Source organism: Haliotis rufescens, unplaced genomic scaffold, assembly GCF_023055435.1.
Source record: "Haliotis rufescens isolate VD_foot unplaced genomic scaffold, xgHalRufe1.0.p SCAF_21, whole genome shotgun sequence".
Classification (NCBI taxonomy): domain Eukaryota; kingdom Metazoa; phylum Mollusca; class Gastropoda; order Lepetellida; family Haliotidae; genus Haliotis; species Haliotis rufescens.
In genome coordinates, this window is record NW_025963902.1 from 8676576 (window position 1) to 8744212 (window position 67637).

General features: G+C 41.3%; 1 protein-coding gene across 1 annotated transcript; it reads left to right on the top strand.

Annotated features, from left to right (window-relative positions):
• The first annotated feature begins 3007 nt into the window (after positions 1–3007).
• Positions 3008–49263, top strand: LOC125382919 (neurofibromin-like). The gene is made up of 32 exons (XM_048401217.1): positions 3008–3212; positions 4259–4405; positions 8605–8661; positions 14268–14360; positions 17353–17520; positions 17981–18113; positions 19290–19436; positions 20478–20642; positions 21067–21168; positions 21734–21871; positions 22572–22634; positions 22891–23008; positions 23549–23732; positions 25088–25175; positions 25497–25583; positions 26142–26261; positions 26751–26868; positions 28425–28565; positions 29854–30110; positions 30934–30995; positions 31745–31859; positions 32628–32747; positions 35463–35543; positions 36687–36827; positions 37435–37561; positions 38043–38174; positions 38831–39129; positions 42430–42654; positions 44085–44185; positions 44964–45103; positions 45607–45653; positions 47610–49263. Exons 1-32 carry the CDS (start codon positions 3079–3081, stop codon positions 47937–47939), a joined length of 4380 nt encoding a protein of 1459 aa, XP_048257174.1. The 5' UTR covers positions 3008–3078; the 3' UTR covers positions 47940–49263.
• Positions 49264–67637: the final 18374 nt, after the last annotated feature.

Here is a 67637-nt window from a genome sequence, read left to right on the forward strand (position 1 = left end):
CAGTGTCTGTAGGAGAGACGAGTGCTGTTGTTCCTGATTAAGTATGACACCAAGTGTTTCAGCACTACTTGTCCATATACCATGTCAATATACCATGTCCATTTACCATGTCCATTTACCATGTCCATTTACAATGTCCTAGACTTGATTATGTACTGCCGTGGTGAGGCTGGAATATTGCCGAAACTTTCATTCACTCACACACATGCTTACAAGACCGGCAGAGTGGAAGGTCGATGGTTCAATCCCCAGGTGGTCGTTTCATTCCAAAAGATGGTAAAGGATGGTACTTGTTGTGAGGGTTAGGGTTAGGGAAACCTCAACGATGGTTTATGTGGCTGTGTTATGTTGGTTACATACCGAGGTCCAGTTCATCAAGAACTTGTCTGTGGTTGCTTTCAGTCTTGTTATGAGTCTATGTGGTATGGGTGGCACAGTTGGTTGCTTTTTCAATTCAACTGTGCAGAGTTGTGTCCCTTAGGCATGCCTGCCAGGGAGAGAAAAGTTGGTGGTTCGAAATAATCTTGTCTCTCTTTAAGACCCCAGATCATATAAAATCACCCCCATTCTGTTCCACCCCTCATCCCTTCTCAGCTCAATTGGAGAGTACTCATCCCCTTCTCAGCTCTATCAGCCTGTAAGACATCATTCTCTCTATGACATCATTCCCACTATGATGTCATGCCCTCTATGACATTGTTGCCTCTATGACATCATTCTCCCTATGACAACATTCCTATTATGACATCATTTCCATTATGACATCAAACTCTATGACATCGTTCCCTCTATGACATTGTTCCGTCTATGATATCATTTTCTCTATGACAACATTCTCCCTATGACATCATACTTAATATGACATCATTCTCTCAATCACATCATCCCCTCTCTGCCATGTTGGTGATGAGAGGGAGGGATGGATGGAAATGGTGAGCCATTTCAAAACAAACTCTGGCTGTGAATGGGTCCAGGCCTCCAGGGTATATAACAGAATAAAAAGGAGATAACATACACTGGGTAATTGGGGGAGTTGAATATAGGCTTGTTTTGTAAATCCATTTTATTTAGAAACTGAACATGTGTTGGTACAACATGCATGGTGTATGAATGTGATGTGGTATCAAAGGATTGTTAGCTTTAGCTGTTTCACAACAATTTGCAGTTAATGGACGAAAATATATAACGACTGATTAGGATTTGATGACATAAATACCACAGTAGTGTATTAATATTGTATACGAAGAAATGTATTGTTTAAATGTTGCACAACAGGTGTACATATAAGTAATTTGATATTGTTACTTTTTATATATACTACTCAAAAGAAGTTAAAGAACACCTGATTTTTTCATTTGACTTTAGTTGATCTGTCATGGCAACAGATGAACTATAGTTATATGACCAAATCGGGTGTTCCTTAACTTCTTTTGAGTAGTATATGTGTGTTGTAGATATGACGTTTAGCTAGGAAATGTAGGTGTCTTGTTTGTTTGAAGGAAAGTTGCATGTTTGAGACAATAGAGTGAAAGCCCAAGTTAGCGCTTAGATCTGCATGCATGCAACAGAGATTAGTTGATACCAGTGATAGCTGCCATATGTGATATGTGTTGTATTGCATGTCATTGGAAGCATGGCAAGTCATGCATGTCAGTATGTATTTATATTCGTGAAAAGACAACTGTTCAGACAAAGTCATAACAGCTTTAGTCAGTTTTGGGGGTCATTTGATTTAGGTTTTGCCTGTAGCTGTTTTTGAGGTTTGTTGAAAAGGTTTTGCATTCGTAGCCATACTGTGATGTATGCTTTTGTTGTGAAGTGTATAGTAATTGTGCAACTAAAATGTGTTTGGTGTTCTTTGTGGATGGTCGAGATTGTATTTGTTTTTCAAAGGGGTTATTTTGAAATATCTTCTTTCCAAGTGAAATTGGTACTGTTGATTTCCTCGCAGACAAAGGTAAATTGGTAACATTGAGGCTGATTGTGGTGACTGGCCAACTAATGCCACTGTTCTAATCTTCTAGTAAGGCTGCACTTACCCTTGAAGCCACACAGCTGCTTGTGCAAAATCAAAACCATTCATCATCCATGAGCACTAACACTCATTTTGTGTGGAGTCTGTAAATATGGCAGCCTTTCTGATAATGCTGAGATTATGATATTAGATTACTGTAAAACAATATATGCTCGTCAGTAACCATGGTAACGAATAATTCCAGAATCTTCCAACTGATTATTAACTCATTGTTCTTTGCCAGTTTGGTGATTTGGGGTTCTGGTTAGAATAGGCTTCTTCAAATAACCCCAAATCCTGTTTCAAATATATGTTTTGAATAAGTTGGTTCAGGAGTAACAGTGATTCATCATAATTCGCTGCATTTTGAAGTTTTTATGGCACATTTTCAACAAGTTTTAGTTGTAGATTTTTATAATATTTTTTTTATGCTGATAGTGACAGTAAATGAGTTTTTATCTGGGTTAGAATAGGTCTTCAGCCACCCATGCTTGCTGTAAAATGCGATTATGTTGTTGTAAGAGGCAACTAATTGGATCAGGTGGTCAGGCTTGCTGACTTCGTTAATGCATTTCATTGTATCCCAATTACTTGGATAGATGCTCATGATGTCAATCACTGGATTGTCTGGTACAGATTTGATTATTTACAGACTGCCGTCATATAGCTGGAATATTGCTGAGTGCGGAGATAAACATTTACAAAACAAAAAAAAATCAAAAACATTGTCATCCTGAGAACATTTTTTAGTGATTTCAAGTTATTCAACCAGTGATTTTCTTGAGAAAGATTTGTATTGTACATGTTCACTATTTTATCAACTTTTGCTGGAATGTCCTCTGTGACATTTTGAATTTTATAAATATAATCTGAGGACATTTTTTATGACAGTCCAATATCACAAAAATTGAACTTAATTGAAACCCTGCAATACAATCCCAAGTGATTCAGACATGAATATAGCCGAGACTTTGTTTAGACTCCTCATTTAACTGGAAGGTGTGTTGAACGTGTTGTTTGTAGTTTCACCGTACGAGTCTGGCATCGTGGAGGAGGAGCCGACGATGCGCATCAAGCGCGGACTGACGCTGATGTGCAAGATCATGCAGAACATTGCCAACCACCTGCTCTTTACCAAGGAGCAGCATATGACGGCCTTCAATGAATTCCTCAAGTCCAACTTTGAGGCTGGCAGAAAGTAAGCAGGATGGTTTTCTAAATAGTTAATAACGACATGTTCCCCTTTTTTAAATACTTAATTGGTTTATGTACACTAGACCTGTGAAGATTCCGGGGTAGAATAGGTCTTCAGCAACCCATGCTTGCCGTAAAAGGCGACTTTGCTTGTCGTAAAAGGCGACTAACGGGATCGGGTGCTCAGGTTCGCTGACTTGGTTGATGCATGTCATCGATCCCAATTTCGTGGATCGATGCTCATTATATTAATTACTGGATTGTCTGGTCCAGGCTTGATTATTTACAGACCTCCGTCATATAGCTGGAATATTGCCGAGTGCGGCGTTAAACAACAAACAAACCAGTTATGTACACTATGTTCCTTATCACGTGTGAACATGGTTGTCAGTTATTTTTAACCAACCAATCAAGCCACTGCCTTGTTTCAGTGAGAAGGAACTAGTGACTGCTCTGACCAATGAGAGCTCAGATTACGTTGACAGTATTGTTTGGGCAGTTTTAGCAATTATTATATAATCCAAAGATATCCGTCATATTCATTGGCCAACAAGGTCTGATAATTTACGGTATTGCCTTGACTTATTAAAAATAGAATGGGAATTACCACTGGTGGATTACCTGGAATATCACTTCCGAAATACCAGGAATACAGCTTCTGAATTACACTGAATACCTCTTCTGAATTACCTGGAATACCACTTCCGAATTACCTGGAATACCATTTCCAAATTACTTGGAATACAACTTTTTGAATTATTTACGGACCGCCGTCATAAAGTTGGAATATTGCTGAATGGGGTGTTAAACAACATACAAACAACAAACAAACTGTTAACTTTGAGCAACTGGCAGGCCCTTCGGGTTATATCCTCCCCAAGGAGCTGAGAATGAAAATCAAGTTCAAACTGATCGAGTGACCAGGGTAATAATGAGGTCATGGTCTAAGAGCATTTGAGCAGGTATTTTTTGGAAAGTGCTCTATGCAGATTTGTAATATAATAATGTATAATATAATGTATGGAAATATTGTGGACATTGCTGTTTTAGATTTTTTACGGAGATTGCATCGGACTGCGAGACGCTTGATGCAGGGAACCACAGTTTGTCTTTCATCAACGATGCAAATGTCATCGCGTTACATCGGTTACTGTGGAATAACCAAGAGAAAATCGGGGATTACCTTTCCAGCAGCAGGTGTGTAGAGTTACCTCCCTTGGGAAGTGTCACTGTTTCAACATTGTGGTGATATTTAACATGATTGTATGTTGAAGTTTGTCATCACTGTGTGTGTTCTCATTGGACTGTACCAAATGGGTAGCGTATTATATATATATATATATCAGTTATTGTTATTGTTATAGTTGATTTTTGCAGTAAAAACAAATTTAACTGTTTTAGAGAAACTGGAAAACTAAACTCTCCCCCTGTTGTGCTTCTTCCCGAGGCAAGCGTGACCACTAGCATATATCAAAGCCTAGTTTCTACCTTTGCCACATCAAGGCCACTTTTCTTGGCTCGACCCCCGCGCCACCTCACTCGTAGATCACGAGTTGTAATGAAAATGCGATATTCAATCAGATTGCTGTCCTTATCTTGTATAGCTTCACAAAACATGGCGACGACCAACTCGCTCAGACAACGATAACATTCACAATTTTATCTCTGACACAAAAACATAAGCAATCAAGGGGGTGGGTTAAAAAGATGGAAAAGACATATTCCAGCATTAAATCACTTTCATACGAAGGTGTAACATTCGTAGATGTTGATTTTGTGAAACATTCTCTGATTGGACTATTGATATGTGTGATAGTCCAATCATATTTAGCACAGGAAAGAGGGCTTGATGTGGCAAGGGTGGAAACATGGCTGATGGAAAGCCTAGTTGACGCTCTTGCCTCGGGAAGATGACTGTCGAGAAGGACTACATTGTCAGATGAAGTTATTATCATTTTGAGTTTTGGTTTAGGAACAAAAATTTTAATTCACTGTAGGATTTTGTTTCTTTGCTTCAACAGAATATTTTCTGTTCCAAATTACATTGGTTTCATGAAACAAAATTGATGAAAAGAAATCGTGTAGGGTCTTTTAGTACTAATACTGGCTTAGAGTAGTCTTTATAACAATAACACTTTGTCTGAGGAATGAGATGTCAGTTCGTGTTCCATGTTCTTGTTGTGTAACTTTGGATATCAACCTTGACTATTCAGTGTATTGTGTCTCCATTTTAGCTAGCTATCTTTGTAATCACCCAGGATCAATTTGCCACTGAAGCTTCGTTCTGAGGATCCAGGTTGGAACTGATCTTCAGTAACACATGCTTGTCGTAAGAGGCGACTAACGGGACTTGATTGATGCTTGTCATTGTATCCCAATTACGTAGATCGATGCTCGTGATGATCACTGGATTGTCTGGCCCAGACTTGATTATATACAGACCGCTGTCATTTAGCTGTAATATTGCTGAGCATGGCGAATTGAACAAACAACTGGGAAGTCCTGATAGGATAAGGGAGGGTCCTGATGGGTTTTAATGCTTAACGTAAAACACCCTTCAAACACTATTGGAAACGTAAAATTCATTTATTTTTTTTATCGTAAATGCTTATCGTAAAATACCAAAAAATAACTGCTTAACGTAAATAAATACATGTAATTTACTGCTTATCGTAAAATGATTAAAATGGTCAAAAACAGTCTGTCTTCAAGACCCAGATGCTTTGCCACAGAAAGCAGGCTGCGCAACTGATGCAGGGGACCAGTCTAGAATGTTTAGCGATTTGAAATTTTACCAGGTATTAAAAATATGAATTGTCAGGATGAAACGAAAGCAGAATTAAAAGTCCCATGTCCCTCCATGGCCGATTTAGGAATTTTTCGTGGCGATTTTATTGAACAAGAAGAAAAATTACTGCTTAATGAAAAAGTACCCTAAATTTTACTGCTTACTGCTTATGGGACCCACCCATCAGGACCCTCATAAGGGCCCCTTCCAACTCTCTGAATACACAGCTTCTAAAAGATATTTATAAGTCTTGTTCTGAAGAGGCATTTGATTTGTTGTTGATTCCATGCTCATGAGCGCCAGAAATTAAGTTGGTGACGAGAGGGAGGGATGGATGGAAATGGTGAGCCATTTCAGAACAAACTCTGGCTGTGAATGGGTCCAGGCCTCCAGGGTATATAACAGAATAAAAAGGAGATAACATACACTGGGTAATTGGGGGAGTTGAATATAGGCTTGTTTTGTAAATCCATTTTATTTAGAAACTGAACATGTGTTGGTACAACATGCATGGTGTATGAATGTGATGTGGTAAATATGCAACTCCTGTTTAAATATAAATATAGATATAATTCTTTTCAATTTGGGGATGAAAAAGATTTTTTTGAAAACTTGCTTTTCAGTTGTAAGGATGTTCATTAAGTTTAAACATTTCTTGTTTTATGTGCAAACATTGATTGGAAATGTGGATGTTAAGCATTATTCAGATGAATAGAAGTATCAAGTGGATAAATTATAGATCTTCGATGTTTTGGTTTTCTAAAGATCACCAAAATGTGCCAATCTCATTAAAATCAGATCTTAGTGCTCGCTACACAAAGATCTGAAGACATTCCATTACAGGTCATGTCGGAACGAGCTTTTGCGAACTTTGACCCAACAATGAAGTGACTAACAAGAAGTTGACATTAGCCAATCAGAAAGCAGAATTCTGAAGCTTTACAGCACTAGTATCAAACTGACAATTTCTGTTCCAGACTGCGCTTCAAAAATATCGATTCAAAACTTGAAAAGTGAATGAATGAAAATTCTGGAATGTCTAATAGATGGCTGAGATGTTATGGCACGGGCTGTGAAAAGTCCCTTGTTTCAATTGTTTATCCCATTGAAGCGAAAGACGGACGATGATTTTGAAGGAATCCTTCGTACAGCCCGTAACTGTCATTTCGGAATAAGCCATGTTAACCTTCTCAAAGCAGCATGATTAAAACAATGTTCTGACTGTCACTGTACCAGTCTGGTAAACGACACTTTTATTGGTCAGATGAAATGTGGTTCTGACGTGTCCCATAATGGATGTCCTCAGATCTTCGCTTAGCGGCAGATCTTCTTTTAATGAGAATTTGATAAATCTGCTGAAAGAGCGGTAGTGTAAGTTTTACTCCTGTTACAGATCATGTGTTAGTGTATTTGTTGTTTACATATGAATATGGATATTGAGTTTTTGGGACATCACAGCTTGTTAGGGATGTTTCCTGTTGCATGGAACCCTGCTATTCTTGCATGACACTTGGCAATACTTTTCTTTTTTGAGCATAGGGGGAAAAAAATTGTTTGGGTAAATTATTTTCACTTCAGATATTTGTGATGAAAATTAATGTAACAAAAGTTATAGAGGATGTTCAGATCATTTAAGAAACTTATGTTTAAAATAAAAAAATAAAAGTTAATTTTTTTTTGAAAATGTAAACATATATTTTGACTTTAGATAATAAATATTTAATAACATACACTACTGTACACAGTATCAAAATATTCAATTTTGTTTCTGTTTGATGTGAAATTGTTCTGTATTTTCCATTAAGGCTAAACAAAGATTTTGGGTCCTCAGGATGTAATTTACAACAGATTGTTTTTTCGTTTGAAAAGAAATACTCCTAACATCATCCATTTGTCTTGAAGTAGAACAAAGACCTCTCATGATGGTGATGGATGCAGATTTTAAATGTCTTGGGAACCAAGAATAGAATTTTTAAGGAAGTCCAGCATGCAAGCACGCTGTGGTTTTATATGTGCATGATGTCTATGTCTGTTTTCTGTGTGCAGAGTTAGGGCCTTGAGTGTTTGCGTACTATTAACAAATCACAATGAAGTCAGATGCTACTTGTCAGAAAACCACTGTTGAGTTAGTTTTATGTTCTAGCATCAGTCCTGTGGACACCACTAGAATCTCCATTCGTTACGTACCTGTGTTCATGGTGTACAATGTCGTGGTAGCATGTTTACATATTTTGCTGTCGTGCAAAGTATCATAAATGTGACCTATATTTTGATAACAATCATAATAATTTTTACATTTTTATATCCAAGTTTAAAAATTGAAATCATTACTATTAATCATCCATGTTCTTCCACAACCAGTATCAGTAAGATCAATTTGATCAAATTTTCTCTACATGATCAAGTGGCAGTTGAAATTTTGAAAGTTTTCATCTCATCAACATTTTATAGTTTAACATTATGTGTGATCTACCCAATTTTGCCGGTTCATCTAGAGTTGCAGCAGCATCATTGCATCATGTACTACATCCAGGATGTTTGTTTCCGTCACTAGCCATCTGTAAGCTTTCTCCAGCGGCCATTTTGAAAGTGTAACTATCTGTTGTAGTCTGGAGGTTCACACGGAGAATTACGTATGTGAGGCTGGGGACGGCCCGGCTCGCCTGTATGTATGCTAACATCATCTTGCTCTAACCCCTGCCTTCCTCTCAGCCTAGCCCCTTTCACTGCCTTTGTGTACCTGGCCATCTGTTAAAGTGCTGACTGTTGCGTTGTACCTGCTCCTGATATTAACCTGGGCCCTGTTCCACAAAGAAGGGTTAGAAATGAATTTATTTTCATTTATTTTTTAAAGTGATCTGGTCCGGAGTTGCTATTTACCTATTGGTTAAAGTGGTAGTCCACAAGGAAATGTCACTTGTCCTTCCTATATTTTACTCACCCTGTACTTCTGTACTTACCGGCATGTTCATTTCAAACCCTTCAAGGTGTTCGTAGTGATAAACTATTGTAGCTCTTTTGATTAACACTGACTTATGGGTGTATTACAGCTACGAACACTTTGTGGATTGGGGCCCTAATATTCAAGTAGTAAGAATTCAGTGGTCAACGTCATGGTTTGGAAAATGTTACAATATCCTTTTTCAGTGTCCAAAATGTATGATTAAAGTCCAGGTGTCCTTGTCATGACACTTTAAATTACAGATTTAGTGGGTCCTGAGAAATTTGTTTGTGAGCAGTAAACCACAAGGACCCAATAGCCCCCCTTGTCTAACTCTGTGAGTGGAAATTTTGAATTTTCAGTTTGATTGCCTCTGGTATTTCTATAAGTATTAAGTTTCCAAGAATGGAAATATGATAATCTTTAAGAATCATGTTTGATCAGTCAGGTCTCTAGACTGCCTCCGTGCTCTCGTGGTAGAGCGTCCGCCTGGAGAGCGGATGGTTGGGGGTTCCATCTCCTGCCGCGTTGAAAGATGGTACTTGTTGTTTCCCTGCCTGGCACTCTGCATTAAGGGGCTAAAACAAGGACTGGTCAGCTCAGTCAGTAAACTGTGTCTGAGTGGGGTATTCATGTTAAACTGTGGCATGGTACCTCAGTGGCCTAGCACTATAAACTCGGCATTGGTCCCGTACCTAGTAACCCCCCCTCCCATATGCATGCACGTTGCTTTATAAGTGCAATAATCTTGGACGCAACGTTAAACCCCACTTCGTCTCACCTCACCTAGTATAGTTACTACCCAACTGAGAACATAAGACAACAAAATGAATGAGGGCTTGTGCAAAGAAAGTCTGTGACTTTAGCCACTAAATTTATTTTGGTCTGGTAAGCTTTGCTGATAAAGTCCATTCATTAACACTAAAATCTACTGAAAATGATGTCATGAGACAAATTCAGACCAGCAGACTCACACGTTTTTGGAACAGGTCGCAAAAATCTGGATAATTTTCATAGAATGTGTTATTGTAAACAACTTGAATTTATATTCAGCACAGTGCTCACTGCATGTATGACTAGTTTTTGGGGAAAGACTTTGGTAATTGTTGAGCCTAGGACAAAGGCCTGGAGGGGCAGAGTGCATGTTCCCTGTAGTCGTGCATCCTGACCCTGGACTCACTGGGATGTAACCAGGCATCCAAGCATACGTAGAAGTATACCATATTTTACCCCAAAATTGTTACCAACCCCTTTGTTTATCTGCCTAATGTCAACGTGATCTATTTGTGCTGACCTATGTGATAGAGCTTTAAAGAGCTTTTAGCTTTGGGTTTGGTGTTAACATCGCTTTGAACAATATTCCAGTTATATATCCCGACATGTCAGCTTTGGAGGAAAGCCCGAAGTGATGCAGGTCTTAGACGTTTACCACTTTGGTGAAACCCACGAGCACGGGTATGGTGCTGACAAACCTCGAAACTTTATTGATGTGAACCGGGATTCGAACCCACAATCAAAGGTTTCTGGCATGTCCAAGGGATGCAACTCTTCACATCAGGCTGACACACCGTGATGTAACTGGAATACTGTTTAAAGCGGCATTAAACCCAACTCACTCTCTCACTCGGATTGTGCAGGTGATAACATGACAGCAGCAGTTGTATACAATGTTATGATAGTGAGGAGTCATTCAGTTTTGGAAGGAACCATTCTGGACAATGATGGAGGCATAGGCAACACAGTCATCTAAGGTGCCGCAAATTGCTATGCAGAGTTGCATCCCTTAGTTGTGCCAGAATCTAATGATCGTATGTTCAAATTCCAGATTTCCTTTTATCGTTTTTATTTTGTCAGCACCACTCTCATGAGTTTCACAGAAGTCTTTGAATGGAGTTTAGAAGTGAAACACATAAGGAGAGAATTTATGGATGTCAACTTCTTCATTATGAGGAACACAATGTTTTGGAGTATATACTTACCCCTTCATCAGGTGAATAAATTCTATGAAGCAGAGTTTTATATGTACCTGTAAGATCAAAAGTCTCTAGCTAATCACCTATCAATTAGCTGTTGGCTTCCCTTGTTAAGTTTCCACCTTTGTAATGTTATTACTTTTGTTGTTCTTACAGGTACATATATATGTTCTCTGCATTTATTTACCTGATGAAGGAGTAAGTATATACTCAGAAATGTAGTGTGCCTCATAATAAAGAAGTTGACATAAAAAGCAGCGAATTGCGGCTCCTTAGGCGACTGGGCCACTTGGCCCCCGGGTATGTTCAGAGCCTGCTGCACCCTGGGCTTTCCTTCCACATCAAGAGACCCGTGAAGATCTTGGTTAGAATTGGTCTTCAGCAACCCACGCTTGTCATTAGAGGCGACTAACAGGATTGTGTGGTCAGGCTTGCTGACTTGGTTGATGCATGCTCATGATGTCAATAGCTGGATTGTCTTGTCCAGACACGATTATATAACGACTGCTGTCATATAACCGGAATATTGCTGAGTGCGGCGTTAAGCAACAAACAAAACGAAAACAAAAACAAAATCACATGTCAAGCTTACCTGGCTTGATATTACAAATGTAAACGTTCACAGCAGCGTTAAGTCCAACCCACTCACTGTGGACAATGCCAAACTAGAAAGGAGGTCTGGTACTGTGTTATAGTTATGGTGTGGACTATTGCTCACTTTCTTCGGAGCTAGAACTGAGCAACGGTTCAACCAGCTGGGATGGGGCCATGAGCAACAAATACTTTTCAGTCACATTTCGTCTACTTGAGGATCATTCCAGAAAGAAATGCTGACATTAGACGTTCGACTGAGACTCATGTTCCCAGGCAAGTGTGTCCACTAGCCTATATCAAATCCTAGTTTCTACAAGACTTTGATAAAAAGGCTAGTGGACGAACACTCTTGCCTCGGGAAGATAACTGAGACTTGACAGAATTTACTTTGAATTGGAAAGAAACTGGTGATTTTGAGACCCTCTGAAGTTCCTGGCGTGCTTGTTGTTCCTGTGGAGCTACTCTCTCTCTCACTTCATTACCCCTACAGCTGTTGTGTGCTTCTCACTCTCCTCTGCATGTGTGTAGGACTCAGATCTACGGCTCGTCTCTAATCCATGGCAGTTTGGCTAATACATGGCAGAAATATACAATATGCAAATATACTCATTGTCATATGACTTCAAGAAGATGTCAGTTCCTGCATGTCATTCCTTCTATGATGTAATTTCCAATATGACATCATGCCGACCATGACATCATGCCCTTTATGACATCATACGCTCTGACATCATGCCCTCTATGACATCATGCACTCTGACATCATGCCCTTTATGACATCATGCACTCTGACATCATGCCCTTTACGACATCATTCCATCTAAGACATCATTCTCTCCCTGACAACATTCCCACTATGACATAATTCTTTCTGACACCATTCACACTATGACATCATTCCTACTATGTCATCATGCTCTCTATGACATCATTCCCACTTTGGTGTCAAGTCCTCTATGTCATCATTCACTCTATGACATTGTTCTCTCTATGACATCATTCCCACTATGACATTCTCTCTGACATCATTCCCACTATGACATCATTCTCTCTGACATAACTCCTACTATGACATCAGTCCCACTATGACATCATTCTCTCTATGACATCATTCCCACTATGATGTCGTGCCCTCTATGACATCGTTGCCTCTATGACATCATTTTCTCTGTGACAACATTCCCACTGTGACATCATTCTCCCTATGACAACATTTCTATTATGACATCATTTCCTTTATGACATCAAACTCTATGACATCATTCCCTCTATGACATTACCACTATGACAACATTCCTTCTGTGACATCAAACTCTCTTTAACAAAATTCCCACTATGACAACATTCCCTCTATGACATCATTCTCTCTATGACATCATTCCCACTATGATGTTGTGCCCTCTATGACATTGTTGCCTCTATGACATCATTTTCTCTGTGACAACATTCCCACTGTGACATCATTCTGCCTATGACAACATTCCTATTATGACATCATTTCCATTATGACATCAAACTCTCTATGACATCATTCCCTCTATGACATTACCACTATGACAACATTCCTTCTGTGACATCAAACTCTCTGTAACAAAATTCCCACTATGACAACATTCCCTCTATGACATCATTCTCTCTATGACAACATTCCCTCTATGACATCATTCCCTCTATGACATCAAACTCTCTATGACAACATTCCCACTATGATGTTGTGCCCTCTATGACATCGTTCCCGCTTTGACATTGTTCCGTCTATGACATCACTTTCTCTATGACAACATTCCCACTATGACATTTTCCCTGTGACATCATACTTAATATGACAACATTCTTTCTATGACATCATTCTCTCTATGACAACATTCCCACTATGACATCATTCCCACTATGACTATGACATTCCATCTGTGACAGGCCCACTATGATGTAATTCCTTTTGTGACATCATTCTCTTAATGACATCCTTCCCTCTGTGACATCCTTCCCACTATTATATCCTTTCTTCTATGATGTCATTTCCACTATGACATCACTCCCTGCATGACATCATGCCCTCTGTACCATCATTCCCATATTAACCTTACTCCTACATGATATGATAGAGGGGATGACATCATAGTGATGCACCATTATCAAGGGATGCAGCATCGGTTTTCTGGTTCAGATTCTATCTTGTTTCTCCTATTCTACCTTACACCTGTCACCTTAACTCTCACTTAATATTTTAGAGTTAAGAAGTCGATATATATACAACGTACATCTTCATCATTCATGAGGATTGTAGCCATGCAAATAAGTTCTGCCAAATATGAAAAAAATGTTCCATAATTCTGAGAATCCCCTGTGGATCCGAGTCCCTCGTAGATCTGAGTCTTTCACACCTGATCTAGCACTCCTCAGTGTAGTTTGCATATAGCCCTAGTCTCGACAGTAGCCTGTGTCTAGTTGCCCTGATTTAGTCCAGTAACCACTTTAGTTTGCAATTCAAAGTACCATCATGCTTTTATATTTTAGTTTGACACTGTTAAGAATTTGAAGTGATAATAATTTTCCTATTCAGGGAGCATTTGGATGTCTGTAGTAGAAGACGCCTGTTCTCTCAGTCTCCGAGACAGTTAATCAGTATTGAGCAATTTGAACAAAAAAATATCATTGATGCCAATTAGAGACTTTGATGTCAAATTGGAGCCATTGTTGTAGATTGCTGTGAGTGAGACATACAAACCCAAATGCTCCCTGAGTTAGACAAGTTTATTTCAGGGATCACAAGGCTGTGGGAAGACGACCATTTGACAAAATGGCAACACTGTTGGCGTATCTGGGCCCCCCAGAGCATCGGCCCCTAGACTCTCAGTGAGTGAACTGTCTCCTTTGTAACAATGTTTCCTCCAAATAATGTCAAGTGCCAGCATATTGAGTGTATGCAGGGTGGATACCAAATTTTTAGAAGATGTGGTACACATGACCATATCACCATAATGTATGATAGGTAGGGTGTGTTTGGGTGTCGGGTGGGTGGGTTTGGGTGTCGTGTGGGTGGGTTTTGGTATCGGGTGGGTGGGTTTGGGTGTCGTGTGGGTGGGTGGGTTTAGGTGTCGTGTGGGTGGGTTTGGGTGGGTTTGGGTGTCGTGTTGGTTTGGGTGTCGTGTGGGTGGGTGGGTTTGGGTGTTGTGTGGGAAAGGACGTCGTGTGGGTTTGGGTGTTGTGTGGGTTTGGATGTCATGGTTAGTCTTTACTCTCCTTCATGTGTCTGAGAAGTGTCAGCAACACTTCAAAATCAGGTTTTACATCCATGAATCTAAGTTTAGTTGGAAACCCAATACTATTCCAAGGAGACGGTGTGAAGCTCATTTCTCGTGTACCCCCCTCCTGCGATATGGCTGGAATATAGCTGCATATGATGTCAAAGATCATTCACTCTGCTGCCACCCGTGACGATCCGGGATAGAATTGGTCTTCAGCATGGTCTTCCATGCTTGTCAGAAGAGGCAACTATTGGGATCGGTTGGTCAGGCTTGCTGACTTGGTTGATGCATGTCATCAGATTCCAATTCCACTGGATTGTCTGGTCCAGACTTGATTATTTACAGACTGTTGTCATGTAGCTGGAATATTGCTGAGTTAAACAACAAACAAACAAACAAACAAACACTCAGGTGCCATCATATCCATATTGCATCGATGAATGCTGACACACCTTTCTGCCACTGGTGTACTAGCAATGCAGAAGACCCTCATTTCCTCTTGAAGACCTGGGCCCACTTGCACAAATTAATCTTAGCGCTAAGACTATCGTAAGCCTATGTTAAAGTATGGGAGTTACGGTCATCTTAGCGCTAAGATAGCTTTGTGCAAGTGGACCCAGAACAGTAGTGTTGTTACAAGGAAATAGAACTGTTCGCTAGATGTGTTTCTGCAGGTTTGGGATCTAGCTTGCTTCTCATTGCTTATGTAGCCCACATCTTAACATTAGTTATCAAACAGTCCCCATGTCTCACAGAAAACTAAATAGAGTCATTATATCATCATCATCATCATCATCATCATCATCATCATCATCCTACATACACCTGTTGGGATTCCAGTGCCCACTTGCACAAAGTGCTCTTAGCGCTAAGACCAACGTAAGCCTATGTTAAAGCATGGGAGTTTCGATCATCTTAGCACTAAGATCGCTTTGTACAAGTGGGTCCAGGTAAGAACACAGGTCCCCAGTAACCTATGCTTGTCGTTGAAGGCGATCGGGTGGCCGGGCTCTGTGGCTTGGTTGATTGCATGTCATTGTATCTCTTTGTTGTGTGGATCGATGCTCATGATACCAATCACTGCATTGTCTGGTCCAGACTCGATTATTTACAGACAATCTATAGCAGATATATTGTGGAGTACAACCAAACAACAAACAACAATCTTTGAGCTTTTAGTAGGCTAGGAGATAAAGTGTTCATCATGGCAAAGTCTTGGGTTGGATTCTGCCACACTAGTAATGTGTGAAGCCGATTATTGCTGTTGCCATCCATGATATGGCTGGAACATGGCTGAAAGTGTTATAAAACTCAGTGTATTTCAAAGAGCTAATAAGGAAGTGAACACATACCAATTTTCTTTGTATGTTCTTGTAGACAATATATTGATGTGTGGTCGCAGGGATGAACGTTACATTAATTTATTAAGGCAGTATCATCAAAATAGAATTCAGCACATGGAAAGGTCATATAGATTTTGGTTACATTTAAATAAGTGGTTTAAAATCTGTGATATAATTGGTCTTCAGCAACCCTTGCTTGTCATAAGGGGCGACTAATGGTCAGGTTCTCTGACTTGTTGCTGTATATCATTGTGTCCAGTGTGATCAATCACTGGATTGTCCAGACTCAATTATTTACAGACCTATGTAATTTCATGGAATATTGCTGAGTGCAGTGTTATACCAGAAACTAACAAAACGAACAGTGGGAATAACGGAGGTTTTGTTTCAGTCTTAGGTTCGTAAGGGACACAGCTACACATTGAACCCCTGTGGAATCTGGATCAGAGAATGTCCTCAGCAACCTATCGTTGGTCATAAGAGGTGACATGATAGTTGGCTGGGGGAGGGGGCACTTATTGGAGCTGGTTGCTTTTAATGCACAGTCAAAAAGTTACAGCCCTTCTCATATTGTCCTATAACTTTATTATATTTATATATTAATTGGTTAGTGTTGGCAGGAGAAAAGTGTTCAAAACATTTCTTCTTTTCCAAATTTGTAAAATCTTGGGTTGAATGAATGGTAGACCAAGCTCTTAAAAAGGAAACCAGCAACAGAGACTGGAAATGTGAGGTTTCTGCTGATGATAAATGTCAGGCATTTACAATAGATGAACACTACTTTTTGTCTTTTTTTATATTTTTAAGTTTTTTTCCTCAAATTATTCTTCTTGATTTCCTCAAAATGTTAAGTAGTTTTTAAGATAAATTTTCAATAGGTTTTAATGATAGTATTTGAAATATTTTATTTAGTTTGATAGCGACTTATTTTGCTACATTTTACTTATTTCAGGTCAGAAGAATTAAGAAACCCATTGCATTTCAATTTTATTTTTTTCACATTTCAGTTTTGGGAGTCGGTGGATTCGTAATCCAAGTTTGAAAAATGTCTGGCCCTAGTAAGGTTGCCAATAACGTATCGCTGTAGGGGTGGTTGGGTAGATTTGTGGTCATAGTGTTGGTTCGGCACACCAAAGGCCTGGGTTCCACTCGCCACCTGGGTAAAATGTGTAACACCTTTGATATGGCTGGAATAATGGTAAAACTTTCTCACTTGTATAACTGCTACATGTATTTCCTTCCCTTGTCTGCCACAAGGTGGAGCAGTATGGACATGACAAGCACCAAGTTTGAGGAGATCATGTCCAAGCACAACATGCACGAGAAGGATGAGTTCAAGTCTCTGAAGAACCAACACATCTTCTATCAGGCAGGAACGAGCAAGGGAGGAAATCCTGTCTTCTACTACATCGCCAGGAGATACAAGTCAGTAACTGCTTGGGTCTCCAGTTTAAAATTGGAAACTTAGAATACTCATTTCTACTGGGTATTTACCAGCGGTGTTCATGTATTCATGTTTTGTGATCTTTTGACTTTCTATCCATCCGTAAAACATCTGGTGTTGCCAATGTTGCTTCTTCCTTCAAAGACTGGGGTGTGGCGGGTGGCGGGGGCAGTCGCCTAAGGTGACACAATTTGCTGTGTAAAGAGTTCATTTGTACCTTGGGCACACCAGAAACCTATGATGGTGGGTTAGAATGCTGGTTCGCCCTGATAGTGTTTCTAGGTCAGTACCATCGCCATGCTCGTGGGCTTCACCAAAGTGGTAAAAGTGTGAGACCTGCGTCACTTCGGGCTTTCCTCCCACATCAAGCTGACCCGCTGTGATATAACAGGAATAGTGTTCAAAGGGACTCTAAAACCAACTCCCTCACTCCTGTTTCAGAGTTGGTGAAATTAATGGTGATCTTCTGATCTACCACGTGCTGCTCACTCTCAAGCCCTTCTACCACAAGCCCTTCGAGCTGGTCATAGACTTCACCCACACATGCTCTGAGAACCGATTCAGGGTAAGTATGGTATGTTCCACTGTTTATTCTCCTGCATGATCTTCTCTGCATGATTGGTGGTGAGTGCTGCTCTGCATGATTGATGAGTGCTGCTCTGCATGATTGGTGAGTGTTTCTCTGCATGATTGGTGAGTGCTGCTCTGCATGATTGGTGAGTGCTGCTCTGCATGATTGGCGAGTGCTGCTCTGCATGATTGGTGAGTGCTGCTCTGGATGATTGGTGAGTGCTGCTCTGGATGATTGGTGAGTTCTGCTCTGCGTGATTGGTAAGTTCTGCTCAGAATGATTGGTGATTGCTGCTCTGCATGATTGGTGAGTTCTGCTCTGCATGATTGGTGAGTTCTGCTCTGCATGATTGGTGAGTGCAGCTCTGCATGATTGGCGAGTTCTGCTCTGGGTGATTGGCTAGTGCTGCTCTGGGTGATTGGCTAGTGCTGCTATGCATGATTGGCGAGTGTTGCTCTGCATGATTGGTGAGTGCTGCTCTGCATGATTGGTGAGTTCTGCTCTGCGTGATTGGCGAGTGCTTCTCTGCATGATTAGTGAGTTCTGTTCTGCATGATTAGTGAGCTCTGCTCTGCATGATTGGTGAGTGCTTCTCTGCATGATTAGTGAGCTCTGCTCTGCATGATTGGTGAGTGCTGCTCTGCATGATTAGTGCGCTCTGCTCTGCATGATTGGTGAGTGCTTCTCTGCATGATTAGTGAGCTCTGCTCTGCATGATTGGTGAGTGCTGCTCTGCTTGTATGTCTGGTGAAGGTTCCTCCAGAGTATTGTAATATCTAGTAAGCTTAATGCTATATTCTGGTCTTAGTGTGATGGTGACTGGATTTTGTATGAATGCAATGTACCCTGTATGCTAACAAACTAAATATTTATCTGCTTCTTGCTAACATTCTCACCAAGTAAAGCATCAAGTGACAGAATAACTTTAGTAATATGAAAGAACTGAGTGACAGAATAACTATAGTAATATGAAAAAGTATTCTTGAGTGTTCTTTAACTTCTTTGAGTAGTATATGATGTAATGTGCAAATGTTCTTTTCATTATTCTTTCATTTTGTCCTATCAATCAAACTGTAATTTTGATCACCTTCCATTTAAATGTTTTGACTGATGAGGCACTGTGGTACCGTGCCCAGGTTCAAGGGTTGTGTGAGTCTGTCTACTTGTTGTTTGTTTCAGACCGACTTCCTGTCAAAGTGGTTTGTGGTGATGCCAGAGAACGTGTACCAGAACATCGTCGCCGCCTACATCTACAACTGCAACTCCTGGGTACGCGAATACACCAAGTATCACGATCGCATCCTCGCACCTCTACGCGTCAACTATGTAAGTGGATTAACACTTGTAACATTTGTTTAGTTTGTTTATTCTTTAACTCCGCACTCAGCAATATTCTAGCTGTATGACAGCGGTCTGTGATTGATATCATGAGCATCAATTGAGGTACAATGACATGCATCAACCAAGTCAACGAGCTGGGCCACCCGATCCTGTTAGTCGGCTCTTACATCAGGCATGGGTTGCTGAAAACCTATTCGAACCCAGATCTTGACAGGTTTGTAACATTTTTCTTTAGGGATATTACAGTTGTAAGCTAAGTTTTGTTTTTATCAAGCTTGTTGGCTGCTTCCGGTGAATTCACTCAACTTGTTGTGATGGATCATGTTAATTGACCTCGGCAGTAATCTTGAACACAGTTGTAAACCATTTCACCTTTTTCGCCATTTCATCTCAATTTTTTGTCCAAAATGGCAGCCTAATTTGATCAAATGCTGTGGCTTGTTGATCCAGAAGGTGTGATGTGATGTCAAACACTGTTTTTTCTTGCCTAGATTTGATTACCTTTAGGATGCTGTGACATTGTTGGAATATTGCTGACTGGAGTGTTAAACAACAGTCAAACTGAATTGAGCACTTTGATTTTGTTTGATATACTTTAACACTGAGCGGTGTCAAATCCAGGTTCCTCAGTCCTATAACACTCACTCTGAAATGAATTATAAATGTCCACTTCCTTTGAACACCCTACCTCTATTACATCATTGCCATAAGTTCATATTTTGGCTGTCAATCACACTATACATCAATTTAAATTGTCAACAGACGTCCTCTTTGCTGTCAATCTATCTATATAGTTGTGAGGTAAATCCTATCCCTGACAGGAAACGCAACTGCGCATGCGCCGGGTGGGAAACCATCACTTCTTTCCTGTGCGTCCAGATGTAAACAAGCAGAGAAACATTGCTGATCACATCTGAACAATTGGTTACAATCTCACTATACATCTTCAAGTTTGACTATTACTACATCGTACAGTAGCAGCTGCACTTCAAGGGGGTATAAGAATGTAAGCGTCTTTCTTGACAGAACAACCGGAAGCTTAACTTCATCGATCATCCGGCCAAGTTGAACGAATACATCGACCCTGACCAGCAGAAGTTGCCAGGGACAACTGTCTCCCTGGAGGAGGATCTCAGAGTGTTCAACAATGCTCTCAAGCTTTCCCATAAAGACACTAAGGTTGCCATAAAGGTAAACTTTCATTAAATGACTCCGATGCCAACATAGCTTGACTTTTGTAAGATTCTTTTCAAAATGATCAAAGGCACTGAAGATATTTTATCCTACAATAAAGAATACTTTTTGAGTGATGTCATAATGGGGTGACGTCGTGATGCTGTTAAATTTTTAAATATAGAAATAAAAACAAAACATGTGGCAGACCTTATAATGATGCGAGCAGTGCCAAGACTATTATTTTTTTAGCCTTAGTCTTGTCAAGTAATTAGTTGTTATTTCCTGAGAAGAAGTATGGCAGGGGGATGTCAACCAACTCCTATGCTGCAGTGTTAGATAAGTTTTGAAATAAACTTGTAAAATAAATGGTATCTGACCGCCACTGTTGATGTAAGCTCTATGTACCCTCACACTTGTTTGTGTTGCATGTGTATTCCAGGTTGGTCCAAATGCCATCCAGGTGACGTCCTCGGAGAAGAGCAGAGTGTTGGGACACCAGGTTCTCCTTAATGATGTCTACTATGCTGCGGAGATAGAGGAGGTGAGACTGCCACTGTCCATGCTGGGAGACGGCAATGTCTTTGTGTTAACCCACAATTTAGCTTTGTGGTCGGGTTTGTAGAGCCTCTGCCTGCAGAGCAGGTCAGTTTGATATCCAGCTGTATCATTGCAAAAGATGTTAAAAGACTTGTTTTGTTACCTGCCTGGAGCTTGGCATTAAGGGGATAAAATAAGGACCTGTTTCAATATACTGTGTCTGAGTGGGGTATCCATGTTAAACTGAATTCAATCACTGGAAAGTGTGGTCCAGACTCAATTATTTACTGGCTGCTGTCATAGCTAGAATATTGATAAGTGTTGCATTAAAAAGCAAACAAACAAACAAATCATAATATGAATCACTGGTTTGTCTGGTCCAGACTTGATTATGAACATGCAGCCTTGATACACGTGGATTATTGCTGACGGCGAAATTACACACTGACATTGGAACAGTTATGACAGCATTCAGCACTACCCAGCTATTGCTTGTGGATTTAATTCAAAGGTTTGTGAAATGGCAGCGATTTATCATGTCCTAACACAGTGCTCATATTGTCTTCCAGGTGTGTCTAGTAGACGACAATCAGTTCACACTGACTATCGCCAATGAGAGTGGCCCTTTGTCTTTCATACACAATGACTGTGATAACATTGTCCAAGCCATCATACATATCAGGACTCGCTGGGAACTCTCACAGCCGGTAAGATCTAAGTTCATCCAGATAGGTTAACCAACATTTACTTGTGTTATGCTATATTGAATATCTAAATTTGGGCGCATTTTTACATTGCATACAATGCAACAGTTTAAAATTAAGCTTTAAAGCATCTTCATTCCTCTTCATTGGTCCTGTGAGGCGGTTGGGTAGCATAGTGGTTAAAGCGTTCGCTCGTCATGGTGAAGATCAGAGTTCAATTCCCGACATGGGTACAATGTGTGAAGCGCATTTCTGGTGTCCCCCACCGTGATATTGCTGGAATATTGCCAAAAGCGGTGTAAAACCATACTCACTCACTCATTGGTCCTGTTGTTGGTAAAGTACAAGTCTCTACAAAGCCAGTGTAAAAAAAATCCCCAAAACGTCATTCAGACACCCAGACTGGCAACTTTGCAAATTTACCAGATGAAATACTGCCAGTCTAGAATTTTATTACACTAATGAGCACAAGTTATAAAAGGGTAAACATAAGAATAGTACTGTTTATATATATAATTAATGTAACTTCCAAAAAAATACTAATATGGTGGATTGTCAAGTTAGTAACTTTAACTCTTGACCATCAGGCGTGCAACTTTTCAAAACGGACCCTCTGTCATCAAAATAGACTGTCATGGACTGTTGGGCAGGCGGGAGGGGCTGTTATTTGCAACTCTGTTGATTTGTGTGTTTTCCTCCTCAGGACACTGTGGCAGTTCATACAAAGATCCGCCCTAAGGATGTGCCCGGAACGCTACTGAACGTGGTGAGTAAACGTTCACGATATATATCACAGAAACGCTCTTTCACTTTGAATCCTAAAATTTGTGAGAACGTCTGGTAGTAATCACTCTGTACTGTCTGACTGCTATTCTATTTTAGGGGCGGTGGGGTAGGCTAGTGGTTAAAGCATTCACTCATCATGCTGAAGGCCTGGGTTCCATTCCCCACATGGGTAGTTCAATGTGTGAAGCCCATTCTGGTCACTCACTCACTCTTTGCTTTGCTTTGCTTGTGTCCAGGCTCTCCTGAATCTGGGCAGCTCGGACCCCAGTCTCCGGTCAGCTGCCTACAACCTGCTGTGTGCTCTCACCCAGACCTTCGACCTGAAGATAGAAGGTCAACTACTAGAGACCAATGGTAAGAGTGACCTCCCTTAGTAATCATTATTGCAAGCTCCTTACAGCAAGTCTCTAATCTATTGATCATCAGAGTTACCACCCTTATTGACCTTTGCACTCATCAAGCCTTTTTAGAGAATAACTTGATCAGCATTGGTACACTGACCTAAAACTTTTGACATATTTTTGTTATATTTTGAAAAAAAAACTTGACATGAATGGGATGTGGAATAATTTTAGGCAAAGTGAAAATTGAGTGGTTGCAAATGAGTCGTCATGCCGCTCTGAACTGGATTGTTGCTTATGATGTCAACCACTGGCTTACCTCAATCACTTGATTGTCCGATGCAGACTCAATTATTTACGGATTGCCATCATCTTGCTGGAATATTGCTGAGAGCTGAGTTAAGCAACAAAACAAACACTGTTTGATCGTGAGCTGACCCAGGTCATTGACTATTAACAGATTATTGACACGCTGCTGAGACATTGCTGAATTGTTTCTGACTGTTGTGTACGATGCATTTACTCACTCCCTCCTGTACCTTTGTGTGTGCAGGTCTGTGTATTCCTGCCAACAACACCATCTTCATCAAGTCCATCAGTGAGAAGCTGGCGGAGAAGGAGCCGCACCTGACGCTGGAGTTCTTGGAAGAGTGTATCCAAGGTTTTGGGAACTCCAACATTGAGATGAAGCACTTGTGTCTGGAGTACATCACACCCTGGCTGCCCAACTTGACCAGGTATAGTAACAACAGATGCCCTGGTGGGAATTGGGGTTAGAATAGTTCCCCAGCAACCAAACTTGACCAGGTATAGTCACAAAAGTCCTTGTGGGGATTTGGGTTAGAATAGGTCCCCAGCAACCCAACTTGACCAGGTATAGTCACAAAAGTCCTTGTGGGGATTTGGGTTAGAATAGGTCCCCAGCAACCCAACTTGACCAGGTATAGTCACAACAGATGCCCTTGTGGGGATTGGGGTTAGAATAGTTCCCCAGCAACCAAACTTGACCAGGTATAGTCACAAAAGTCCTTGTGGGGATTTGGGTTAGAATAGGTTCCCAGCAACCCAACTTGACCAGGTATAGTCACAAAAGTCCTTGTGGGGATTTGGGTTAGAATAGGTCCCCAGCTACCCAACTTGACCAGGTATAGTCACAAAAGTCCTTGTGGGGATTGGGGTTAGGATAGGTCCCCAGCAACCAAACTTGACCAGGTATAGTCACAAAAGTCCTTGCGGGGTTTTGGGTTAGAATAGGTCCCCAGCAACCCAACTTGACCAGGTATAGTCACAAAAGTCCTTGTGGGGATTGGGGTTAGAATAGGTCCCCAGCAACCCAACTTGACCAGGTATAGTCACAACAGATACCCTTGTGGGGATTTGGGTTAGAATCGGTCCCTAGGAACCTATGCTGGTCGTAAGAGGTGATGAAGTAGAGCGTAGAGACTTGGTTGATAGTGTGTCCTTGTACCCTGATTGCATAGGTCGTTGCTCACAATATTGGTCACTGGGCTGCCATCATATAGCTGGAATACTGCTGAGTGGGGAGGTAAACAAACAAGTAAAACAGAACTCTTGTCATAAAAGCAGAAAAACATTAGGATTTCACCTGTAAAGATCCGGGTGAGAATAGGTCTTCAGCAACCCATGCTTGCCATATTCTGCGACTATTCTTATCGTAAGAGGCAACTAACGGGATCGGGTGGTCAGGCTCGCTGACTTGGTTGATGCATGTCATCGTATCCCAATTACATGGATCGATGCTCATGATGTCAATCACTGGATTGTCTGGTCCAGACTCGATTATTTACAGACTGCCATCATATAGCTGAAATATTGCTGAGTGCGGCGTTAAACAACAAACATCATCATCATCATTATCATCATCATCATCATCATGTTAAACTACGGCATGGTATCTCAGTGAGTAGCACTATAATAAAATGTCTGGATTGATACAAGAAACCACATATACACGTTCACTTTGCTGTGAAAAAATAAAAGTGCAATAATCTTGACATGACATTAAATCCAATTTCCCACCTTACGTAAGCTGTGGATGTCTTTGTAATCACAGGTGTGTTGTTTGTGTCAGGTTCTGTAAGCAGTGTGATGAAAACAAGAGGCAGAAGGTGGCGCTCATACTTGACAAACTCATCACCATGACGATAGAGGAAGAAGAGGTGAGCAATGGCAGTCCTGAAGCCAGTCTCATGTTTGTCTTGTGCAAACTGGAAATCATAAATCAGTTTTCTGATTGAACAGATTTTGTGTATCAATATGAAGGATGCAAAATGATGTTTGATTATAATTTTTTTAAATAATGTTTCACAATCGTTCCAGTAAACATATTAATCAATAGATACTAAATTTCTACTCAAGCAGAGGAACAATTTTGTAGACAAAAATGACATTTGTCCCAGTGCCAAGTGCTTGCCATAATTACACTTAGTTCATGTCATATGTGTTTGAGCTGTGTTATATGTGACCTTCTTCCCCGCCAGATGTACCCATCCATCCAGGCCAAGATCTGGGGCAACATTGGTCAGATCGGGGACCTCCTCGACATGGTGCTAGACAGCTTCATCAAGGTATGGAAAACCAGCAGCACTTCACATCCTGGGATTCAAGGTTGAATATGTCCCAGTGCCCCTTGCTTGTCTTAAGGGTTGACAAAGGCTGACCTGGGTATTCAAGGTTGAATATGTCCCTTGTCATAAGGGTTGACAAAGGCTGATATGGGTATTCAAGGTTGAATATGTCCCAGTACCCCTTGCTTGTCATAAGGGTTGACAAAGGCTGATATGGGTATTCAAGGTTGAATATGTCCCAGTGCCCCTTGCTTGTCATAAGGTTTGTCTAAGGAAAATGGAGTTGTTACAAGGTGTAACCTGGCTCATTATGTGCTCAAATTATTGGTTCATAAAAAATACCGCGGCATTATTCAACATTCATTCAGTCACTCCTTACTCAAACTGATCTGTATGATATTTCACAGGTGAGGATCGATCCAATTCTGAAATGTTTCTCCTTGCACCTTGATTGTATTTATCTTGTCTAGAATGTCAATGTAAGTTTATTTTGTGACGTCAGTTGTTGAATGAGATACGGATTTGACAGACATTTTATGTTGATTGATTTGTTTTCAGAGAAGTGTCACGGGTGGTTTGGGGTCCATACAGGCGGAGATAATGGCGGACACAGCAGTGGCACTCACCTCCGCCAACGTCCAGCTGGTGTCTCGGAAGGTCATCGGTCGCCTCTGCAGGGTCAGTCTCGGTTGTTATACAGCAGGCCTGTAACCAGTGACTACATGGGACTAGATACTTTAGTGTTGTGTGATTAGAGGTTAATTTAATTCTGAATAGTTCATGTGAATATCCTACCTCGATTACATCGCTGCCTAACCCTGTATGTTGTTGTCACCACATGATAAAAATCTTCAGATTTTCAACAGAAGTCCTCTTCACTGTCAACTATTCACTGACAGTTGTGCAGACAATAGTGTCCTACTGCTAAGTGCTGTTTCAAGCGCAAGGCGGGAAATAACTACTTTCCTGTGTGTGCTATGTTAATTTGAATTTGAATTTCATTTTAAATGATTGCATAATAGCTTTTTGTGTTGGAATAATAGCTGTTAAGAGGTTATATTGTTTTGCTTGAATAACTGACTTTAGCGAAAGCTTCTTGTATCTTGTAGTTGTAAAAGAGCATCATGAGCAGGCCCACCCTTATGCCGGTATTTTTTGTCTCTGCAGCTGATAGACAAGACATGCACGTCACCCACACCTACACTGGAGCAGCATCTGATGTGGGATGACATCGCCATCCTGGCTCGCTACCTCCTCATGTTGTCTTTCAATAACTCACTTGATGGTAAGCAGGGCCTACAAAACCGTCTGAGACCTAAGTGGATAACACTCCCATACTTGACTGTTGGCTTCAGGGCCTCATTCCACAGAGTGATCTTAGACCTAAGAGGATAACACTCCCATACTTTACTATTGGCTTCAGGGCCTCATTCCACACAGTGATCTTAGACCTAAGAGGATAACACTCCCATTCTTTACTGTTGGCTTCAGGGCCTCATTCCACAGAGTGATCTTAGATCTAAGAGGATAACACTCCCATACTTTACTGTTGGCTTCAGGGCCTCATTCCACAGAGTGATCTTAGACCTAAGAGGATAACACTCCCATACTTTACTGTTGGCTTCAGGGCCTCATTCCACAGAATGATCTTTGACCTAAGAAGATAACACTCCCATACTTTACTCTCGGCTTCAGCTAGGGCCTCATTCCACAGACTGATCTTAGACCTAAGTGGATAACACTCCCATACTTTACTGTTGGCTTCAGGGCCTCATTCCACAGAGTGATCTTAGATCTAAGAGGATAACACTCCCATACTTTACTATATTGGCTTCAGGGCCTCATTCCACAGAGCGGCCTTAGACCTAAGTGGATAACACTCCCATACTTTACTGTTGGCTTCAGGGCCTCATTCCACAGAGTGATCTTAGATCTAAGAAGATAACACTCCCATACTTTACTATATTGGCTTCAGGGCCTCATTCCACAGAGTGGCCTTAGACCTAAGTGGATAACACTCCCATACTTTACTGTTGGCTTCAGGGCCTCATTCCACAGAGTGATCTTAGATCTAAGAAGATAACACTCCCATACTTTACTATATTGGCTTCAGGGCCTCATTCCACAGAGCGGCCTTAGACCTAAGTGGATAACACTCCCATACTTTACTGTTGGCTTCAGGGCCTCATTCCACAGAGTGATCTTAGATCTAAGAAGATAACACTCCCATACTTTACTATATTGGCTTCAGGGCCTCATTCCACAGAGTGGCCTTAGACCTAAGTGGATAACACTCCCATACTTTACTGTTGGCTTCAGGGCCTCATTCCACAGAGTGATCTTAGATCTAAGAAGATAACACTCCCATACTTTACTATTGGCTTCAGGGCCTCATTCCACACACTGATCTTAGACCTAAAAAGATAACATTCCCATACTTAACTGTTGGCTTCAGGGCCTCATTCCACACACTGATCTTAGACCTAAGAAGATAACACTCCCATACATTACTATTGGCTTCAGGGCCTCATTCCACACAGTGATCTTAGATCTAAGAGGATAACACTCCCATACTTTACTATTGGCTTCAGGGCCTCATTCCACAGAGTGGCCTTAGACCTAAGAAGATAACACTCCCATACTTTACTCTCGGCTTCATGGCCTCATTCCACAGAGTGATCTTGTCAGATCAGAAACCCCCTAATTTTGGTAACAGACAATATGTTTTAAAAAAAGATCCCAGCCCAAGGATCAACTGATCTGTCAATGTGTATTTTCCAGTTCCTCTTCATGTTGGTAAGATTTGTGTCCATCAATGAGCCTGCCTATCTTCTGTTTCAGTTGCTAGTCACCTCCCATTCCTCTTCCACATCGTTACTCTGCTAGTCTCCACGGGACCGCTGTCGTTGCGGGCGTCCACGCACGGACTCGTCATCAACATCATCCACTCACTCTGCACATGTTCACAACTACACTTTGGGGGTGAGTTCAGACCTGTGTCATTTGTGCAAGTTGTTGTTTAACTGCTTGTTTCCATTAGGCTATAAAAAATAATGAAAGAATTGGTTCTCAGGCAATGGCTCTTGAAAATATAATGCGGGTGGGCGTGTTTTGGTTTCTTTTTGGTCGTTCCAAATAATGTGACCAAATAAACAGTTATGTAACCAAATAAACAGTTATGTACAACCCACCTGGGGTCTTCCTATATGAACGTATTCCTTGATGAGTATTCCTTGATACAGAATTTGGCTACCGTTGGACTGGAATATTTAAGTACTTTTTTGAATTTTTTTAAATGGAAATAAAAACGAAACCTGTGGCAAACTTTATGATGATGCGGGGGTGCCTGAGAACCAAGACTATATTTTTGGCCTTACAATACTTTCTGTAGCAATGGTTTCAATACTAGCAAATGGTACATGGAATAATCTCTGGCTAATTGTATATATTATTGAGCTGCCAGTATGAGCTTTATGACTTTTCATTAACATCATACAAAATCTCCCCATAAGGGAGTTTGTGATTCAGATTTATACAGATTTTATTATACTTTTACAATAGCATATGTTTGCTTGTCTCAAACTATGGATGATATTACAGGGATTTATCTGAGATTCCAATATAAGTACCTCTGTCAGGCAAGGAAAAAAATCGGTGTTTTGTTCACAAGTGGGATTTTCTAAACATTACTATTTTCTTAAAGTTTGAGGTATTTTAACTTTATTTTGAATGAAATATCAAAAACTAAGCATTAAAGCCCTTCCTCATTGTTGGTCCTGATGCCAGGGTAATACAAGTAACCGCTGTAAAGATATACCATTTTAGATACAACTACTCATATTATAACTTTTATTCCAATTTGGAGGGGCGGTCGGGTAGCCTAGTGGTTAAAGAGTTCGCTCGTCCCGCTGAAGGTCCAGGTTCAATTTCCAACATGAGTACAATGTGTGAAGCCCATTTCTGGTGTCCCCCCGCAGTGATATTGCTAGAACATTGCTAAAAGCGGCGTAAAAACGCACTCACTCCAATTTGGGTACCTCTACTGGCATTTCTGCACATTAAGGGCCAAATGTAAGCCTCAGAGAAGTTCTAGATAAATCCCTGCATTACATTATTAGCAGAAATATGTGATTAAATCATCCTCATCACTAAGAGAGCTTCTATACTTGTGTTAGATACCCATGTCAAGGAATCACATCACTACATGATCTGACTCCGCCAAACGCCATGCTTTTCCTGTCTTTAACAAGTATCAATATTCCACACACAGAGAGCCCAAATTCAGACAATCGATCTCTCTCCCCAGAGAGCACCCTCCAGGTACTCAAGCTGAGTCTGGCGGAGTTTTCACTCCCTAAGTTTTACCAGCTGTTTGGGATCAGCAAAGTTAAGTCTGCGGCCGTCAGTGCCTTCAGGACCAGTTACCGCCCGGGGGATAGATCGTTCACCATGTCTCCGCCCGAGAATGAGAAGATGCCTCTAAGTTCTCTCGAGGCCATCGCCGACGCCTTGCTGGAGATCATGGAGGTAGGGATGTCATGGATGAAGCAGGGAGTTACAGGAGGTCCGGGGATGGTGACACTTTATATCTCCAGTGCTTCGGTAAACCTACACTCAGCCCTGGTTCCATTCCCGTGGTTCTCGCGATCTGAAATTATCTGCCCTTGATTTTCGTTAGCTAATTTGATTTGCTTCGCGACTTAGTCCAGTCAGAATGCAAGTTACAAACTAGCCTTAAGTTGGGCTGGCGACATCAACAACATGGTGTCCAGTCCCATGTTTACAATAGAGTTTGCGAGAAGTTCAACATTGAAAAACAGACTGACACACAAAAGAAATGGTTATTTTATGTCCATCTCCCTTTCCCATTTTTTCCCCTTATTGTGACGTTTGATTGGTCGGTAAAATAGTAACAACAATCAAGATTTAAGACGACGAGAACCACGGGAATGGATCCAGGGGTCATATGTAGATTTACTGAAAAGTGAGCCCTGGAGATTCAGAGGCTGGAACGGTGGGGGGTGATGTATGATGTGTCCAAGATCTGATCTATTCCAGAGCAATCATATATATATATATACACTGCTATTTCCACAGACCTGTATGATGTATTCAATATCTGACCTATTCCAATTTTGACCGTTATTCCCCACAGACTTTTGTGATGTGTCCACTGTAACACCTATTCCAGTGCCCTATTTTACACTATTTCTACAGTCCTGTATGATGTTTTCAAAATCCTGACCTATTCCAATGGCGTAATATTGACCGTTATTCCCAAAAGGCTTGTATGATGGGTCCACCATAATACCTATTCCAGTGCTCTAATATACACTGTTATTCCCCACAGGCCTGTATGAAGGATATCCCCAGCTGTGAGTGGTTACAGCAGTGGACAGACCTAGCCAAGAGGTGAGTAGAGCAGAGGCATTAGTGTTAGATGTTGCCTTGGCAGTATGCTGTGAGAAAGTATTGAGACTTGCTTCAGATTTAAGTCAGCCTTGTCATCATGTTTGTTGTCAGCCTGGCACATTATAGGTGCCCTGTAGTCCAGGGGAATCCGGTGGCCACGATGGCTGTTGGTACCTTGGCACAGAATGGGTCATCAGTACCCCAGGGGAATCCGGTGGCCACGATGGCTGTTGATACCTTGGCACAGAATGGGTCATCAGTACCCCAGGGGAATCAGATGGCCACAATGGCTGTTGGTACCTTGGCACAGAATGGGTCATCAGTACCCCAGGGGAAACCAGTGGCCACGATGGCTGTTGATACCTTGCCACAGAATGGGTCATCAGTAAGTACCCCAGGGGAATCAGATGGCCACAATGGCTGTTGGTACCCGGGCACAGAATGGGTCATCAGTACCCCAGGGGAATCCGGTGGCCACGATGGCTGTTGATACTTTGGCACAGAATGGGTCATCAGTACCCCAGGGGAATCAGATGGCCACAATGGCAGTTGATTGTGTACATATTTGTAAGGGGATCATTTGGTCAGACCAACTTTGAGAGATCTTTCCTGTACTGATTAGGTCTAATATCGTGATTATTATTGTGATGTTCATTTACTTCTTTCATCCTAATGTGACTACACATTGGCATCCATGATGTAGATTAAATTGATACCACTTCAACATATTGATGCTTTCCTTTTTTCAGATTTGCATTCCAGTATAACCCAGCCTTGCAGCCAAGGGCCATCATTGTGTTCGGGTGCATCAGTAAGTCTGTGACTGACTCTGAGGTGAAGCAGCTCCTTAAGATCATGATGAAGGTAAGTCTAGAAGCATCCTCTCACCTGTGTACAGGGGACCTGCCCTTCTGGGGATCCCTGGCTACATTTGGTCCCCAGCAACCTATGCTGGTCGAAAGAGGTGACTTAAAGAGTCCTGTGGTCAGGCTCAGTGACTTGGTTGATAACATGTCATCATACCCCAGTGGTGTGGATCATTGCTCCCAAGACCTGTGAAGATCTGGGGTAGTTTAGGTCTTCAGCATCCCGTGCTTGCCTTAACAGGAGACTAATGGGATCGGGTGGTCAGGCTCAGTGACTTGGTTGATGACATGTCATCATACCCCAGTGGTGTGGATCATTGCTCCCAAGACCTGTGAAGATCTGGGGTAGTTTAGGTCTTCAGCATCCCGTGCTTGCCTTAACAGGCGACTAAGCTTGTTATAAGAGGCGACTAATGGGATCGAGTGGTCATGCTTGCTGACTTGGTTGATGCATGTGATCGTATCCAATTTCATGCATCGATGCTCATGGTGTCAGTCACCGGATTGTCTGGTCCAGACTCGATTATATACGGATCAGGTGACTTGGGTGATGACGTGTCATCATACCCCAGTGCTCACGATGTCAATCACTGGATTGTCTGGTCTAGACTCGATTATTTACCAATAGCTGGAATATTGCTGAGAGCTGCGTTAAACAACAAACAAACAAAACATGATGACACAGATGAACAGTAGTTGTGATAAGATGAGTTATGACACAAGGCCCTGGCCCTGATAACCCCGACCTGATTGCTCCCTTCTTCAGGGCCGTCCTCCCTATTCCTTGACCTTCACCCACACCTGTACTCTGCAAAGTTTTGGCGAGAAGTCGGACTCCCTACAGGACCAAATGGGCCCCCGACGAACCCAGCCATCTTGCATTGAGGTACACTGTTATCATGGGCTGTATCGTCATGGTCTAATACATGCTTTTGTTTCTCTTTCTATTGCAGGTGTTCAAACCTTTTAATTTTCAAAATACATGGAGCTTCCCATGTCCGGTAATCCTTGCTGCAATTCTGATAGTTCTGAACCTGATCCCTTGCTCTCCTGTTGTTCTTTCTGTTCCCCTGCTTAAGAATGACTTTCATTTTAGCTTAACATTTTGATTAATTTTTGGCTGCACTGCTCTGTGGGACCAGTAGAGCATCCGGAATCTTGTACTGTCCCTCATCCCTCCTGTCCCTTGGCAAATAGTGTGATGGAAATATGGTGTCTAGAAAATGTGTTGAAAGTTCAGTGAGACCTTATTTTGTCATACAACTCAAAAGAAGATAAAGGACACCACATTTATATCCCCCGCCAAAAAGTGGAAGAGGGATATCTATAGGAATTGGTGCTGTCCATCCATCCTTTCATCCATCCATCATGATTCCTTTCCGGAGCAGAACTCCAAAACCATGAGACATATCTTAACCAAACTTTGTACATACATAGGTCTAGTGGTGAACTGGTGCTTTTTGATGGTTTGGGATTTAAAAAAATTGTTTTCTAGCTTCCATGGCAACAACTTTGACTTAATCTGTCATGGCTGGTGGGTATTGCAACACAGCCTTCCAATTGTGGGTGTTCTTTTACTTGTTTTGAGTAGTATATAATAGGAATAAAATAAATACACCCCCATCCCCCGATATATGATAATTATGATGGCGAAACACACTCGGCTAATAATCTCAATTCACATTTTGTGGGACTAATTTTAATCTATTTTTGTCAGACTAAGATCAGTAAACAAAATTAATAATAAGTAGCATATCTGGCTCATGGAAATATCGGTTTGACAGGTTAGTCAACAAGATAATCATGTTTTTGACAAGGAAAGCTATATATTCTCTTTAGTATAGTTTACGCCGGGGCATGGCTGGCCCAGTCGTCTAAGGCGCCGCGATTCGCTGTGCAGAGTTGCGTCCCTTGGGCACGCCAGAAACCTATGATTGTGGGTTCAAATCCGGGTTCGCCCAGATTTCTTTTCTAGGTTTGTCAGTACCATACCCGTGCTTTTGAGTTTCACTGAAGTGGTAAACGTCTGAGACCTGCATCACTTCGGGCTTTCCTCCCACATTAAGCTGACACGCCCTGATATAACTGGAATACTGTTAAAAGCGACGTAAAACCCAACTCACTCACTCACTAGTATAGTTTATAATGAACTAAAGTTAAGGCAGACTCATTATCAACACTTGGTCCAATATCATCGCTCCACTTGTCTGAACATATGTTATATGTTTAATATGTTATGCAGGGGTTTAAAAGTCATACAGCTGGATTATTGCCGAGTGCAGCATTAAACGACAAACAAACGAATACCAAACCAGACTTTGTCATGTATAAATGTTGTGGGATTCATTATATGTTGTGCATGTGTTGTCAAGAATGATCAGTCAATAATGTGAGCTGCAGTGCCTCAATTAAACACTTTTTTATAGTATGGTGACATCAGCGCTACAGATAAGCTGCGTATTTGCGTAAGATACCCCCCCAAAATATAACAACCCTATTCCTTTCAACTAACTTGCGTACAGAAACACAGGTATGACAGGAAAAACTTAAATGTATAAAAACAGCATGCGTAAATACCCAACGAAGCTTTTTCAGCATGCGTACAATGGAGGTTATTTCTGAAACACAAATACGAGCTAATTTACTTTCCGAGTCAAGCCTATATTGAGAACTGTTACCTATATACATCTAAAACATTATTTCATTTTTTTTAAATCTCAAAATGTTTTCTCAGTTTAGGGAAAACCCAGAAGAGTGATGAATAGACGAGTGAAAAAATATTGGTTACCCAATGAAAATGTAATAAGCCAATTAAAATAGAAACCGTCGAGTAAAAACTCAATTGCTCGAAAAGTTATCTGGAGCTCTGTTACATGTTGAAGTATTTAGGGGTGTTTTGGTTAACATAGAAAGTGTGGCAATAGTCATTATAAAACCAGTTGAGCACAGTCCCACTTTAGAGTGATTTGTGCAACAAGATGTGTAGAGCTATCACAAGTAGTTCATACCTGTTTGCTGTTGTACTGTGGCTTCAGTTAGTGTGGTTTGCTGTTGTGTGGTCTGGAGCTGTGTTTAGTTTCACAGCCTGTTGCCTGTATAGTAGCATTGTTTATAAAAAAACTTTGGAAGAAATGTCATCACAAGCCCTATATGACACTAATAATCCATGCTTTTCATTTAATGTTTTGGGCAAAATATGCATGTAAACTTTGAAATAAGTGTCAAAATGTAAAACCAGCTGATTACTTTGTTCACTTGAATCTCTCTCTCTCTCTCTCTCTCTCTCTTACTCACTCACTCACTCTATCTCTCTCTCTCTCTCTCTCTCTCTCTCTCTCTCTCTCTCTCTCTCTCTCTCTCTCTCTCTTCTCTCTCTTTCTCTCATTTGTATATCACGGATACCAGTACCAATAAAGAGGAAGATACTTTTGTGCTTAGTTATACATTGTTACTGAAGATTCAGTGTTAAAATACCTCAGAATTTAGGTAAATAGGTTTAAGCAAAGAAATATATTTGAAAAAAATATTGATTCTTTTTCCCAGTTTGCCTACAATGAGCACTAGCCTAAAGTCGTACACGAGTCAATGGTTTGATTTGCAGGCCCTGGAGTCCTACACCGATCTGACGTTGATCGAGGCTGTCGTCATGTGTCTCACCAGGCTACAACCCATGCTGAAGGCGGTGAGTAACGCAATAATGTCCATCTCCTTGTTGACTGACCACTACAACCCATGCTGAAGGCGGTAAGTAACGCAATAATGTCCATCTCCTTGTTGACTGACCACTACAACCCATGCTGAAGGCGGTAAGTAACGCAATAATGTCCATCTCCTTGTTGACTGACCACTACAACCCATGCTGAAGGGGGTGAGTAACGCAATAATGTCCATCTCCTTGGTGACTGACCACTACAACCCATGCTGAAGGCGGTGAGTAACGCAATAATGTCCATCTCCTTGTTGACTGACCACTACAACCCATGCTGAAGGCGGTGAGTAACGCAATAATGTCCATCTCCTTGGTGACTGACCACTACAACCCATGCTGAAGGCGGTGAGTAACGCAATAATGTCCATCTCCTTGGTGACTGACCGCCACCGTGGTCTAGTGGATAGGGCGACTGCCTGGAGATGTGAAGGTTGGGAATTTGATCCCCTGCTATGTCATACCAAAAGAAGTTGATATGTGGTACTTGTTGTTACCCTGCCTGGCATTCGGCATTAAGGGGCTAAAACAAGGACTGGTCGGCTCGGGAGTCAGTGTGCTGTGTCTGAGTGGGTCATTCGTGTAGACTGAGGAATGGTATCTGAGTAGGCAAGGAATATTAAAAAGGCATTAGTCTGGACAGTCTCTCTCTCTCTTTCTCTCTTCAGTCACTCACTCACTCACTCACACACAGCTATATGAGTGCAATATTCTTGAACATGATGTTAAGCCCCCCTCACCTCACCTCACCTCACCTCACCTCAACTGCTTGTCCATGTACATCCCCCTTGTTTATATATAATGCTTAGGGACTGTCCATTTGTTACCCTCAGGGAAACTTGGATTCTTTTGAATGGATGATTTCTTCATTCTTGAAAATAGTGAAAATGTAATGTTGCCTCATATACACAGTTGACAGACAAGCTCCATTCCCTCCCACCTCACCCTCCCCTCAGAATATTAAATTAGTAATTTACTATAGATGTTGGGGTCATGTTTCAAAGGTACATCAATGATAGGTTAAGTTAAATTTGATACTTCTTATCAGTTTAAAAAAAACAAGAAATTTTATTCTGCGATCAGACAAGGAGATTGGTATACTTGTGTCACATATTTCAGGAGTCTCCAATCCACAAGTTCCTGTTCTGGGTGGCAATCTCAGTACTGCAGCTGGATGAAGTGTCATTGTACGCGGCGGGACTTGCCCTGCTGGAGCAGAACCTACACACGCTCGACAACATGGGGCTGTTCGAGAAGAAGGTAGGTCGGGGAGGAGAACTGACTAGCTGGGTTATGTGTGGGTGGTTGGCTGGGGAGGAGAACAGAATAGCTGGATTTGTATGTTGGTGTTAAAAGTGGAGCACAGCAGCTGTAGACTGGGGAGTAGAAGAGAATAGCTGGGTTGTATGGTGGTGGTTATTTTAAAGTTGAGGACCTGGGAACAGGTGGTAGGTTGGGGAGGAGAACAGAATAGCTGGATTGTGTGTTGGTGGTAGGTTGGGGAGGAGAACAGAATAGCTGAATTGTATGTTTCTTTTATTTTTGAAACGTGGAGGATCTATAGGGACAGGTACTTGGCTGGGGAGAACAGAATAGATGGGTTTTGTGTTGGTGGTGGGTTGGATAGGAGAACACAATAACGAGGTTGTTTGTTGTGTGTTATTTTAAGTGGAGAACCTGTAAACAGAGGTAGGTTGGGGAGGAGAACAGAATAGCTGCTGTAGGAGAGGAGAACAGAATAGCTGCTGTAGGTGATAACAGCATGATGGTGTTAAACAATGGTACACCCGTGTCGTGTTCATGTCAACGTTCATGTCATGCTTGTCATGTTCATGTCAATCTTCATGTCATGCTTGTCATGTTGCAGTCCCTGGAGAAGATCATGATGGAGACGCGGGAGCCCCTGGAGTGGCACTTCAAGCAGCTGGACCACTACATGGGCCTCAGCTTCCAGTTCAACTTCAACTTTGCTCTGGTTGGACATTTACTCAAAGGTGGGGATTCTGTAATATCTTGTAGCTGAGAATTGTCATCTTGCGTGTTGCCATGATTATGAACAGGCCTGGGTGGCCCAGTCATCTAAGGCTCCGCAATGCGCTGTGCAGAGTTGCATCCCTTGGGCACATCAGAAACCTATGATTGTGGGATCGAATCCCTGTTTGACATGATTATGTTTCTAGGTTTGTCAGCAACATAACCACGCTTGTGATTTCACCAAAGTAGTAGATGTCTGAGACCTATGTCACCCCGGTCTTGCCTCCCACATAAAACTAACACGCCTCGTTATAACTCGAATACTGTTCAAAACAGCATTAAACCAAACTGACTCTGAACCAGTCCTCCTGTTTTCAAGTATATTGTGATTTGAAGATGTAGCTGGCCTGTATCCCAGCTGAGACCATTTCAGTTTTTTTTCTGTATTTGGATCTGGATTTGACTGATTGGTCATGTAATGCAATCTTTTCTCTGTGTCAGGATTCCGACATCCATCCCCCACGACTGTGTCCCGGACAATCCGCGTCTTGCATCAGCTTCTCAGTATTACAGTGAAACCAAGTGTCAGGGACAAGTTTGAGGTGACCACACAGACTGTGGCATACCTTGCAGGTGGGTAGTACTGTGTTGTTTGTGTTGACTGGAATAATCTAGCAATATGATTCTTCGACCTTTTTAAAAAACTTTTGGAACACAGATCTGCTGACCCTATTTTCCTCAAACTTTGGAAAGAAATAAAAATCCAAATTTATAAATACTTTTTCTGTCGAAACGTCGCACTCACAAAATTATTTTGAGATTACTCAGTGTTTAAAAAAAATGATCAGATGTAGAACATATGTTGCTCAATTTGACATACATATTCCGCCAACTTTTTCAGTCAAGAAATTCGTTGCATAATATGTCTAGAGTTATGTCCCTTGTGCTTGATACACAGACTTGCCGAAATTAATTCCCTTTTTCTTCCGAAATAAAAGATATTGTTATGCTCAAGTATGTTTCATAAATTGTTTTTAAATATAACTTTGCATAAATAACTACATTGTGAATATATTAACTTGGTCTCGTCGCTATATGGCTGAAATACTGACGATGCGACGTTAATTTTAACTCACTCACACTCTAAAACAACAAAAAACAAATCTTCCAGTTGACAATGGCGCTAAAGATTGCAATTTCAATTATTTTTTTCTGCTCGTACAGGTAATATTTGTTGAAATTTTTCGTGATCCAGTTTTGAAAAATAAACATTTGATGTCTTGCTTCAGCCTTAGTGTCGGTGTCAGAAGAGGTCCGCAGTCGGTGTCATCTGAAACATCGGACAGCCAACTATATGATATCGGAGTCCCCATCAACAGAGAGTCTGAATACTGAGCTGTCCTCTTCCCAGGGGGTGTCCCCCTCTGCTCCCCCTCCCACCACCACTGTAGTCACACCCCCTCAGAATGCCCCGCCCACGACTGCCTCCACCCCTCTCCCACGGAGACAAAAGAGCTGTGACCTTCTGGACCAGAATGCAATGACGGCAGCGCGTATGGGGAAGAATGTGCAGCTCACGCAGAGTCAGGTAGGTGGCGCTGTGTTGCTGTGGCTTGCTTGCTGCTTGCTAGACTAAGCTAGTCATGTAGATATCGTAGAAAGGAAGCATGATCTATCAGCATCACGGGCAGATTGAGTAGAGCTAGAATGTACTACACAATGTAGTGTGGGCTTGGATTGAATAGCAGGCTAGATAGTGAAGGTTAGTGATGGTAGAACACAATGTGAGAGCATGGCCTGAATCTAAAGGCTAGATAATGTCTAGTATGGATCTAAAGGCTAGATAGTGGAGGTGATTGATGCTAGACCATATTGTTAGAGCTTGGCCTCAATCTAGTGGCTAGATAGTGTGGCTGAGTGATGCTAGACCATAGTTAGGGCATGGCCCCAATCTAATGGCTAGATAGTGTGGCTGAGTGATGCTAGGCCATATTGTGAGAGGTTGGCCTCAATCTAATGGCTAGATAGTATGGCTTATTGATGCTAGACCATCGTTAGAGCATGACTTCAATTTAATGGCTAGATAGTGAGGCTGATTGATGCTAGACCATAGAGCATGGCCTCAATCTATCTGCTAGATAGTGGGGCTGATTGATGCTAGACCATAGTTACAGCATGGCCTCAATCTAATGGCTATATACTGAGGCTTATTGATGCTAGACCATAGTTAGAGTATGGCCTCAATCTAATGGCTAGATAGTGTGGCTGATTGATGCTAGACCATAGTTAGAGCATGGCCTCAATCTAATGGCTAGATAGTGAGGCTGATTGATGCTAGACCATAGTTAGAGCATGGCCTCAATCTATCTGCTAGATAGTGAGGCTGATTGATGCTAGACCATAGAGCATGGCCTCAATCTATCTGCTAGATAGTGTGGCTAAGTGATGCTAGACCATTGTTAGAGCATGACCTCAATCTAATGGCTAGATAGTGAGGCTGATTGATGCTAGACCATAGAGCATGGCCTCAATCTATCTGCTAGATAGTGGGGCTGATTGATGCTAGACCATCGTTAGAGCATGACCTCAATTTAATGGCTAGATAGTGTGGCTGATTGATGCTAGACCATATTGTGAGAGCATGGCCTCAATCTAATGGCTAGATAGTGTGGCTGACTGATGCTAGACCATATTGTGAGACCTTGGCCTTAATCTAATGGCTAGATAGTGTGGCTGACTGATGCTAGACCGTAGAGCATGGCCTCAAACTAAGGCTAGATAGTGTGTCCGACTAGGGCTAGACAACTCTTGTGGGCATGACCTGGAATAACAGGTTAGATAGTGTGTCTGACTAGGGCCAGACAACTCTTGTGGGCATGACCTGGAATAACAGGTTAGATAGTGTGTCTGACTAGGGCTAGACAACTCTTGTGGGCATGACCTGGAATAACAGGTTAGATAGTGTGTCCGACTAGGGCTAGACAACTCTTGTGGGCATGACCTGGAATAACAGGTTAGATAGTGTGTCTGACTAGGGCCAGACAACTCTTGTGGGCATGACCTGGAATAACAGGTTAGATAGTGTGTCCGACTAGGGCTAGACAACTCTTGTGGGCATGACCTGGAATAACAGGTTAGATAGTGTGTCCGACTAGGGCTAGACAACTCTTGTGGGCATGACCTGGAATAACAGGTTAGATAGTGTGTCTGACTAGGGCTAGACAACTCTTGTGGGCATGACCTGGAATAACAGGTTAGATAGTGTGTCCGACTAGGGCTAGACAACTCTTGTGGGCATGACCTGGAATAACAGGTTAGATAGTGTGTCCGACTAGGGCTAGACAACTCTTGTGGGCATGACCTGGAATAACAGGTTAGATAGTGTGTCCGACTAGGGCTAGACAACTCTTGTGGGCATGACCTGGAATAACAGGTTAGATAGTGTGTCCGACTAGGGCTAGACAACTCTTGTGGGCATGACCTGGAATAACAGGTTAGATAGTGTGTCCGACTAGGGCTAGACAACTCTTGTGGGCATGACCTGGAATAACAGGTTAGATAGTGTGTCCAACTAGGGCTAGACAACTCTTGTGGGCATGACCTGGAATAACAGGTTAGATGGTGTGTCTGACTAGGGCTAGACAACTCTTGTGGGCATGACCTGGAATAACAGGTTAGATAGTGTGTCCGACTAGGGCTAGGCAACTCTTGTGGGCATGACCTGGAATAACAGGTTAGATAGTGTGTCCGACTAGGGCTAGACAACTCTTGTGGGGATGACCTGGAATAACAGGTTAGATGGTGTGGCTGACTAGGGCTAGACAACTCTTGTGGGCATGACCTGGAATAACAGGTTAGATAGTGTGGCTGACTGATACAGGAGCAGAGAATGAAAACCGAGGACACACAGATCCGTTGACCGGATTAATAAGAATGTAGCACTTTGAGCATGCCTGTGTAGTGTGGATCTAGAGCAATACCTGTACTTTGAGAGTTGCCATGAAGATTGTAGAGGTCTTTCAGTACCTCAGTTTATCAACGTGGTGAAACTGTTGTGCATGTCTCGATGATAAAACAGTGTAATTTCAACCCTGTGAAAGTAGGACTTCTGCTATTACTGAAGTAATACATACAGGTTTATACATACAATTTGAGTGTCAGATCACCAGCTGATTATTATGAGATTTAGTTCATGAGGATCATTTTTTGCCTACATCTATACTGAACACAAAGAAGTGAGGGATCATGAAATATTTTTATATACCGTACACATTTAAAGAAACTCAGTTTCCCCACAAATATCCCAAGAAATATTCATGGTCCCCAATTAAGTTTGTTCAGTATGTCGGTATAGATCTGTCGATTGTTGCAAAATTATTGTCATCAGATCTCTAGATATTACTTTTCATAGTAATTAGCCCTAGGTAAATGAGAAATGTGAAAACACAGTTCTTACCTGTATTGTTGAATGTATTTGTTGCTACAGCTGTCAGTTAAGCCATAGGACAGCCGATTCAATGTGAGGCTTTATGTCTTTGTCATGGTCTCATTTAAGTAATAAATAGACCTGTGAAGATCTGGGCTAGAATAGGTCTTCTGCAACCCATGCTTGTTGTATGAAGCGACGAACGGGATCGAGTGGTCAGAGTTGGTGACTTTGTTGATGCATGTCGTCGTATCTCAATTACGTATGTCGATGCTCATGATGTCATGATGGTCCTGACTTGAGTGCAGTGTTAAACTACAAGCAAACAAAGTAATAAATAAAAGGAGAAACATGACTTACCTTTAAGAAACTTCAAGTTACTGCTGCAGAAAAATTTCTTTTTCTGCTACCAGTGAAATGAATGACATTTTCATCTCAGCAAAGTTCAAACACCTGTTGCAGGGCAAGAGCGTCAGCCTTGACCTTGATCAAAATTCACGGCCGCCGCTGACGAAATTCCGCAGCAGTTCCATGCCAACGCCAGGCAGCAACAAGCTGGAGTCCTCCAAATCAGCCATCCAGCAGCCGCGCAGTGGGCGGAGCTCCGTGTCCAATGAGAACAACGTCCTCCTGGATCCGGACATCCTCATGGACTACCCCACACAGGCTCTTGTCCTCACGGTCCTGGTAAGTCTCTCTCTGGGTGGCGCTGGGGTAGCCGTGGGGTTAAACAGGGTGCACACAGATTTTAGAAGAGCTTTAATTTAACCATGTCCGATGAAAAGTGCTTGATTCTGACATTATAAATGAAAGTGCTGGAATTTTATTTTTGACAGTTGTTGAAAAGTGCTGGAATGTGAATAAAATCTATAACAAATTTGCTACTGAACATCATTACCATTCAAGTTTCAATGCATTGTTTGCTTCCTGTCGCTTAAGAAAGACTTATTCTGTGAGTTATAGGTTATGTAGGTAAATTCCATTGTGCAATGTATTCCTAGGTAAAGTTAAATTAACTTGAGCGGCACTTGAAACTCTAGACTGGTTCCCAACCTGCAGCAGACCAAGAGGAGGTTCCGTGAACCTGTCATTGTGTTTTAGTCATGGGAAAGTGTGTTTTTGATTGCGGTTGCATTTTAAAGTACCAATGGGTCTATGAAACAAGGCATTGTGTTAATGCTGCAAGAAGGAAATTGATGTTGATACAATGGGGGAAAGTGCAGAATTTGGGCATTGTTAAATGATAAAAGAGCCCTTGAAAACAAATGTTATATCTTGCCACGATACACATAACTGATTCTCATCAATGTCAAGTGTATATTTAAGTTTATCTGACATAGATCTGATTATCCCTATCACATGTTGAGTAGTGTAGAATGTGGTTTACTACATGTGTTGAAAACCAATGTTATATCTTGCCACGATACACAAAACTGATTGTCATCAATGTCAAGTGTATATTTAAGTTTATCTGACATAGGTCTGATTATCCCTATCACATGTTGAGTAGTATAGAATGTGGTTTACTACACGTGTTGAAAACAAATGTTATATCTTGCCACGATACACAAAACTGATTGTCATCAATGTCAAGTGCATATTTAAGTTTATCTGACATATATCTGATTATCCCTATCACATGTTGAGTAGTATAGAATGTGGTTTACTACATGTGTTGAAAACCAATGTTATATCTTGCCACGATACACAAAACTGATTGTCATCAATGTCAAGTGTATATTTAAGTTTATCCGACAAAGGTCTGATTATCCCTATCACATGTTGAGTAGTATAGAATGTGGTTTACTACATGTGTTGAAAACCAATGTTATATCTTGCCACGATACACAAAACTGATTGTCATCAATGTCAAGTGTATATTTAAGTTTATCCGACATAGGTCTGATTATCCCTATCACATGTTGAGTAGTATAGAATGTGGTTTACTACATGTGTTGAAAACCAATGTTATATCTTGCCACGATACACAAAACTGATTGTCATCAATGTCAAGTGTATATTTAAGTTTATCTGACATAGGTCTCATTATCCCTATCACATGTTGAGTAGTATAGAATGTGGTTTATTACACGTGTTGATTGTTTTCCCTGTTTCAGGCAACACTTGTTCGGAACACAACAGATGAGAACGAGACTAGAATATTGTACGAGTATCTAGCTGAAGCCTCAGTCGTATTCCCTAAAGTCTTTCCTGTAATGTAAGTTGCAGCTGCTGTTTAATCGAGTACATTAGTTGGTAGAGGTTAACATTAGGGCTGGGACAGTTCCAAATTTACTACCGGGTACCCATCCCCCTATTACCCTGATACCCGCTGTAGGTCTCAAGAGGTAGGTACAAACTGTCCGATTGAGAAAAGTTTGACCGTAACCCTGGCAAAAGGTGTTTAGGTACACTTATAAAACAATCTGATGTATACACTGAAGAAGACTGAAGTTTTATTTTTATTGAAACATATTAAAGTCAGAAGGAATGGACTTCGTAGTCGGAAACATAAGTGACTTGTAGTTTAAACGTACAGTTCTAGTTAATTTTGTCTTTAAACAATATATCATGTGTCTAACCACGGGTCCGGGTAGTCCTGTGGGTACCCAGGTCCTACTCATTACTCACCCTACCCGAGTTACCCGAGTTACCCGTCCCAGCCCAAGTTAACATGATTTAAAATACTAATGAATATGTATCACAATATGTTTGGAAAGAACTGGTATATTGCATATTTTAAAATCATTCATGTTGTCATATTGTTGGCAAAGTTGAGATAAGTGACAAGACGACTTAAAATTCCCAAATTGAATTAAAAAATTACTAATTTCTCAGAATTTACAAAAATAACAGCATTACAAAAATCGAATTTTGAATTATATCACGACTTTTTCCAGTATGCCTGCCAAAGGAACATAGTTTGAAATCCTAGATAAATCCCAGCTCCAACAGTCGAGAATGTAGACTTAATCACAGTCTTCCATTTGTTACAGTCACAGTCTCCTTGACGCAAAGATAAACAATGTTCTGTCACTGTGCCACGACCAGGCCATCCTCAATGCAGTCCAGAGCATCATCCAGAACATGATCGCCTGTGAGGATGCCTCCCAACAGCAGCTGTCCTACCTCCAGAGTAAGTGTTGTCATGGTGATTGTGGGTTCGAATCCCGGTTTGTCCCGATTATGTTTCTAGGTTTGTCAGGTTTGCGCTGGTGGGTTTCACCAAAGTGGTAGATGTCTGTGATCGGCATCACTTTGGACTTTCTGTCCGACAATAAGTCTTTTCCATTTAGCTATACCAAAAAGGTGTGCCCATCACCCCAGTGGATCAGCACCTATAAGCAGGATCTCTGTTTCACTGTGGACCCATGAACACCTGTTGTAGAATAGGTCTTCAGCAACCCATGCTTGGCATAAAAGGCAACTATGCTTGTCGTAAGAGGCAACAAACAGGATTGTGTGGTCAGCTTCGCTGACTTGGTTGATGCATGTCATCGAATCCCAATTGCGTGGATCGATACTCATGATGTCAATAACTGGATTTTTTGTCAGACTGGAATATCGCTGAGTGCGGCATTTAACAACAAAGAAACAAACAAACAAATATGGTGACTAATTGCGCACGTCTTGTTTCAGGTATTGGTTTTGGAGGTTTATGGAGGTTCGCTGGTACATTCACAAAGGTGAGCTGACATCGTTCATGATGTTCTGGACAAACGTTATGACAATGTGTTCAAAGGAAAGCAACAGGCTTGAAAATTTCGTGTTTAATGTACATCTTAAAATAATTTGAAAATTCATTAAATGTCCTTTATTAATGGCAAGATGGCTTTCCTGGGAGAGCTGGTTGTCAGTACCCCCTGCTTGATGTATGACGCGACACAATTGATTGGGTAGTCAGGATCAGTGACTTAGTTGATTGAATGTCATCCTACTCCAATGGCGTGAATTTGTGCTCAGGATACCAATCACTGGTTTGTCTGGTTCAGACTGACCCATGAAGATTCCGGGGTAGAATAGGTCTTCAGCAACCCATGCTTGCCATAAAAGGTGACTATGCTTGTCGTAAAAGGCAACTAACGGGATCGGGTGGTCAGGCCCGCTGACTTGGTTGATACATGTCATCGATCCCAATTTCGTGGATCGATGCTCATGATATCAATCACTGGATTGTCCGGTCCAGACTCGATTATTTACAGACCGCCATCATATAGCTGGAATATTGCTGAGTGCGGCGTTAAACAACAAACCAACCAACCAATCTGGTTCAGACTAAAGTAAGGATATGGAAATTTTCCTATATTCTGTAAAACCCTGATCGAGTTGCACAACGTCGTCATATAGCTGGAATATTTCTGAGTGCGGCGTTAAACAACAATCAACAACATCCAGTTGCACGAAATAGTGTTGGTCCTTTGACAATTGAAAATAAGTGTCATAGTCCTGGTGGTTTGATTGGTTTGTGCTGGTGGGCCCTGGCTGAAAGTGTTTTTTCAACCCAGGCACTTATATCTCATACCTTAGCAAGTTGCTGCTTAATAAGAAGAATAAGAAAAAGTGCTCTTGATCATTGGGAGGGTTCACGGATGGCCCAGTCGTCTAAGGCACCGCGATTCGTTGTGCAGAGTTGCTTCCCTTGGCCACGCCAGAAACCTATGATTGTGGGTTCGAATCCCGGTTCGCCATGATTATGTTTCCAGGTATGTCATCGCCATACCCTGTGCTCGTGGGTTTCACTGAAGTGGTAAAGGTCTGAGGCTTTCCTCCCACATTCAGCTGACATGCTGTGATATAACTGGAATACTGTTTAAAGCGGCATTAAGCTCACCTGACTCACTCACTCACACTGTACCATTGTCGAAATAAACTGAATGAGGACTTAGAACCCTATTAGTTTGGACCCTGTTGTTGCAGAACCTGTCTTTCTGGTTGGTTACTGACACGGCGTGATATAACTGGAATAATGTTAAAAGAGGCGTTAAACCCAACTCACTCACTCACTCACTCACTCACTCACTCACTCACTCACTCACTCACTCACTCACTCACTCACTCACTCACTCACTCACTCACTCACTTGATCATTGGCTGTTAGACACAGATGAGATTGGAGCTGTGATCTGAAGTGTTGATAGCTGTAATACTCCTACATGCGGTCCAAAGCATGTGTTCAGTTACCCATTGTTTTCTTTACTCAAAAATCTTCTATAAAACTTTGGAGCATGGGTAACCTATTTATCTATAGTACCACGATTTGCTGCACAGAGTTGCTTCCCTTTGGCTTGTGATCTCAGCACCATAACCATGCTCGTGGGTTTCTCCCGATCAGTGAACATTTACAACCTGTATGAATGGTGGCTTGTGTTAAATTGCCTCCGAACCATTTAATGATTCCCATCCAGTTAATAATGTCCAGACCCGTGAAGATCCGGGTCAGAATAGGTCTTCAGCAACCCATGCTTGCCATAAGAGACGACTAATGGGATCAGGTGGCCTGGCTCGCTGACTTGGTGGATGCATATCATCATATCCAAATTGCGTAGATCGATGCTCATGATGTCAATCACTGGATTGTCTGAGTGCAGCGTTAAATAACAAATAATGATGTCGACTAAATGATGTCCATTTGTCTTTTTCAGTCCTCGGGCAGCAGTGACACAGCGGAACTATTTGTGAATTGTTTAGAAAAGGCAATGATGGTTGAATCATGTCTCCCTGGTGATGACCTTGACATTCTCAATCCTTACCCAAGCTCTCTGGGAATATCCTCCAATCTGAATCTGTCTAGTTCCATGTCAAGTCTCAGTGTGGGGAGCATGCACTCCCCGACGGACAAGGACATTGTAGACAAAAACGGCACCAACGGCGGAAGGATACGCCATGCCTCTGCAAACAATCTGCCAACCAAAAATAGAGCAGGGAGTTTTAAACAGAAAGAAAAGAAAAAATTAATGGAACCAATTGAATGAGATGTTGATAAACACTGAGGTTGACTGTGATTGGCTGATGGCCACTGATGTATATGAAGTGTAGTTGTAGACAGGATATGTGAGTTGTTCATTGGTTGATGGAAGTCATGTGACATTAATCATGAATTATGATGAGCTTCTGACAGTGAGGTGGGATGATTCAGAGGCTGTGATTGGCCAAAAGCTAGTCATGTGACTTGTGGACGCTGTGTAAGGTATCTGAAGGTTACCGCGACTGCCATTGTACGCGAACTGTCGGAGGTAGCACGTTACCTGTCGTGGAAATCCGATTCTTGGGACCAGAGGGATGTGGCGAGAGATCCATAGCGATATTTTAGCTGAATGAGTTTCGAGAATATTTATGTGGGGAGTGTGTGGAGAGAGTTTTATGTACAGTTTATCAATTTTATTTTTGATTGCAGATCTGTTGCCATTGCCCATGTAGAAAGTAGATCACAGCAACCAACATATTCATAACCTGGACATAACACATGTACATTCATTGTCAATCAGCCATCGGAAACTATGCTATCGTATGTGCTGCTTTACATCAGTCAGTAAATGTTATCTGTTAAACATTTTTTGGGTTATTCCTATAACTTTTACCAAAAAGAGATTTCAGTTGAGTTTTAATCAATTTAAGATGAACTTTTATCCAGTCCTTTTATTAGTCCGAAAATGGTATTGATACATATCTCTGTTTTTAAACCATGGAACAGGATAGTGATTGTTCACCTCCTCTCATAGATGTCTGTACAGTTATGATCTATTTTAAGAGATTAACTATATTTTGAAATGAAAGATATCTGTGATATTTAAACACAATGCTAATTCTTCCAGTTTCGAAATTCTATAGAATATAGGCTATTGAGGGGGCTCGAAATCCTGAAACCTACATCGATGCTATGAGAAACAACTATTGATACAGGGTTAGACACGGACACTCGTCCGAGACAAATGAAAATCCAGATGCACAAATTGTTGTCTTTCAAAAACTAGATAATTTGCATTGAACACTTGTCTGAAATAAGCTGCTTACTGGTTGCATATAACAAATGGCTTCTACCTCTGTGATGCATCAACTCTAACACATGCTGTTCAAAGTCAGATCCAGAGGGGGGTGTCCAGGGGGTCCGCACTCCCCCCTTTTCTTTTATGAAAACCAATATAGTACATGTATGTTGTAAGCAGTAACATTATCCGAGAGAGGTTTTTGATATTTTGGACCACTCCCTTTTTAAAATTCTGATCCGCCCATGCTGGTGGAATAAGAATCCTTTATGTGCACAAATTTGAAAGTTAAATGAACACGTTTTATTTTTCCCCCAAAAATAATTCTATAAAGACACCTGCTTGTTTTTGATGTATTTTAAAGAAATAATTAATGTAGATTTCAGGAATTCTGCATCTGGTGAGTATCTGATGCGGAGGCTGGTCTTGCTGGTTTTACTTGGTTTATTTATCTAATCCAAAAGAATGGGTGTAAAAGAAACTAACTAAAAGTTAACACAATATACTTTTTTGAAATTTTAGGTCAAAAGTATTGTGAGTTGGAATAAATTAAGACAAAGAAACCTATGGCTTGGAGTGTGATATTTATATTAAAAATATTTCAAAGTGGCATTAGACCCAACTCACTCACTCACTAAATGAAAAATCATAAGTAACTCCCCTTTCTGTGCAGATTTCAACAACAAAAATACTGCTTAAATTTGGTAACACAATGGTAAGAAAATGTGTACTTGTTTGATTCCATTTCACATTTCTGAAGTTTCGATGTGTAAACCATGTAATTAATACAAGCAATGCCTTCAGGTGGTGATACTGTGGGAGTTATCTTAATGCAGTGGTGATTGACACCACTGCTCAAACAGTTACGTTGCTAATGACTGTTGGAAATGAAGGTTATAGAAACATTTGCTCACCAAGTAAATAGCAATATTATGACGGAGCATCTGGTGACCATAATCAAAATAGTTATTAAATAGGTAGATGTGTAATATTTTTGTTAACATTTCTGTAAAAGAGCTCTGTAATGAAATGGAGTCCGTTCTGAATTATTAGGAGTTATCAGCAGAGACACTAGCAACTGCCATGGATGCAGAGAGCCTGGGTCATCGTCAGTTTTAATATTACAGTCACCATGGAAACTGTTACTGCCATTTGTATGTCTGTGGAACTCCTGTTGTTATTTGTTATAGTGTTTACCATTATGCTTTTGTTTGCTGCGTTGTGAAATTAGTGTTATGCCATGTGACAGGCCGTGTTATGTCTGTGGTTCTGTTGAAACAATGATATCAGTGGTATGGGTGTATTGTCCATTTGGCAACTTTGTTGACCATGGAAAGTCAGTGAGAAGTAAGTACCAGTGTTATCAGAGTGAGGGCGTTGTGATATCAGTGTTGAGACATGTGATATCAGTGTTAAGACACAGTGATATCAGTGTTAAGACATGGTGATATCAGAGGACATGTTGATATCAGTGTTAAGACAGTGATATCAGTGTTAAGACATGGTCATATCAGAGGACATGTTGATATCAGTGTTAAGACATGAAGATATCAGTGTTAAGACATGGTGATATCAGTGTTAAGACATTGTGATATCAGTGTTGAGTCATAGAGATGTCAGTGTTCAGACATGGAGATATCAGCGTTAAAAACAGTGATATCACTGTTTGATAAGACATTGTGATATCAGTGTTAAGACAGTGATATCACTGTTAAGACATGGTGATATCAGTGTCAAAGCATGTGATATCGGTGTAAAGACATGGTGATATCATTGTTACGACATGTTGATATCAGTGTTAAGACATGGTGATATATGTGTTAAGACACAGTGATATCAGTGTTTTAAGAGATACTGTGATATCAGTGTTATGACATGATGATATCAGTGTTATGACATGATGATATCAGTGTTATGACATGATGATATCAGTGTTAAGACATGATAGCAGTGTAAAGAAATGGTGTTACTATTGCTGGTGATACATCATGTTTATATCATTGTTATACCATGTTTATATCATTGTTATACCGTGGTAATATCAGTGTTATTTCATGTTGAAATCAGTGGCGCTTCACGTATTCAGACAAGCTGTATCATGGTGCAACAAAGTTGTTTTAATATCAGCATAATGCCGTGGTGAGATCAATCTTATACCATTTTGGTTTCCATATATACCATGTTTTAAACCTCAAATTGGATGGCTCAAAAGCATTAAGTCAGATGTTATGGATACATATATCACGTGTAAGTACATACTTTTTCAAATACTGTTAGGGGAAGTTACAAACAAACAGGACAGATGAGACCAACATATTAGCATGGTAATTGCATTTGTGTTCAATATCAATATGTAAATGTCAAAATGTAATAGAGAAAGGAGAGTCGTAGATGCATGGTTTGCTACATTAATGTTGATATCTTTTGGAAAAAAACATGCAGGCTATTTGTTTCATCTGAAAGATAACAGTTGGTAATAAGCCAGGGACAGGGATTCCCAGCTAAGTGCCCTTGCCAGGAAATTTTCAAATAAAATATTGTTACTTTGCTCAAATTGGTCAGTGAAAGACAAGTCGTGTACAAAGCCATAGCATGAGTTATTACTACAATAACATAAGATCTTGGTGCTTGCAACAGCATTACAAAAATCTGAGGACATCCCATTTCGGGTCATGTCAGAACAACCTTTCACAAACTTTGATCGACCAGTGAAATGGACTGCCTCCGTGGTCTAGTTGTAGGACATCTGCCTGGAGAGCGGAAATGTCCGGTTTTTGATCCCCTGCTGTGTCATTCCAAAGATGGTACTTGTTGTTACCCTGCCTGGCGCTTGGCATGATGGCGCTAAAACATTGACTGATTGGCTCAGAGTCAGTATACCGTGTCTGAGTGGAGTATTCATCTTAAACTGCGGCATGGTATCTCAGTGGGCTAGTACTATATAATTGGCATCAGTCCGTTCTAGTACAAGCAGCCACACACACACACACGTGCATGCACGTCGCTATATAAGTGCAATAATCTTGGACGCGACTTTAAACCCAATTTCACCTCACCTCACCTCACCTCAAAAACGTGCATGCACGTCACTATGAAAGAGAATCATCTTGGACGTGATGCTAAACCCCATTTCAACTCACCTCACCAGTGAAATGACGAACAGTTATTCAACATAAGCCAATCAGAAAGCAGCTTTAGAGCCCAAGTTTCAAAATGGTTCCTTCCATTCCATTATGCTCTGAATAATAATTTTACAAAGTTGTGGATTCAAAATTTAGAAGTGAACAAAAGAAAATTCTGAAATGTTTAATATGTGGCCAAGAGTGTATGGTTATTCTGACAATACCTGTAATTGGGTGTCCTCAGATCTTTGCGAGCTGTAGTGAGTACTAAGATCCGATTTCCACTACTGCAGTGTGTTCACATCACTGATTAATAAAGAACTGTATTAACAGTGAAGACGCTGTGAAATATTAACTAATCGATAGAGGATAAGGGACAGTACTTTATCAGCATGTGACGTTACGGCTGTGAGAGGATAAGAGACAGTACTTTTTCGGCATGTGATGGTACGACTGTGAGAGGATAAGGGACAGTACTTTATCGGCATGTGACAGTACGGCTGTGAGAGGATAAGGGACAGTACTTTATCGGCATGTGACGGTACGGCTGTGAGAGGATAAGGGACAGTACTTTATCTGCATGTGACGGTACGGCTGTGAGAGGATAAGGGACAGTACTTTATCTGCATGTGACGGTACGGCTGTGAGAGGATAAGGGACAGTACTTTATCTGCATGTGACGGTACGGCTGTGAGAGGATAAGGGACAGTACTTTATCGGCATGTGACGGTACGTCTGTTGGAGGATAAGGGACAGTACTTTATCGGCATGTGACGGTACGGCTGTGAGAGGGTAAGGGACAGTACTTTATCGGCATGTGACGGTACGGCTGTGAGAGGATAAGGGACAGTACTTTATCGGCATGTGACGGTATGGCTGTGAGAACAAAGTCCTTTCCAACTGTTCCTGTTTGTCCTGATAAAGTACTGTGATGAGTCCTCTGTCTGTCTTGGGGTACAGGGGCCCAGTTGTCTTAGTTGGCCTGCTTCTCTGTGCAGAGTTGCGTCCCTTGGAAATGCCAGAAACCTTTGATTGTGGGTTCGAATCCCGGTTCGCCCCGATTATGTTTCTAGGTTTGTCAGCACCATACCCGTGCTCGTGGATTTCACTGAAGTGGTAAACGTCTGCGACCTGCATCACTTCAGGCTTTCCTCCCACATTAAGCTGACATGCCGCAATATAACTTGAATACTGTTAAAAGCGTCATTAAAACCCAACTCACTCACTCACTCTGTCCGACTTAGAGCACAGCCAAATACTTGAGTTCCAGAGATAACATATGAGCATATGTAGTCAACAGCAGTGATAGACACAGCCCCTAGTCCCTCCGTCCGAGACCAGTGAACATCAAGAGGGACTAGTTGTTATCTCCCCAAACCTAGTTATTTTGCATGAACAACTTGTCTGAAATGAGCTAGGACGAGTTGGATATGACCAACCCCTGGAACAGCTTGCACAAACAACACTTTTTGCTTTCCACTCAAGTCCACAGACAGGTGGCCCAAGTGTGTGTGTAAGTCTTTATGTCCATGCAGCTTGAGTAACATTGACATTAAAATAAAAAGAATGTCGATGACAGAAAATAACAAGTCTCGATTATCAACCAAAACAGATTCCATTGGGTGTAAATCCAAAGTAGCGCTGAAGACTATGTGAATAGATCATTGAAAACCAGTGATGACCTCACAAAGGGTATGGAAAGCCATTATTGGGATATGATTGTACCACACCAGACCACAGGATGAATGCCAATAGGCACAGTCTTTAGTGGTGCTTTTAAGTCCAAGATGTTCACTGTAACAATAGCTCATGTCTCAGAGAGACTATGCATTGCAGTACCTGTCATATCTTCAAAGGGCATTTCCTTATTTTGTTCCAGACTATTAGTGTTTATAACAATGGGATTTGAATAGTATGAAAGGCGATTTTTCTATTATTTAGATACTAACTTCATTGCATATTAATAACATCTCATTGGATTGATCTAAGGATGAAACATCAGCGCCAGAGAACAGTCAGTCTTGGTTATCTGCAATAACAGATTCATTTCGACGTAAATGTGAAAATAGTGATGAAAAATCTGTAAATTGATCCTTGAAAATCAGTGATGACACAAGGAGCTTGCGAAAAGGGTAAGCATGCCCGGAAGTACCTGCCACTCACAAAATTTGCATGAGAAGGTAAGAGTTTGTTGCCTTACGCGACAGGCGTATATCTATAAACAGGGTTTTGATATGATTTTGAAGTTTTGAAGATCTCTTTAATCTGAGACAGCTATCATGCACATTACTTAAGTGTTCTGTTTGGTTACTTAACATTGGTATACTTATGACTGGTTATGATGAGTTACACTGCAGTTGTATGTGCTGGTGGGGACATTGTTCCAAGGCCTCAACATATCACCTTAAGCATAGGAAGTCTTCTGTATGGTAATCAATACTGTATTCAGTTTCTGTCTTTACTGATGTCTTCGCTTTTGTCCTTAGTTCTCAGGGACCGATCATCTTATATTCAGAGGCGGGCTGTTGGGTAGCCTCGTGGTTAAAGTGTTTGCTCGTCACGCTGAAGACCAGAGTTAGATTTTCGACATGGCTATAATGTGTCAAGTTCATTTCTGGTATCCCCCCGCTGTGCTATTGGTGGAATGCTGCTAAAAGCAGCGTAAAACCACTTGCTGATATTCGGAAGGGGAGCGGGGAGTGGTGTGAGGGTACAGAGACTGTTCACTAGTTTGACACAGCTGTGTTCACAGATATCAAATAACAGTTCCCGAGGCAAACGTCTTGCAACAAATGGCTTCTGTTGCAACTATTGTCTTAGTTTATTTTGTGTTCTTTTAGATGACTTACAAATGTGGTCCAGTTCTTTCAAGTGACTACATGATACACCACCTTCTTTTGAATTATTTAATTCTGCATTGTTCTGTCCTTTGTTTATGGCTTAACTGTAAATGGACTTGTTCATGTCCTTTAAGTGGCTTAATTGTACACAACTGTTTTTTTGTGTGCTATGAGAAGGCTTAACAGTAGAACGTCCTGTTCTTTTAGGTTTCTTATCTGTAGAGGGCCCTGTTTGTTTAGGTGGCTTGTCTATACCTTGTCCTTTGCTTTTAGCTGTCTGAACAAGATCATGATCGTTTAGGTGGCTTATGTCTGCAAGGTCCTGTTCTTGTAAGTGCTTCATCTGTACAAGGCCTTGTTCATTTACGTGACTCGTTTGTGCAAGGTCCTATTCTTGTAAGTGGCTAATCTGTACAAGGTACTGTTCTTTTGGTCGCTTATCGGTACATGGTTCTATCCTTTTAAGTGGCTAATCTGTACAAGGTACTGTTCTTTTGGTCGCTTATCGGTACATGGTCCTATTCTTGTAAGTGGCTTATCTGTACAAGAACTGTTCTTTTGGGTCGCTCACAGTACATGGACCTATTCTTGTAAGTGGCTTATCTGTACAAGGTATTGTTCTTTTGGGTCGCTGAGCGGTACGTGGTTTTGTTCTGTTAAGTGGCTTATCTGTACAAGGTACTGTTCTTTTGGGTCGCTGAGCGGTACATGGTCTTGTTCTGTTAAGTGGCTTATCTGTACAAGGTACTGTCCTTTTGGTCGCTTATCGGTACATGGTCCTCTTCTTGTAAGTGGCTTATCTGTACAAGAACTGTTCTTTTGGGTCGCTTAGCGGTACATGGTCTTGTTCTTTTAAGTGGATTATCTGTGGAAGGTCCTGTTCTTTTTGGGTGGCTAATCAGTACAAGATCCAACGGTCTTTCTTTCATGTTATTAAGAATTCATCATGTGAGGGACGTTGTATATTAGTCTTACAATGGTTTTCTTGTGTTCTTTGAAGAAACTTTCACGTTGAACATATTGTTATACATTTAACATATTTTGTCAGACATTTTCAAAATCAAATAATATCATGTCCTTTTAACTGTGTTACCATGGTGATATGCTGTTGTTCATTATCAGGAGATATGCCTACATTTTCACTTAACCTTTTTTCAAATGCTCTCATTTGATCCACGTTTTTCACAAACACTATTGCCATGACAACCAGGCTGTAGATATGGTTGGTTTAACCAAGCAGTCAACCAGAATGGGTTTTATAAATGAGACTGTAGATGTATTAAGTTATAGGAGCTTTCTAGTGCAACACCTCCCAATACCCAATACTTCTTCGAGCTGATTAGTTAAGAATTGATGTTGATGAAGGTATCCAAGTAAAAAGGCAGTGTGCAGGCTGTGTGAAGTGTCCACACTGTTTTTTAACTTTATAACTCCAAAAACGCAAACAACATATAGAAATCAATTCTTATAAATAAATATACCAACAATATTAACTTTTCGTCACACCAAAAAGCTGTAGCCAATACGAAATCAGTGACATCCTTCTGAGCAATAATGCAACACAAGCTCCGCCCATTCTATTATCATCCAATCAGGAAACAGTACGTAAGTGGAAATGTGTCTGGAAACATAAGTGCACAAAAGAAATCCCTTGGTTTGCCAATCAAATGCCACGGAATCACTTGAAATGTATTTACTGATGTTCAGGCAGTGACCAGCTGCTGGTGTGTTGTCCAGCCCCAGTGGTGCCCATGCGTTCAAACCACAGGTTTACCACACTCTGGATTGTTTACCGGCCACCCACGTATGGCTGACTTCGTCATAAAGCAACATTCACTCTCCCACTCTTGCAGTAGGCCACTAGCTGTTAGGTGTTAGTATGGGCAGAATGTCAGTCGTTGTTAGGTGTTAGAATGGTGACGTTACAGGTTGGTGATTCTGTGACTTCCTTTTGATTTAGGGGTCAGCCATTCAGGTGTGCTGGTGAGTATTGTTGCCAAAGAGATATGATCAAAAGAACACTTTGCAAACATAAGCCAGCCACAATATTCTAAATACAATTGTTTTTGTTTGTTTATGAGACCCTCCCAAGTATTATATTTCAGGTTCCCTGCGTCCTTTACTGTTTTCCGGATGTTGAACCAAGGGCAGGTAAATCGAGCCTGCTTTCCAAAACACACTGTACATAGGGCACGGTGCCTCTCGTGTCTTCGCAGGTTGTCCGTTTGGGAAGATTATATCGCCTTGTGGAGTTTAGACATCACTCCGTTGAACTTTTATGGATCACTGTGAAAAGAGCATTTAATACTGAAGACGACTACGTTTGTGCTCCATGCGAATGAGCTTGTCAAAAGAAGCTGTGTTGTGTCATTTTAGGTCAAACCAAAAAGACCAGAAACATAATACCCTTTTCGGGGACCGTGTTGTTATTGAACATATTGCATTTGTTCGTGGAGGGAATGACCATTTGACATTCTAGGCAGGAGGGTTGGGACTTGTTGAAAATAGTAATGTGATATTGTTTTCCTCAAGTCTTGCACAGACATGCAGAACTGTTCTCTGGAGATGCTTGATGTACAGGACAAACTGCGTTGTAACAAAATGTTCACCCCCTTTCTGGGGAAAATACTTATATTGTTTGAAGCACTGACAAAAGATCCCATGTCATTCCCTGAATATTGAATGGTTCGCCCCCTAAGTTGTTAATTTGTAATTTGCCAAGAAACGTTTAACGAACGTATATGTAGACTGGGAATAGTATCAGTTCCAGCCAGATTTTAGAACAGTCAACTTTTTCGGGCAATCTGGTTGGCTGTTGGTTTTTGTCATGTGACAATCTTCTGCAGCCTGACTGGTTGGTTACATTGTTGGTCATCGCATGTCTGATTGGTGCATAATGATATGTTGTTCTTGTCAATGATGTCCTGTCATCATTATTTCATTGTGATCAATACTGATCAATAGGGACATTGTCGAAGTAAACCACTCAAGTCACTGGCAGCTTCTGTTATTTCTTTACCTTCATCAATTCCCAGCAAAGAATGCACATTGACTACTCCTGCAAATTCATGTGCTACCCATCTCGATTCATCAGTGAAAAGTACTGGAGACCAGTCCAGGTCCGTCCAATTGATGTGATCTTCAGCCAATCCAAAACATGCCCGCCTGTAATGTCGGGTCAGTGGGATGCGAATGCTTGCCTACCGTACACCAGCATCACGGTGATGACTACGCACCGCCTGATTTTGAACGGTAACGCCACTGGCATTCCGCAGGACATTTCTGAGTGTGGTGACCACCTGCATGTGGCTGGGAAGCTGATCCATACGGTATCAATTCCATGCCCTACTGATCACACGTTGGCTGACACCAAAGACGTTGGCAACGTGACGTTGTGTTGACCCAGTTTCAAGCATGTAAATGCATCTGCCAAATGTTGTGCTCTCTGATAATGATGTACAATGATTCGTAATACATCCAATCACAGGTTTTTATTGCTTGATGTTGGAGCACAAAGGCTGCCAGAAAAACAGATTTTCACAACCACACTGCAACATAACAAACAATACTATATTATAAACAATATACTCATGAAACAAACATAAGACTTGTCAAGATCCGGGTAGGAAATAGTTTTCTGCAACCAATGCTTGTCGTAAGAGGCGACTAACGGGATCGGTTAATGCATGTCATCGTATCCAAATTGCGTAGATCGAAGATGTCAATCACTGGATTGTCTGGTTCAGTCTCGATTATTTACAGACCACCGCCATAGAGCTGGAACATTGCTGAGTGCGGCGTTAAACAACAAACATGAAACAGCTCAAATTGGTGGAAATTTTGGTTTTCTTCTTGTACATATACACAAAGAAAAAGGTTAAGCTCCCCCTGTATATTTTACATGGATTGGTCCTGAAATGTTGGCACTGAAACCCTGATAACATAACCTCGGAAAAATGAATGTGGCTTGCAAGAAGACACCTCTGACAATAAGAAAACATTAAAAGCTTATCCTGTTTTGAGATTTTAATCATGATTCAAACAACAATTCAGAGGCACTGTATTTGTGCAAAATCTGTAGCCACAATAAGTATGTAGACGCAGTGTCAGGAACACAATTCCGCATCATGACTGATGATGAAAAATGTCATATTCAGTCCAAAGATGACATTCATGAAACAAATCATCAATAGCGGGTAAACACACCACATGCCCGGACAACAGCTTCCACTCTTCCATGCCTCCAGTAAGTTGTCTGACCTGCTGAATGGGCAACTGGAGTAATTCCCGACGAAGAGCTGCTTCCAATTGCAGCAGAGTCAATTGGTCGACGCCCAAAGAAGTCGCATAAATGGGTACATGCCAGTTTAATATAGAGAAGGTACAGGCTAGGCGCAGGCTGGGTACAGGCTAGGTACAGGGAAGTTACAGGCTAGGAACAGGCTAGTTACATGCTAGGTAAAGGCTAGGTACAGTCTATTTACAGGCTACGTACAGGATAGTAACAGGCTATATACAGACTAGTTACAGGCTAGGAACAGGCTAGGTAAAGGCTAGGTACAGTCTAGTTACAGGCTAGTTACACTCTTGTTTAATAATACGAGGTACAAGCTAGGAACAGGCTAATTACCGGCTATTTTAATACAGGTTTGTTACAGGCAAGTTACAGCCTAGTTACAGGCCTGTTACAGGCTAGGTACAGGAAAGGTACAGGCTAGGTACAGATTAGTTACAGGCTAGGTAGAAGCTAGTTTAATATAGGCTAGGTACAGCTAGTTACAGGCAAGTTATAGACCAGGTAAAGGCCAGGTACAGGCTAGATGCAGGCTAGGTGGATGCAACTTAATATAGGCTAGGTAGAAGGCTAGTTAAATGCTAGTTACAGGCGAATTACAGGCAAGGTACATGCTAGTTTAATATGAGCTAGATACAGTATAGATAGACGCTTGTTACATACTAAATGCATGCTAGTTTAATATAAGCTAGGTACAGGCTAGGTGCAAGCTAGGTACAGATTAGGTACAGGCTACGTACAGGCTAGTTACAAGCTAGTTGAATAAAGGCTCGGCACATACTAGGCACAGGCTAGTTACGGGCTAGGTTCAGGCTAGGTAGAGGCTAGGTACATGCTAGTTCAATATGGGCCAGGCACAGGCTAGGTACAGGCTATGCAGAGGCTAGGTTCATGCTAGATGTATATCGGCTAGGTACAGGCTAGCTACAGTCTAAGTACATGTACATGTTAGTGAGAGAGAAGTTACAGGCTAGGTCCAGGCGACGTACATGCTAGGTACATGCGAGTTTAATATGGGCTAGGCACAGGCTAGGTACAGGCTATGTAGAGGCTAGATGCATGCTAGATTTATATCGGCTAGGTACAGGCTAGGTTCATGCTAGGTACATGATAGGTACATGCTAGATGAATATAGGCTAGGCACAGGCAAGGTACATGCTAGTTACAGGCTAGGTACAGGCTAGGTACGTGCTAGGTACATGCTAGTTGAACATAGGTTAGTCACAGGCTATGTGCTTGCTGGATACGGGTTTGGTTCAGGCTAGGTACATGCTATTTTAATAAAAGCTAGGGACAGGCTAGGTATAGGCTAGGTACAGTCTAGTTACAGCCTAGTTACAGGCTAGGTGCAGGGTAGTTACAGGCTAGGTACAGGGTAGTTACAGGCTAGGTCCAGGCTAATTACTGTCTAGGTACATGTACATGTTAGTTAGAGGGAAGTTACAGGCTAGGTCCAGGCTACGTACACGCTAGGTACATGCTAGTTTAATATGGGCTAGGCAGAGGCTAAGTACAGGATATGTATAGGCTAGGTACAGGCTAGGTACAGGCTAGTTACAGATTAGGTACACGCTAGTTACAAGCTAGTTGAATAAAGGCTAGGCACATACTAGGTACAGGCTAGTTACGGGCTACATGTAGGTTCAGGCTAGGTAGAGGCTAGGTACATCCTTGTTTGATACAGGCTAGGTACAGGCTAGGTCCAGGCGACGTACATGTTAGTTTAATATGGGCTAGGCACAGGCTAGGTACAGGCTATGTAGAGGCTAGGTATAGGCAAGGTACATGCTAGTTACAGGCTAGGTACATGCTAGGTACATGCTAGTTGAATATAGGCTAGGTACAGGCAAGGTACATGCTAGTTACAAGCTAGGTACAGGCTAGGTACGTGCTAGGTACATGCTAGGTACATGCTAGTTGAACATAGGCTAGACACAGGCTAGGTAAAGGCTAGATAACAGTTAGGTTCAGGCTAGGCACATGCTAGTTTAATATAAGCTAGGGACAGGCTAGGTACAGGGTAGTTACAGGCTATGTACACGTTAGTTACAGGCAAGTTACCGGCTATTTTCATAAAGGCTTGTTGCAGGCAAGTTACAGGCAAGTTCCAGGCTATTTACAGGAATGTAACAGGCTAGGAACAGGCTAGTTACAGGCTAGGTACATGCTTGTTTCAAGCTTGGTAGAGGCTAGTGTAGTACATGCTAGTTACAGGCTAGGTACAGGCAAGTTACAGCCTATTTACAGGAATGTTACAGGCTAGGAACAGGCTAGTTACAGGCTAGGTACATGCTTGTTTCAAGCTTGGTAGAGGCTAGTGTAGTACATGCTAGTTACAGGCTAGGTACAGGCTAGTTTAATACAGGCTAGTTACAGGCTTGTTACAGGCTAGTTACAAAGGAAACATTGGAATAAACATACACTAGTGGTTAATATATAATGTGGATACAACCATGCATCATAACGTTTCGTTAACACTCTGTATTAAACTGGTATTTAACGATCAGAGTCTGCTTGAGGGTGTAACATATTGAGCAGAGATTATTAACTGCTTTCTTTCTCTTATCACAATTTCATTGTATTCATGTAGGCAAATTGTGGCAACCAGCGTTGAATTGACTTACAATAACTGATATTCAATTTCCCCCCACCTCTCGAATATTGAATGTCATCCCATTACTGCTCATAAGATCTCACTGTTGACAATGCCCCCCGTGGTGTTGCTGGACGTAATGACGACGTATCTCTTCCAGTCACGGAGTAGCAACATGCCCGAAGGACAGAGGGACCCGACACGGATCAGAAGACGGAACCGAACTGAAAAGTGACTTTTCATTATGAAAGGAAAGTGTCATTCGTGTCAGTGTAAATCAATCTCGTAGGAGGTAACTAATGTTATGTTTGGGATAATACTGTCACAGTACAAAGTTTGTACTTTTTCGGTTTCTGTCCGGGATTCAAACCCACACTGCCAGAGTGATGCATTAACCCGCCAGCACACAAAGCCAGCGATCTCACCCACTCAGCCACCGAGGCTTCCACAAAATTTAGATTGCTGACTTTGTGTGCTGGCGATTTGTTTCCAATCAAGGGCAGATAACTCGGAAGACCATAGCGTTGAGCTATGACAGTTCTGAAAGTTTTGTGTTTTTAAATTGTCAACTTACACTATGTTTATTCAGCGAAATGTATATATTTTCGTTTACGGTTTATGGGGATTGCTTTGTTCTGAAGATCTTAGATAAACACATACAACTCACACCTAACTTCTTTGAGTGGCATTTAGAAGTTGGAATGAGCAATAAAGAAGTTGCTCATTCATAACAATTTTGTATTAGTTAAACTCACACATATTAACACTGCTACAGCACCTACTTCCGTTACTACTACTACTACTACTACTACTGCTACTACTACTACTACTACTACTACTACTACTGCTTCTACTACTACTACCACTACTACTTCTGCTACTACCGCTACTACTACTGCTACTGCTGCTGCTACTACTACTTCTACTGCTAGCACTGCTGCTGCTACTACTACTGCTGCTACTTCTATCCATACTACTACTGCTGCTGTTGCTACTATAGAGTTGGCCTTTTATAAGTTAAGATGTGCCGAATGAAGAGACAGGCTCCCAACAGCACAACAAAAAATGGTAGCTTCTGTTGGGAAAGGATATTTACTTTTGGGTAAATGAGAATTTCCTGTAAAATATAATTACTTTTTTTATGTCAAGATGTGAGGTGAAGAGTACCAAACCACACTGCGTGCCAAAATGCCTACTTTGAGTGAAGTTGTGTCGAATTAGAAGGGTGGGCTGTGTGCGGTTCTCCAAAAAGCACAGCAATAACTGTTAACATCTGTTGGGAAAGGAACTTCGTTTTTGTTTTAAATGGGTTTGCTTCACCAATATTATTTAGGATATTAGTTTTCAAGATGTAAAGTGGATACTGCCAAAACCAATTTCAAGTCAAATTGGCCTATTTTCAGTGAAGATGTGCCGAATTAGAAAGGTGGGCTGTGTGCGGTTCTCCAAAAAGCACAGCAATAACTGCTAACATCTGTTGGGAAAGGATCTACTCTATTGCTTGAAATGAGTTTGCTTCAGCAATAGTGTTTTGGATATTAGTTATGAAGAAGTAACGTGGATACTGTGAAAACCCATTTCCAGCCAAATTGGCCTATTTTCAGGGAAGATGTGCCGAATAAGAAAGGTGGGCTGTGTGCGGTTCTCCAAAAATCACAGCAATAACTGTTAACATCTGTTGGGAAAGGATCTACTCTTTTGCTTGAAATGAGTTTGCTTCAGCAATAGTGTTTTGGATATTAGTTATCAAGAAGTAACGTGGATACTGCGAAAACCCATTTCGAGCCAAATTGGCCTATTTTCAGTGAAGATGTGGCGAATTAGAAAGGTGGGCTGTGTGCGGTTCTCCAAAAAGCACAGCAATAAGTGCTAAGATCTGTTGGGAAAGGATCTACTCTTTTGCTTGAAATGAGTTTGCTTCAGCAATAGTGTTTTGGATATTAGTTATCAAGAAGTAACGTGGATACTGTGAAAACCCATTTCGAGCCAAATTGGCCTATTTTCAGTGAAGATGTGGCGAATTAGAAAGGTGGGCTGTGTGCGGTTATCCAAAAATCACAGCAATAAGTGCTAACATCTGTTGGGAAAGGATCTACTCTTTGGCTTGAAATGTGTTTGCTTCAGCAATAGTGTTTTGGATATTAGTTATCAAGAAGTAATGTGGATACTGCGAAAACCCATTTCGAGCCAAATTGGCCTATTTTCAGTGAAGGTGTGGCGAATTAGAAAGGTGGGCTGTGTGCGGTTCTCCAAAAAGCACAGCAATAACTGCTAACATCTGTTGGGAAAGGATCTACTCTTTTGTTTGAAATGAGTTTGCTTCAGCAATAGTGTTTTGGATATTAGTTATCAAGAAGTAACGTGGATACTGCCAAAACCCATTTCGAGCCAAATTGGCCTATTTTCAGTGAAGATGTGCCGAATAAGAAAGGTGGGCTGTGTGCGGTTATCCAAAAAGCACGGCAATAACTGTTAACATCTGTTGGGAAAGGATCTACTCTTTTGCTTGAAATGAGTTTGTTTCAGCAATAGTGTTTTGGATATTAGTTATCAAGAAGTAACGTGGATACTGCGAAAACCCATTTCGAGCCAAATTGGCCTATTTTCAGTGAAGATGTGGCGAATTAGAAAGGTGGGCTGTGTGCGGTTCTCCAAAAAGCACAGCAATAAGTGCTAAGATCTGTTGGGAAAGGATCTACTCTTTTGCTTGAAATGAGTTTGCTTCAGCAATAGTGTTTTGGATATTAGTTATCAAGAAGTAACGTGGATACTGTGAAAACCCATTTCGAGCCAAATTGGCCTATTTTCAGTGAAGATGTGGCGAATTAGAAAGGTGGGCTGTGTGCGGTTATCCAAAAATCACAGCAATAAGTGCTAACATCTGTTGGGAAAGGATCTACTCTTTTGCTTGAAATGTGTTTGCTTCAGCAATAGTGTTTTGGATATTAGTTATCAAGAAGTAATGTGGATACTGCGAAAACCCATTTCGAGCCAAATTGGCCTATTTTCAGTGAAGGTGTGGCGAATTAGAAAGGTGGGCTGTGTGCGGTTCTCCAAAAAGCACAGCAATAACTGCTAACATCTGTTGGGAAAGGATCTACTCTTTTGTTTGAAATGAGTTTGCTTCAGCAATAGTGTTTTGGATATTAGTTATCAAGAAGTAACGTGGATACTGCCAAAACCCATTTCGAGCCAAATTGGCCTATTTTCAGTGAAGATGTGCCGAATAAGAAAGGTGGGCTGTGTGCGGTTCTCCAAAAAGCACGGCAATAACTGTTAACATCTGTTGGGAAAGGATCTACTCTTTTGTTTGAAATGAGTTTGCTTCAGCAATAGTGTTTTGGATATTAGTTATCAAGAAGTAACGTGGATACTGCGAAAAACCCATTTCGAGCCAAATTGGCCTATTTTCAGTGAAGATGTGCCGAATTAGAAAGGTGGGATGTGTGCGGTTCTCCAAAAAGCACAGGAATAAGTGCTAACATCTGTTGGGAAAGGATCTACTCTTTTGCTTGAAATGAGTTTGCTTCAGCAATAGTGTTTTGGATATTAGTTATCAAGAAGTAACGTGGATACTGCGAAAACCCATTTCGAGCCAAATTGGCCTATTTTCAGTGAAGATGTGGCGAATTAGAAAGGTGGGCTGTGTGAGGTTCTCCAAAAAGCACGGCAATAACTGTTAACATCTGTTGGGAAAGGATCTACTCTTTTGCTTGAAATGAGTTTGCTTCAGCAATAGTGTTTTGGATATTAGTTATCAAGAAGTAACGTGGATACTGCCAAAACCCATTTCGAGCCAAATTGGCCTATTTTCAGTGAAGATGTGGCGAATTAGAAAGGTGGGCTGTGTGCGGTTCTCCAAAAAGCACAGCAATAACTGTTAACATCTGTTGGGAAAGGATCTACTCTTTTGCTTGAAATGAGTTTGCTTCAACAACAGTGTTTTGGATATTAGTTATCAAGAAGTAATGTGGATCCTGCAAAAACCCATTTCGAGCCAAATTGGCCTATTTTCAGTGAAGATGTGGCGAATTAGAAAGGTGGGCTGTGTGCGGTTCTCCAAAAAGCACAGCAATAACTGTTAACATCTGTTGGGAAAGGATCTACTCTTTTGCTTGAAATGAGTTTGCTTCAGCAATAGTGTTTTGGATATTAGTTATCAAGAAGTAACGTGGATACTGCGAAAAACCCATTTCGAGCCAAATTGGCCTATTTTCAGTGAAGATGTGGCGAATTAGAAAGGTGGGCTGTGTGCGGTTCTCCAAAAAGCACAGCAATAACTGTTAACATCTGTTGGGAAAGGATCTACTCTTTTGCTTGAAATGAGTTTGCTTCAGCAATAGTGTTTTGGATATTAGTTATCAAGAAGTAACGTGGAGATGGTGAAAACCCATTTTGAGCCAGATTGGCCTATTTTCAGTGAAGATGTGCCGAATTAGAAAGGTGGGCTGTGTGCGGTTCTCCAAAAAGCAGAGCAATAACTGTTAACATCTGTTGGGAAAGGATCTACTCTTTTGCTTGAAATGAGTTTGCTTCAACAACAGTGTTTTGGATATTAGTTATCAAGAAGTAATGTGGATACTGCAAAAACCCATTTCGAGCCAAATTGGCCTATTTTCAGTGAAGATGTGGCGAATTAGAAAGGTGGGCTGTGTGCGGTTCTCCAAAAAGCACAGCAATAACTGTTAACATCTGTTGGGAAAGGATCTACTCTTTTGCTTGAAATGAGTTTGCTTCAGCAATAGTGTTTTGGATATTAGTTATCAAGAAGTAACGTGGATACTGCGAAAAACCCATTTCGAGCCAAATTGGCCTATTTTCAGTGAAGATGTGGCGAATTAGAAAGGTGGGCTGTGTGCGGTTCTCCAAAAAGCACGGCAATAACTGTTAACATCTGTTGGGAAAGGATCTACTCTTTTGCTTGAAATGAGTTTGCTTCAGCAATAGTGTTTTGGATATTAGTTATCAAGAAGTAACGTGGATACTGTGAAAAACCCATTTCGAGCCAAATTGGCCTATTTTCAGTGAAGATGTGCCGAATTAGAAAGGTGGGATGTGTGCAGTTCTCCAAAAAGCACAGCAATAACTGTTAACATCTGTTGGGAAAGGATCTACTCTTTTGCTTGAAATGAGTTTGCTTCAACAACAGTGTTTTGGATATTAGTTATCAAGAAGTAATGTGGATACTGCAAAAACCCATTTCGAGCCAAATTGGCCTATTTTCAGTGAAGATGTGGCGAATTAGAAAGGTGGGCTGTGTGCGGTTCTCCAAAAAGCACAGCAATAACTGTTAACATCTGTTGGGAAAGGATCTACTCTTTTGCTTGAAATGAGTTTGCTTCAGCAATAGTGTTTTGGATATTAGTTATCAAGAAGTAACGTGGATACTGCGAAAAACCCATTTCGAGCCAAATTGGCCTATTTTCAGTGAAGATGTGGCGAATTAGAAAGGTGGGCTGTGTGCGGTTCTCCAAAAAGCACGGCAATAACTGTTAACATCTGTTGGGAAAGGATCTACTCTTTTGCTTGAAATGAGTTTGCTTCAGCAATAGTGTTTTGGATATTAGTTATCAAGAAGTAACGTGGATACTGTGAAAAACCCATTTCGAGCCAAATTGGCCTATTTTCAGTGAAGATGTGCCGAATTAGAAAGGTGGGATGTGTGCAGTTCTCCAAAAAGCACAGCAATAACTGTTAACATCTGTTGGGAAAGGATCTACTCTTTTGCTTGAAATGAGTTTGCTTCAACAACAGTGTTTTGGATATTAGTTATCAAGAAGTAATGTGGATACTGCCAAAACCCATTTCGAGCCAAATTGGCCTATTTTCAGTGAAGAT

Excerpts from the sequence above, each read along its gene's own strand:
- LOC125382919 (XM_048401217.1), top strand. The coding sequence starts at position 3,079 with ATGCGCATCAAGCGCGGACTGACGCTGATGTGCAAGATCATGCAGAAC. Across the intron at positions 21,169-21,733 it reads ATGCTGCGGAGATAGAGGAG|GTGTGTCTAGTAGACGACAA; the intron begins GTGAGACTGCCA and ends ATTGTCTTCCAG. Across the intron at positions 38,175-38,830 it reads GACTGTGGCATACCTTGCAG|CCTTAGTGTCGGTGTCAGAA; the intron begins GTGGGTAGTACT and ends GTCTTGCTTCAG.